Genomic DNA, 66,740 nt, shown 5'->3' with positions numbered 1-66,740 from the left:
CGGAGGCGGAGACACGTCTCGATCGACGCTCGACTGACTTGGAATTACAGGAACTTGCACGCAACTTGCGAGGACACCAAACGACTGAAGTACGCGACTACGTAGTCAACACGGACAACTTTACGCTACGCGGTACTCCATACAACACTAGATAGGAACACGACCAATTAAAAACTTTTTTACTGTAAATACGTATCTCGTAATTTAAAGACCGTTCTATACAGAGTGCCCTTAACGGGCGAACAGCAGTTTGATTAGGCTGCGAGCAATATCGGATTACACGGTTTTTTTTTTTCTTTGGCCAATCGAATTTTCGGATGTAATCGATGAGTCGCAGAGTCACCTCTAAATTGGCATTGCTTGACATTTCAACCAACGTTCCTTCGTGAACGCCTTCGAAATTGTTCGAATTTTGTTAATACTAGCGATGGAAATTACATCACGCTTCTAAGTACCTCATGATTGTAAATCAGTTAGAGAATCATCCCGAGGCACTGTCAAGACATAAGTTACTTTACAGCTGGATGGAATTTAATTCCACTGAGTTCCACGATGGCATATAATGTACAGCGGTCGGAATTTCGGACATTCTGTATAAAAGGTCTGTGACTGTATAAAATGTATTTATTATTTAGGTTCGACGATACCATACTATATTATATGAGCTCTATATATACGATCTATCTTTAGTTACCGACTTCTACTATCGAGACGGAGAAGGACTATGTTATCAAATCACTCGATAGCTGTTGTTTTGCTAAAATTACCTCTTTGACATATTAACACAGCTAAGAAGCGCCCGTTGCCAATTTATAAGCCTCTTGCGAAAAACTGGCTCGAAACTTAGCTTAGGTACTGTACGAGTTTGTACTTTTTTAGGGTCCACGAAATTATGCCTATTCCATGTTATGGTTTGTAAATTTTTTCTGCATGCGTTTGATGATGTAATCCGATGATATGTTTCTGGATTTTCGATACGTAAACCAGAAGATTCGGTTTTTCTTGGGGCGAAATATAAAAGATGCTCAGTTTATTTTAAGCAGCCAACATCTGGGTAGGTTTTATAGCGTGTAGGTATTGTTATTATAAATTGGCAATGCGGTATGCATATGTGATGCGCGACACGATCTTGTAACGATACGAGGACTGCCGACTGCTACGCCACAACGCCGATATAATGATCGATTGAACATACACACGGAACGTTGATCTTAAATTCGTTCGTTGTATTTCGTATTGACTACCAGTAACGTTGTAGGCCATGACAGGGAACGCAAACATCGGCAACCTTTCGATCGTTTCAATGTTAATCGAACACTCACTCGTAACCTGTGGAGAGAAATTCATGGAATCCACCATGCGATTTGATTTTCACACTCATGGCTTCCGCGTTATCTGAACAATGTAAATGATACGGAGATATTCTTTTGTGTATGATCAATTTTGGCATAAAGAAAATAAAGTTTAGTAATATCTGCGAGTTATGGTTGTACGTAATATCCTTGATAAATGGAAAGAAGAGTACTATTTCCACGCGACCAATTTTTAATATACATTTTATCTTTTTCTATTTTCAATACGATTTACGTACTAGGAGTTTTCAAGCCATTTATTCGTTCTTTCTTTCAGTAAAACCTTTACTTTTTTCGAGTTTATCGTGTCAATATTTATTTTATTTCTGGAGGGAGTATTCCGACATTATGGGGCAATAAATGTACATAAACGATTTAGATGTACTTCAGGAATACAATATTTCTTTATTATATTTTAGATGATTTTATACATAACAATGCAGTTCTTTCTTTCTTCATAGATTATGCATTACAAAATTTTTTATGCAAAAGAATATTATATTGATATTATGAATCCTATCTACACATAAAAGTAAATCATTCATTCATGTATGATAAATTGTAATATATTTTACATGACCTGCATGAGGATACAAGTCTAGTCCTTTGAACTTCGCTTTAGCAAATCTATAATTTATATCTCATTGTAAAATATAACTTCATTATATCAAAAACAGTTGCATCAGGTTATTAATATGCTCATGACTAATAAGTGAAACAAAGTACTTCAATAGTTTATGGTAATTCTTTAAGACTCAGTAATTCAAAGTATTTGCTAAAATTCTATTAACTGTAATTGGTCATTTTTATTAATAGTTTTTAAATCTCTAAAGGTCATGAACATTAATGACATAAAGCAATGTTTTATGATATCGAATGTTTTATATACGTATATTAATTGAGTTGCACTTACAACTTCTTTTTTAAATGATTCAACAGTGGAAATGAATGCAACAGTCTCATAATAATTCGTTCATTACCGTGTGCACAACTGGCTGAACATTAAGGTTTGCATATTATTCTGCAATAATATTTATTACTTACAACGGGGTAGCTGAAAATGAAGCAATTCTACTGTTACGTTCAGGTACATAAAAAGTAATTCTAGCACAATTAATTTAATTTATGTGCATACCTCTAATTCTTCTCGCACATAAAAAACGGTACCATCTGTTAACCTCGTGATAAGAGGCCACAATGTGTCTTCATCAATTTTGGGGCTAAATACTTCGTGAAGTTGTTCCTCGGCAACTTCTATGGCCCTTTTTGACACATCATACTGATTTAATATCATTATTATAAAGAAAACCGTTCCTTTTTCTACAGCATTTTCTGTATCACAAAGAGAATGAAAAGCTTTTATCGTATCTGGATTTATCGTTAATATGTTCTCCACAATCTGAAAATCATTGTAATCAGCTTTTAACATAACATTAGCATAAATAATAAAATGATTTAATTGCATTCATTATACAATCTAGCATGCTAATCATAAAGTACAAGTTACATAAAACTCACTCATAACTTACAATGGTACGTGCGTTTTTCATTTTAGATCTTAAAGTATATATCACACCTCCGTGATCTTTTTCTAAATTGGTAGATGTCAGTTTTAACGAGCCACTGTTGAGAACTTGACTGATAACATTACTTACAGAGGCAACTAAACAATGTAGCGTAGAAGTTTCATTAGAGAGAAGAACAAATATAGATGGTTTCTTTGGATTTTGGAGTATTTCTATAGTACCAACAATGAAATCATCCCATATGCTGTTATCTTGGGCAGGAAAATCACTTTTAAGCAAACCCACATCATATTTCAATTGTGAGATTCTTTCTCGAATTGAAATTTCTGAACTGCTATGAATTCCGTGTTCATTACTAAGAGTTTGTGATGGAATAAATAAATATGCAAGAATACACAAAAAACCTATAAACAGAATTGTCATACAATATATTTTTATATTATACTTTTGACTAATTTGACATTTTTCTTCTTCATAAGTATAATTTCGCTTTGCAGAAGCATTTGTTTTTTTTTGGGGATATGTATGGCTATCCTGAATTTGATAACGTTCTTTACGTCTATGTCTTACAGTATCCTTAATAACATGTGACGAAGAAATAGATTTCCTACTCTTATTACTGCCATTACTGCTGTTTAACGATGATGATATATCTGAATAATTATAATCATTTGTCTGGCTTAGATTGCTATATGCTGCTTCATCCTCAGAAATGTCATTGCTAAATGATGAGTCGTTATAGGCTTTCGAGTCTTTTACTCCCGACTCGTCTTCAAGTTCGGGTGATATTTTCATATTATCAGTAGTATGTATTGTCCTCCTAGGTGTTGGCTCATGTGGTATATAAGAATTTTTTCGATCCGCCATTGACATATTCGACTTATGTGATATTTCTACAATTATCAACTGAAAAAGATTATATCAATTAAAAATTATGTTCTGAACATATACATTTATCCAAAATTGATGTTCTCTCTCTGACTTCAATTCGTAAAAAAGCGATATATTTATAAACTACCTATGCATATTGTTATTTTCAAGTTTCAATTTATATCAAGACTTACCAAAACTTATTTCAGTTTCATTAAATGTAATTTAATCTGAATTATTTATTCGGTGTTCTTGAATGCTGAAATACTTCTCACATCTACAGAATTCATATTAAATTAACATCTTCTCGTCATATCTCCTGCAAATAGCATATATTAAATAGTACCAACAGTATTTACAAATTTGACAGAACTGGAAACAGTGCTGCCAGAAACTCGCACGACTTTCCTCTCTAAAAATCCAGTCATATATACCAGAGCTGTATATATCTAGACCTCGCATTGGACCTCCCACTTCCAGATTTCCGTAAGTAGAATGGCTTTAACTGTGTGGGACACGTGGTATGTATGAATACGTCCAGAGATGACATATACATTCGTTTACCCCTTCCCATCGAAATAATATGAAAAGGAGGGAATATATGGGTGGTGAGGGACGCGACGAAAGTGCTTTGAAATGAATCGAACTGAGTGGCGGCAAAGTGACACGTATGAACAGTGATATAGGCAAATTTGCACATCTGTAGAACTACAGGTTGTGAAAATAAAACAGCGTTAAATATTAAGTATCCTGTAGGAATTTGGGAAATCGCGTAAAACAAGCATAAGTACAAACATAACCTAAGCTGCTACTATTTTACACGTCGTTTGTTTACAAATACAGCATAAGAACAGTATACTTACTCATGATTGTTGCTATATCGTTGTTGCTACTCATGTTGTACCATTCTTTCTGCGAAGAAGGAACGCAACAAATGTCAAAACGTTGGACGGTTGGAACTGACCCACACAACGGAGTCTACAAAATGGCGATTTCCGTCGCACGTTTTGTTATCCCTCACCACCCATACATTCCGTCCTTTTAATATTATTTCGATGCTCCTTCCATTGCAAGGCGATCTACATAAATATATGGTCTAAAATCTAATTGGATCCAAGTGCCGTCGGCACATGTAGTCCATATGGTATTCGAGTTTACCCTTTCTACTGCTATGCGAGGTCTAGATATTTATGGTCTATGTCGCAATCTGACCGCGTCAAGTGTCACACAGCGTGGCGCGTCAAAGCATGAGGGCGAACAACCAATCAGACCTGCAGCGGAAATGATGTTCCTGGTTGAGCGCAATGCTGAGTGGTTATTCATCCTCGACGTATGACGCACCGTGTTCTGTGTGACATCCAATGGATGTGAACACACGTGTGGTTATACGTGATACCAACTTAAAAAAGTCAAATTGTGTACATCGAAGATGCCACTGTAACCGTTCATTCGTCTGAGGAAACGGCAATCAGTGCTCACAGCATAGTTATTCCCGTAAAGAATCGAAGGATAGCTTCGAGTCGGGAAAATGTGTTTCGGCCCATTCAAAAAAATATGCCATTGGGGACCACTTACTACTCTCGGTATGTTCCATCTTGCTGATGACATTTCTACGTAATGGCGGCGTGCATGTGTGTGTATAGCGAGAAAGGTTGCCGCACCATTGTTTTCACTTTTGCTGATGCTCGTAAATATTAGGAAAAAAAAAATGTACACTAGTATGGCAAAGGATCGCTCGTTGCGTGTCTGTATTACGTAAGAACAACATTTGTTGATGGAATCGTAACAATCGGATGTTTTTGGAAAACTGAATGTCACCATCTTAGAAGCCGCTGTTACTGGCTATCATACAAAATTCTCATTGGTTCTTCCGAAATAACATCGTGGTGCCGCCCTTCTCTTAGGTGATTCGATTGGACCTCACCATATTAATTAATCGTTTGAATTCCTTGGCGCGATTACATAGTTACTATGAAAATTTGAATTATTTGTATAATCACGTTTTACATAAGATTTGGAATTACAAAGTTAAACTTAAGATTCTAACTTCGATTAAAGAGAAAATTTTGTATGGGACGTAGAAATAAAAGGGTGATATTTGGTTTTATTTGTGATTTGTATTATGCTGCGCGGAGGATGGAAAGTGAACTTGTTCTGTAAATATTGTTTGTTACAGGGATCATAAAAATAATCACTTTGATGACGATACACTGCAGCAGGCAATGGTGGCCACCATACGAAAGTGCCCTGGCGGCAGCTAATTTTTTACTTTTCTTTAGTCTTAGTGGGTCGACTCTTTACCATTTCATGAGTGCCATATTTGAGGGACCTGGATTTCTTCCTTTAAAATGGATGCCGGTAGGAATAATAAAATATTATTGCTGTAAGAAATGCATGAATTCATCTTTCATAATTAATCAGTTTAATCTCATATTTCATATTTGCAGTATGTATTTTATGTTGATTTTTTAGGAAAATGCATCAGATGTTCAGTTCCTACAATATTGCACAGTTTGCGAAGGCTACAAAGCACCAAGATCACATCATTGTAGAAAATGTATGTGTCTTTTGATTCATTAAATAAAAAATGGTATTTCATAAAATAAATGTTTGTGACTGTAACAGGTGGACGTTGTGTACTCAAAATGGATCACCACTGCCCATGGATAAACAATTGTGTTGGTCATTACAATCATGGCCATTTTACAGCATTCCTAGCGAGTGCAGTAGGAGGCTGTTGCGTTTCTACAGTCATTCTGGTATCATGGGTGATAACGGTCTTCTCTCCGTATGAATTACTTTTTCCACCACCCTCGGTGTTCACCTTGATTGCAGCTATTTTTACTACTGGGCTGTCAATTGGAGTTGTCCTATCAGTAGGACTGCTACTCTATTTTCAAGTAATTCTGATATATCCTACTTTGAATTTACAGATAAGATTATTTAAGAAATTGAACGTAATAAGCCAATGATGCAATAGATTTTGCTAGTAGTCACCTTCATTATCTTTACGCTTATTATTAATCTATTTAAATTACTCTTTACGCAATATGACATTTGAACTTAATATTGTGTATTTCAATATTCATTATGTCAAATAGAATGTTTTTATTTACTTTTTAGTTAATGGCCATCTTTAGAAATAGAACTGGAATAGAAGATTGGATTTTAGAAAAAGCACAGTCTCGCAGAACAGGAGGAAAAGAAAAATTTATCTACCCTTACTCAAGAGGATGGTTAATAGATGCAAAGCAAGTATTGACTTGGAATTGTATCCCAGTTGGAGATGGTATCATGTGGCCAGTCATTGAAGGCTGTGACCAATATACTCTTACGGTTTGTGTTAATTCTATAAAAAATGATAAACTGGTACCATTTAAGAGTTATATTATCATTTAGTAGTATTATTTTTCTTTTCAGAGGGAACAATTAGCTCAGAAGACAGAGAAACGGAAACGAGCAAGGAGGTACAGAATAGTAGCAAAAGCATCGGGATCGTGGTTCCCAGTGACTCACGGATGGAAAGTCTTTTTGCACCCACCTCGCACGGATGAACCACGCATTAAACTTGACATTGGTGACATTGTAATGGTCACTCGTTGGCATAGGTTCGTATCGCATTTAAAAAATCCATTAAGAAAGGTAAAATGTATTTCTTTTACGTTTATGTATTATTCAGGTATTGGTTATTTGGAGAAAAGGAACAAGAACGACCAGTTAACTCTGCAGTAAAGCGAATTCGTGGATGGTTTCCTAAACCATGTGCTCTGGAGATTATAGAGAGTGACGGTGATCTGTCGTCATTTTCTAAAGTCGATTGAAAGTCATTACATACATATATGTATTTTAACTGACATGTGCATTCTGAATTACAATGCGTGCTTGTCATGCAAGAGATAAATGATTTATACAGTTTTGTACAGTGACATTACCCGCGAAAGAAGTACCTAGTATAAATGTAAATGTAAACGTGAATGTAATATAGATTACGTCTATTTTCCAGAAATTTCATATTTAAAGTGATATTCTGGGAAAATAAGGACTTGACTGAAAAATGACCTTACTTTCTTGTACTCAAGATATGTTACCCGTAACTTGATAATTATTTTCTCATATTTTAATTAAAGAAAGGTCCCGAAGGACTTCAACGATAAATCAAAGGCACTGGATATATAAACAGGGTTGTACCATCGCTACATAGGAACTGTAACATACCATTTCATAAACCGTTTTATCCTCCGTACTTTTATATTTAATTTATATTATTAATTTTAAGTACTTATGAGTGTTCACCCGAGGAGGCAGTCATTCCGCATTTGCGATGCGAAACTCACCGTCGATATGTGACTTAAGTTATGTGATCTTCCTTGGAATAAATTCCTACGAATAAAAATCAAATATCGTATATCTCTCAACCGAAAGGTATGAATGGTTTGTACTTCTGCTATCTTCGGTTGAGAAAACACTCAACAGTGTTCCAATGGACTTCAGACTGTCGATATTGAATTCTGGACAAAATCAACTGAATCTCCTTCGTTAGTTACGTCCGAAATATTCAGTAAAAGGTATTTTCTTTACACAAAAAAAAGAGAGAAACGTCAAACAAGAATAAGGAGTATTTTCTTTAATCGATTCTTTTCACTTAGAGAGTATTTAGGAATAGAAACGTATTACTCCTAAAATTCCAAGAAATGCGCGATCGATGAGTATTCGGGTAATTTACGAATACCGATAGCGATCCTTTAACACTAAATCCACCGACTTTTTATACCCCCATTACAAATACCATTTAAACCGGCCAATTTGACCCGCCGGTGGTAGGTTTAGTGTTAAAAATGAACTCACGATTGCAATCTAGTAGTATTAAGTTTCCAAATTTCTTTGAAGTTCTGAGCGTGTCCGGTCATATTTGAAAATCGTAAGGGGTGCGCATTGAGGCGACTTCAAGGAAATTTATGCGCGGACTCATGCTCGTGACACTTTCCTAACGAAGCATGGAAAAGCCGAGAAAATCAATATTGCAGAGTCGTGGTGAAGTAGGGCCAGTATGTAAAAGTTAGAGCAGGTTCACCTACGGATACTTGTAGAAGCATACTAGCGATCGGCTTCTGTACACATCGGTCAGGTGTATAATTTTCGTATGCACGTACATACGGTGTTGCAAATGTATTTGCGGGGTTGTACGGTCATGCCAGCTCCTGACGGAAGGGTGCACGCAACACAATTGGCTGTCACGTAGAGCATGGGGGAGTTTTTCGAACAAAAGAAAAAAACATTCGCCCCTCGTTTCGCAGGATCGAAGATGTACGCGCTATTTTCACGCGAATAGCGTCGCAATGGAATCTCCGAGCCTGAGACGGCAATTCCCCCGTACACAACATAAAATATTATTCTTTAAGTATATCACATTTTTGCAACTTCTTTCTGTTCACCTATATCCTGTTTTTCTTGTGCTCCCCCGTAGGAATATTTTTATAAAACGAACTATCATAAAAATTTATTTAAGTCCCTTGGAGGTTTCCATTACGCTTGGACAACTACCCTAGTAGCACAAAATATTTGTCCCATATTTGCTATATATTTAACGAATATCGTATATTTTGTAAATATTTAGCAGACATTTGAAATATTTGCCAAACGTTTACTTGAGAATATTATCTCTATAATATCTATATAATATTAGCTCCATGGGTTTTCATAATATTTTTCTACCAGGTATACAAAACATTTCGTTTCATTTTAATACAAGTATTTTTTAAATATTACCTGCCGAATACATTATAAACGTTTTAAAAATATTTAAAATCAAAATCACACGTTTTGCTCCCATAATGAAATAGCGGAACGAAAATATTAGAAAAATTTCTCGTGTTTTTGGATACCAAATGAAGTGTCCGATAATAGTCGTGAAGTAAAAAATGTATTTTTATTATGTTAATAAGTTAAAAAATATTTCTCTATATATTTATAAATTATTTAAACTAAATATGTCATTGAGATTTTGAACGAATATTAGAAATATCTTCGAATGAAATCTACAAGAAATCTTAAAAAATCTGTCGCTTGAGATATTTGGCAAAGGTTACAAAGAAATATTTAGAACTTATTCTATGCTACTAGGGTATGCATATGTGGTAGCTTACGTCTCGAAACATTTGTTTTGCATTAAGATATTACATTTTAGTTGTATTTAAATTATGTTCAGTACATCCAGCACTGACGAGGTATTCCGAACAACTTTTCCACTTCGGATTGCATGGGAAAACTTTAACGAAAAATGCACCTTTGCCATTTTTGCTCAAGAGGGCGAAGTACTTGTCGATTGTGCGATGTTGAAAAGAAATAAGGCTAGTCGGAGCTGTGGCGGTACGCACGATAGTATCGTAGGGATCGAGTGAAAGTGACAATAATTAGCAAAACCGAGCTGAGTCCACCTTTGAGATTGAATGGTGGGATGCGAGCAACATTTGACTTACTCAACCAAGTGCTGGTTCGACTGCCTGCAGTTTCTTTCGAGCAGTTCTGTCGAAAGGGCAGCTGATCAGTTCCGAGCGTTTAGTCGTATCAAGTTGACGATACGAAGTGGATGCGAAGGTGATCGTCTCCTCGACATTAATTTTATTCTATCATTGTTGTACATTTAAACATTTTTATATCTCTTAAACGTTCAAAATATATACTCGAAAACCAGAGATAGATAAATTATTAACGAGAAGAAGGAAAAAAAAATGAAGAGTATGAGAAGTGATATCGACAGGGGAGATTATTATATGATAAATTGGCGTTGACACGAATTTCCGAATATCTAGGCATTATTCAGAGTAATTATAAATTAACTCCTACTATATCCGCTTCTACAAATGAAGCTCTTGGATGAATTAAGGTTGCGAATTGCTCATGCGACAAATAGAAAAAGAAAAATGGGGAAAAGGGTGCAGCATCTATTGAGAGGGAACGAATGTATACGCGGTAGAGAGAGGTATCGACTTCGACATAAATCTTCGAATGGTTTCAGGACCTTTCCTCTAATTACTTTGGTTCATCCAATGTTCTTCTATCGCGGTAAAAATAGACGAGGATATAGGATCGTGGAAACGAAGGGCAAGGTCGAATACTTCGATATATCTTCTACGTTGTCGAATGGCTCTTCCTTTTATTGATTTTAATCGACTTTCATTTATTATCGGATCTTTTTAACATTCCTGTTCGCGGCATGGCGATAACGCTATCGGTGAATCGAACGCGTTTACTTGATCAGAGAAAAATTCTCAAAAGGAGACTTATAATTAAAAAATAAAATGATACAACGCCAAATAATCATAAATTATTTCCTTGCGAAAACGTCAGACCCCGTTTAAGAGAAGTACATGAAAAAGTGATAGGTTTACAAGCCCCATTTACTTTTTCTTTCATTATCCTTGGCCTCTTAACTTCTCCTAATCCAACTTAAATTCTTTTCGGTACAATTTTTTCCAGAAACATTATTCCGCCGCCATCCCTCTCCCAATGTTATTTGCTGTAAATCATGACTTATTAACATTGGTATCACGGACATTTCTTGTGTACCCATTTCCACGGACCCCCGTCAAATTGAACCTTATTTCTTCAAAAACTCGATTTATGTAATCCGGAAACAACTTAGTTATTCATTTATAAATTCAGTTGTGTGACACATTTATCGCACAATTAAATTAATTACCAAAAGAAAAAAAATAGCAACAGTTTTTGTAATTTTCCTCGTGAAATCCGATACTCGTCCAGAGTTAAATGACTTAATGATGTTTTAATTTTTTGCCGCAACAGATATCAGGTCTCCGTTTAATTCTCCCAGAAGACAGCCGCCCTGTCGAGTGACAATGGACGCAACGAAGCTCGCGTTAATTTTGCTGTCGACCATCGTTACCCGATTAATCCCCGTGTACGGATTCCCTGACGGCGCACCTGTGGACGTGTGCGTGAAGCCACGTCCCAACGAGCCCTATCACGGACAAGCTCGTTCACAGCCCTTGGAGAGCAACCCTTACAGCGTCGTCGCATCCTCCGGCCAATACGGGCCGGGCACTCAAATCACGGGTAACTAGAGTTTACCGGCAACTTAATCGGCCATTCGGATTAACACCCGCAAGGCAAATCGATTAATCGTGCTCTTATTCACCATTAGCACCGGACACGTGTGAAGCAGCCGGCGCGTTGCGATTGCACAGTCATTGCGGATCGATTTTGACATTCGCACATTTAATCACGCGTGACCGCACGGGTCAATTGCGGCCTTTCTGGCCTTTGCATGAAACTTTTCTTAAAAGAATTAAAAAAAAAATCTCTGTAACCTGTTCGGCCGCGCTTGGTCGGTTACGTCGTGAAATATCGCTGACGCTGTTAGTACATGACTGAATATTGTTTCCTCTGTACAGGCATACCGCGAGATAGGGAAATATTGCGAAATTGAGTCCCGGGATCATTGTACAATACATATGACTTGCATCGAAGTAGACAGAAATACCCTTTTACCCCGCGACTAGAAAAATCTACAAATGTCATGACCGTGACATTTCAGCTCGTAAGATGACGATGACTATTTTCGAGGTATACTGGGAATAACATTAGGTTCATTAAGTATGGTCGTTTGATTCACTGCATTTGGGTAATTTCAGGATACGCTTCGGTCGAGAGAACCGAATTTCGGTGCATTTGCTCGAACTAGTTTGCGTTGGTCGACCAAGGTGTTCCGGTTAAATCACTTTGTTAATCCTAGAAAATACTTTGGTCAATCATATGTTTTGGTCAGATGTACCAAATTACTGTAATATTTTGTAAAATCAACCACGATATTTCGTGCAATCATCCAAGTTATTAATCAATGAATTTTGTCATGTCAATTAAATATTCCGTTGCCTATGTAATAACCACATTACATGGCGGACCTAACAAAAATTTTATCGATTCAACCAAATATTTTTCTGCGCATACCCTGAACAAACTTCGTTTTCTTTCAAGGGAATTATCTCTTTAAACGGAGTTAAAGAAACTGTAGCATAATATCAGAGAAATATAGTCTTCCCTTCAAAAATGCCAAATGTTTAGCTGTCCGATACATTGCATTGATCAAGTATGTAAAGTAAGAAATCGAAGCTACGTTTCATTTCCTTAACTCCATGCAAAGAAATCATTTCCTTGAAACAGACAAATTCTTTTTATTCCGTCATTTTTCTCGTAGTGCAATGAAATACGACGAATAAAATATTCCATCAAGTTATTTGCTGCAGACACTAGAACTATCAAGACCAGCCAAAATGACTGGTTTCAAATGGCCCATCTTATACAAAAAAATTCCGCCGGTAGTTCCAGTGTAATCAATCTTGGTGTAGGGTTTAATTTCTGATCGAATTGGGCGTGACTGTTGCAGTGACGATTTCGGGGACGGATTTCAAGGGCTTCTTCCTGCAAGCTCGGGATGCGAGCAACGACGAGTGGTTGGGCTCGTGGGCGCAGACCCCGAATACCAATACGCATCCCGAGTGCAGTGCAGTTACCCATGCGGATCCCCGGGACAAGCAGCAAGCCACCCTTATTTGGAACGCCCCGCATGCCGGCAGGGGCAACGTGTATTTCACGTAAGTTAAGACTATTAGGTCGCAAGCGACGCGGAGTACTTGCGCCGGTACTTAGTCCCGGTACTCGTCTAGGAGGCTCGGTGCAATTACCCAGCTTTTCCCGGTAGGCTCGCCACCATGGCGGAATAATTTCCAGAGACTTCGTTATTCCTCCTTCTTCCCGAGAAATACGGAGAAACGGTACCGGCGTAGCTGCTGTTTTCGTACGAAAACGAAAAAAAAAGGAAAAAAAAGAAAATCCCGTTGCGAGTGAAATTTCTAAGTTGAAGAAAGTTATTAGGTATTGTTAATTATTCTTAACAATTCCTTCACGAAACGTTCTCACGCGTTCGGTGCTGGATACGTCGAGGGTAGTTATTTTTAATTTTTACTTGTATTATCTTTATTCCCCCAAAAATTTCAATAATTATCTAAGAGAATGTCGCATTGACGCTAAGAAAAAACGTTTATGCAAATCGGATCAATACTGAAATTCAAAGATGAATTAAAATCGTGAGTAACCCTGCAGAAATATAAGTTTCACTTTCCGAATCGGGCCCCTTTCGTAACGCGCGAACTTACACGCGTTGCCGTGTCATAAGAGATTTCACGTAGTAATAAGAAGGATACGAACAAAAGTAACGGGTTATGCAGTTCGAGTCGACTTTTTGGAATTAAATTAAAGCTTGTTGAGTGTCCCGTAAGGAAGCATGCACCAATGCCAAAGAAAAATGTCCAGAGACTAGAGAATTTAGAAGCGGTTATTCTTGGTTCTTAGCCTAGTCTCCTTGTTTGTCGATATTCCGCGAAGACAGGACCGGCATATCGGATGAAAAATATATAAAGGGAAATCAAGAATTGAATAGGTTGGACCGGTGACGCGTGAATATTTAATTTCATTCTTTTTATCGATGTATATATTGAAAGGATAATCGATAATTGATTTAACAAGTTGCACGTTATTCTCTATTTCAGTGGAACCGTTCTTAAGGATTATGCGACGTTCTGGTCCGGAGTAACATCCAAAGTGGCAGCGTGAAAAATGCTGGCGTGATCTGTAAGATCTATTCTCTTCCTGGTGTACAGCTATCTGCTGAATTGTTAAACAGTTTTCTTTGGACCTTCATTTCCGTCTAATATTCTCGAGATATTCTACGTTTTGTACTTCAAAGCCACAAGTCCTTGTTCGTCATATTCCAAGACCCATACGCTGATGGAGTTTGGAACCGCTTTGAAGAACGGGTCCTCGGAACAAGATCCAGTTCTTTGAAGAAGAGGAAATGAAGAATCCCCTCCATTTCGTCCTTTTCGTCCTCCAAGATTTTCCTAGAGTCACGAGTGTCCTCTCGAAACTAAACCCGAGAAATTGAGAAATTGTGCGTGGTAACGGAGAATTATTAACTACTGACACAATGTACGCAAGATTTAGTGCAAATATGTCCTATGTACTATTATTGTGAAAATTATTCAATGTTTTTTTTACGTATCCAGGTGTTATATTACTCTGTACTTCCATTACCTCCATTATCCCCGTGCGAGTTGTACTTTTCAGTCTCATACTCACCTTTCTATTATTTCTTATCGACCTATTAACTTTTGCGAATTGACCGCCCTTGAAAATGTTTGGCTTTGCAATTACTACCCCTAAAAGACAGAACGGGTCTTCTATTATTCTAGTATATAGTGAGCAACTGTCAGTGCATAGTAACTACGGTTATTGTCAGCCTTCGCGGAAATCGCATCACTGTAACTTTAAGTCCAACCTTCGAGCCGTCGTTTTTCCCATACGCGTCAGCCTTATCGCAATTGCATCTAAAAATCGGAAGGAATGATATTTCCTTTTTCGCCTGTCAACATCGCCGAGTGAACTCAAATACATTCTCTGTCAAGAGCTCGACGTTTCAGGGACCCCATCATGCCAGAACTATTTGCGTTATCAGGAAGTGTAAACCTCGTCACTTGCAGACCGAATCGCAGATACTGACACAGGTGATACGCCTTAAATTGTTCACAATTGTTGAACGAGCTTTTTCGCGTCGTTACATCGCTCCCCCTATTTTTCATTTCTCCTTCGCTCTTCCCCTATTTTTCCGTCTTTCTCGGTACCCTATCGGGGACCATGCAGAGCGTCGCGTTTCTTCGCCTGACTCGATTAATGGAGCCTCCACTTTGCACGGCACGTGAGGTGAAAGATCGAAAGGACTTGCGTAAGACCGTGGGTAGGTAAAAGTGGGCCACTCTGACGAGACGGCCCGACAACTTTGAAAATGGCTATACCGCTCGTTTCGAACGACACACATGACTTATTCCCGTGTACGCGTCCTCGGAACGATCCTCTCCACCTCGGTCGTCGAGTGCGGTTCACGCTCTCTTGTACCTTACGCACGGTAATTATGCATCGCCTCCAGCGACATGTCCTATCGTCAGGAAAAAGTCGGCTATGTGTTGCCAAACCGGGTATTGAGAAACGAGATTCACGTTCGAGATGGTCGTGCCTTTATTTTTTTTTTCCTGCGACGGGGATCGAAGCTCGAAAGTGGTGTAACTTCGCAGAATTAATTTGATGCGACATTACGTGTACCGAGGCAACGAGAGTCTCCGGGGAAAATTTCTGCAGTCTATTCGGTTCATCGTAAACAATTTATATTATGTACAGCAATTATGCAGCGCCTTCAGTGAATCGTCGCTCGATACTGGCTTAATGTGTTGCTGCGGCGTGATATATTATACCTTGACATGGTACGCTATAATACGATATGATATGCGAAACATTGCGTGGAAATTTGAGTACTTTGAACAAATGAGTCGTAAAACTGCTAAGAGGTTTAGTCATATAATTTTCAGAGGTTTTGTAAGAGCTAATCTTGCCGTTCCTTCTAAGGAACTCGTGCTCGCGTCCTTGGAACTTTGCTTTAACCCTTTCGCTGCCACGGTGGTCCCATGGGACCGGCGCGGGTCTTTTCATTTGGGTCACAGGTGACCACTATGCATTTGTTTTTAAAATCATTTTGAGACAATTGCTCTCGAATAAAAATTAATGAATTATGCAAACATGTATACAACCTTATAAATTAAAAAGTGCCCTACTCGATAATAGCAAATGTTTATTTAATATATAAAATATTGAATCTTATTTTTTAGATATAAACAAAGTAATGTTCTTAATAATACAGCATTTTTTTATATCCATACTTTCAGTAACTTAAATATTCTCCCAAATTATTTTATGAATCAGTATAGTTCGTACTCTCGTGTTCGTGTATAGTTCATTTCTGAAATTTGTTGGAAAGATAAACTTGATCACGGGTGCCCACCACTAAGAAAAATCTGCTATTGGAAAGATTGCACCGCTATTTTAATATATTTCGCAGTTCTTTGCCATTATAAAACTTTTAATATGAAATTTGTATTGTGGCTTCTTGGTGTAAGTTGAAAAATTCGCGTGGCAGCGAAAGGGTTAATGATAACCTATGCCACCGTATACGTGCTAATGTGCGTTTTCTTTGCCGCGTGTACTCGTCGACGAGGTGAAAATTTGCAAAAGACCGTGACAGAAACTATATATTACAGCAGAATATTCGTTAAATCGGCTATTTTGTGTTTTACCTTCTACCCTCGTTTCCTTTCATATTCATGGGACATTTTATCGTAAATAAATGAGCTTTTGGTCAGGTTTGTGTTGCAAAAATTTGCATTCGACTTCTCTCGTATTTATTCGTTAAACAAGCAATGACGCGCCGATGGGCTTCAAAGGGTGAGCACGTGATTGATTTGAAACTTTCAGGACAATCGCTTGAACCGCGAGAGAATAGAGCCCGGGAAACTCGGCTGAGTTTCACGCCAAGTACATTTCGAAGGCGCGAAACTAAGTGAACTCGCGAGATGGCTGGCATCTTGCTAACTTCATTCCGGCCTCGTTTTATCTCGTCGTATCGATGCCGATAAATTTGCAAGAGTGGTTTTCACGTCATAGGGTGCAATTTTGCGGGGCGATACTCGCTGGGGAATCGATGCAACTCGGCTGCGAAATATTCCGAGGGAGGGACCTTAGGTTTCGTTCCCGCTTCGTCAAATCCAAATGACTTCGCGACGCGCGAGTTTACAGCGAATTTATATCAACTTTTGCTCCGAAGGGCAAGTTTACCATCGGTACTTCGAGGCTCCTTCTCTATATACTTCTTTCTGAATATTTAACCCATCTCGTCACCGATATCTCGAATTCTTAAAAAAGAAAAAAGGTAAAATACGTCGGCAAAGATAAAAATCCTGCGCACGAATCGAACACGTTTTGCATACCTAGAATGGATCCATAAATTCTGAAACGCGTATGATTCCTTTTTCCGTACCATTTCAGTATACGGTTCTCAGCATTGTCTATACTACATGTAATATGCCACAAATTGTCCAAAATAATGTAATGTAAAAAATTTGTATATCATATTCTCTATCATTTTCAAATTGCATTTTCTGCAATAGCTCTGTAACACCAGAAAGGTACTGAACAAAAAATTTGTATATCATATTCTCTATCATTTTCAAATTGCATTTTCAGGAATGCTATAACACCAGAAAGGTACTGAACGAAAAATTTGCTTTCCCGGCGATATTAATTACTTGCGGCAACCGAATGTTTCTAGGTAACTAAATTTCTTGACGTCAGTGAAGTTGCTATTGTAAAAATCATCAGTGTTGCAGCCCAAATGATGGCACGTTGCATTCAATTTATTTGAGTTTATTTGAGTTAATTCTTTGGATGAACAAAATATTTCATCGGTACCATTCAAGGCATTATTTCTCTGGTTCAATGACATTTTCTGTTTTCACAGAGCAGAAACAGAGAGTTATTTGCTCAGGGTCTTAGAATTCCACTCCAAAACTCTTTCCCCCTTTTATTTGATTGCTCAAGTTAATGGAACCTTTATTTAATCTTCTCTAGCATTCAGGATATTCCTCCTCCCCCTCCCCTGATTATCTTCCCCATGGCGTATAGAACTCATAGAACGGTATAGAGCCTCGCGCAAGCTCAAGAACCGCGCAGGGCGCGTTTCTCGCATCTCTGAAAGCTCCCAGTTTCTTAGTCCCATCGCTTTTCCTGGCCCCGTCTTTCGTTGACCTCGTCGAGGGAAATTGTCTTGATTTTCGTCAAGAAAGCGTCGATTCGCGAGCGAAGCGGCGAATGCAGGGAGAGTAAAAGCGGACGCGTCTCGCGGCGTCGCGTATGACTCAGAGCGGGGTGGGAGTGGGCGCGCCGGCGCGATGGCGTCGCGACGCCGCGCGTCGCGATGCGCATAGGTCCGCGGCAGGGCTTAAGGGCGCCGAGTCGCGTCACGGTGAGGTTGGCCCGGTTGCAGGTCGACGCCGACGTCGCCGTCGCGGTGCCTGAACGGGTGCGAGAGCTGGCCAGCCGCCCCGAGCGAGTGATGCGGCGCGATCGATCGCGGGCGTAGCGATTCGCCTAGAATTTGCGCGCGATGTGATATCCGCGAAGGTGACCGAGTTGGCAAGCGAGCGAGCGAGCGAGTGAGCTAGCGAGAGCGACTGCCAGGAGGGCGAGAGGCAGAGCGAACGCGAGGAGGACCGAGCGAGAGGGAGAGAGACGCCGAGGGAGTAGGTGCACAGCGCTCGACGATGTCCCCGACGTCGGCGACGTCGCTGCACGGTTCGTCCTCGGCGACGCGGTGGAGCACCCTCCGGGTCGTCTGCGCCCTCCTCGGCTCCTGGTGGATGCTCGGCGACCCTGTCGTCGGGGTGCCCGATCCGCCCGACTCGTCCGATCTTCAAGGTACCTCTGGCTCTATTTACTGGGCGCAGCGTTCTCGGTGCAGGGTTTGACGTTGCACCCGACTCGCGTGGGTTTCGTTCGATGCGGATACCCTTTGCGACTTTACCGGAAATGGTGATTCAGAAATACATGTTGGTTATTCCGGTAAGTGAATGCCGGCGACGAGGGGTAATACGAATATTTTTTCAGTGGGGTGAATATTGGTCCCCTCGTTGGGGTTTCGGGCCCTTTTTATTTGGCACGTTCTTGGGGCAGTGCCTCTTTTATCCGCATGGCTCTTGTTCGGTACCGATTCGATCTTCAATTTTACCGGGAACAATTATTGAGAAATTAATATTGGCTATTCCGATGAGGGAATGCTAATAATTGGGCGCGATGCGGCGCTTTTCGGACGGGGTGGTAATTGCGGGATCTCCTCGTTAAGGTACCGAACTCTATCTACTAGGTGCTGCGGTATTGGTGCAGTGCCTCTTTTAACGGTGCCCACGGTCTACGTGGGTCTCGTTGGATGCGGATTTCCTCTTGGATTGAATAAAAATGGTTATCGAAAAATTAATGTTGATTATTCCGGTAAACGAGTGCCAGCAGTCGTGGATGATGCGGGGTTTTTTCGATGGGGTGGAAATTCCAGGATCTCATCGTTAAGGTTTCGGTCTCCATTTAGTGAGTGCTGCGTTCTCCATGCAGCGCTTCTTCTATCTTTCCCCCCGGCTTGCGTGGGTCCCGTTCGATGTACGTTCCCTTTTAGATTTCACCGAAAATGGTTATTGAAGAAGTAATGTTATTTATTCCGACAATCGAATCACCGGGGGGTAATGCGGCGTTTTTTCGGTGGGGTGGAAATTGCGGGATCTCCTCGTTAGGGTCCCGGGCCCTCCCACTTCGTCCGATCTCGAAATTATCGCTTCCGCCGTGCTTCCCGCGGAGCTTTGTCCCACGGTAATTGAGGACCTCTTTAATTAAAAGTAATGAGAGTATTCTCGTTCATGAAGTATCGCTCAGGACTCGTTGCGGAGACACGGACGATATTCGGGGCGCCCTTTCTATTTCTACGAAGGAAACTACACCCCTCGTCAGGGGCATTCAATGAGCCGGGCAAACATATTTTATACCCCCCCAAAAAAATCCATTCATGCCCGCCTTATCATCCCTCAAAATCCTATAAACGTTCGGCACTCCGATGCTCGTTCATTCCCCCAATAATATATATTTTCGCGCATTGCACTTGATATCTCATTAAGAAATATAGAAAAAAAACTTGAAAGCGCTTCATCTATTCATAAGCTATATTTGAAAGCTTATGCAGCACCGTACCTAGGTTTTGTTTTATTTTTTGTTGTTAACCTTGTAAATGTAGTGCGATTTGATTGCACATCGCGAGGTACTCGGAGAAGTAGAGGTGCTCGAGAAAACCTGAAGGGATCAACGAAAAGGGTCGAATTCTTTTTTTTATACGGCTCGTGATCTATCTCTTGAAGATGGGCTTCGAGATATCTTCCCTCCGAATATCGCTGTCGATGATATCAGTGGCTGTTGTCGAAATATCGCAGTTTCGACGGGAGCCCTTGAGCCCATAAGTGTGCGTCGAAGGTGGAAAAGCCTCGGGTCGTGAGAATCGGTGGTTGTATCGAGTTATGTTGATTCAAGTCGACCAGGAGAGTGGCGGCTTGCCAAGCCAATCTCTAGGAAGCTTCATCGACCATTTTCAAAGATATCGAGATGGACAGCATCAGGTAGCGAGCGACGAGAGATCGATAGACCCTAGAAAGCTCCCTTAGGTGATATGAAATTCTGAAAGGGTTGATAATGCGGGGGGAAATTCCCAGGGTCTTCCTTCTCCTGATAATCCGTCGCTTACCTTTTGGAAATTTTGCCCGATCCGAACTTATTTCATTTGGGTATAATTTTGAAGGATCTTACAAAGGTAAGATACACACGTAAGGTCAATTTGAATAATAGGACCATATATATTGAAAAACAAAAATGATAGATATAAAAAAATGTACGGCTTACGATGCTCGAAGGAGAAGCTCGACTTGATTTTTTAACGGTGATTGACTACTTTTTCCGATCTCGAAGCTAAAGTAGTTCCATTTGTTGTGGCGATGTTACTTTCCCAAAAAGGGAACATTCTAACCAAAATGCGTCATTCCTCAAAACCATTCCGTGATTCTACATTTTTTTATGTATATGGATATTTTAATACCATCTCCTCAAGAAAACGTATATAAGGGCTGAAAATGATAGGGGATGTTTCGTTATTAAACCAAGTCGGTTAAATTGAGTTTAAATTGAAAATAGATACTCGGAAGGGTGGTTGTTTTTCCGATAAGACGTTTTAGGTGCTGCATCGACCATTTTCTATATGATACGGGGTTGATAGCGTCGGGTTACGAGTCGGGAGATGCATATATGTCTCTAGAGGCTCTTTAAGGTGATGCAAACCAGGTTAGAGGTAATATGTCGGAAGATTCGCACGATTTTTCTTTCCTAATAAATCCTCCACTTCCTCCCTCTAGGATCTTTGCATCTCGATTTTGCATCTGGCTATTTTTCCTCGAGAAAATCTCATAAGATGCTTACTGAAGTAGTGCGATGTTCTTGAACGTCATATAATATGAAAGGGTATTTCAATAACACCAAGAGTCGGCTGAAGGGATTCGAGAGGGTGCGTTGAACTTTATCAATACGAATTAAGGGGTTGACAAGTCCATTTTACGGAAATAGCTGCCATCCAGCTCAACTTTGCTTTTCCGATATCGGATATGCTTTGTTCGAGCTTGAGCGAGTATGCCGGGAAAATCGACTCTCGAGTTGATCTCTTTTAGTATGACAAATTTTCCCATCGACGGTGACGGGTTTAACTTTTCTCTTAATTACACCTCACGTGTCCCTCTTCATCCGGATCGAATATTCCATCAGCGAATCCATTTTATTTCACTGAAAAAAAACGTTTCACTAATCTCAAGTTTCCTCGAAGTATATTTCCCCTGTTTGAAAACATTTTAATACAACCATTGATCGGTACCCTTTTTTTTATGATGCATTCCTTGTACGTTCTTTGAAAAGCAAAGTAACTAAGAATTGCTACTTTTCACGCTTTCGAATATTTACATACAATATTTGGTATGGAATTTTTTGTACCTCGAAGTCGGGGAATTTAGAGTTTCGATTTTTCGTGGGAACCTCTCAATTCCTCTGTATTTTAAAGTGACGATGTGGATTTATTCGGATTGTTTAATTGGATTCGAGGGACGAGCTTTTGCTGTCACGAACGCGTTATTCGGTTTCCGTTATTGGACAGGACGGTCCATTTTCTTTTTGCCGTGGCCGCGACGAGTTAGTGCCGATAATTCAGTCTGGTTAAACTCTGCAGGGGTGGTACCACGGTAAAATGCCTTAATGGCACGGCAAATGGAAGAACTGCGTAGCACGGGGTTCGACCTGCGATACGCACGTTTCTATCGCTGTATTCGGGCAAACTGGAATTTTTCTTCTTTTTATGCGAATATTATAGACGTCACTCCATGTAGTCAACATTCAACAACACTGTCACCGGCGGTATTTTCCTTTGTATTTTTCGGAGTTGTAATAGACGTAACGAATTTTTAATACCAAGATTACGCAGACTCTGCTGCAAGAAGATTTTTTTGATGACACTACGTCTGGCTAAGACAGGACTTTTCCACTTTTTTTCGAGTATTAGTTACCGCTTCGTTTGATCGATGCCTGGATTTTCTACTTTCTATAAACGCATTGAATTTTCTTTTTCACATCTCTGTTATGGGTGTACAATTTTGAAGACAGGGATTCCATCTACTATGCAGGAACGATATTTATTACCTTGTTTGGTCTTTACGGAAATTTTTCACTTTTTCTAGAAATATCAGTTACGTCACTCCCCATTCGGTCAACACCTGGTTTTTCTACCTTTCTTGAGGCCGAGGTAACGTTCTCCTTGTTATTTCCCTGAGATATAATGCGAACAATTTTTAAGAGCGGGGTTCCATCTGCAGCAAGAATGTTTTTATCGCCTCGTCTGATATTGAACTTTCCAATTCCTCGGCAGGCCGTAGCGGTATTTTTCCTCGATTCTTCCAACGTCGCGATCCGATGAAATAGGGAAATTCAATCCGTAAAAGGTGTGCTTTCAGCATTTACCTCCAGTTCTAATGAAAAATTCTAATTCTGACCCAGAAAGTAATATAATGTCCATAACGCTCGAGAGACACTTTCGTTTAAATCATCGAGATATCTAATTTCTTCAAGCCTTCGATCTTCCATAATGGATGACTAAAAGGGAATAAAATGTAGTCCAATGAAACTTTGATAGAACAATTCCCCGAAGATCGAAAACTTTGATTAAACGTAGTAAAGGAATCTCCAGACAGCCACTAAGTAATCCATGGCATGAAATGGCTTAATCTACAGGGAAGATCTCAATTAATTTACTTCCAGCCCCTGGTGTATTACCAAGGACTTTCCTAATCTCCGTTTCATCCACCCTCCCCCTCGTGAAAACTTGTCTGGGTCGTTCTATGTTTCTCTTTTTAAAAAACTGTCACCCCCCGTTGCGTGATTTTTCGCAACTCCGTGGACAGCAATGGGCGAAATGATAAATAATAACAGTAAAGGATGATGAATGCCGAGAGTGCGCCCCGGGTTATTAGCTGCACTTGCGCATGAAAGACTCGTGCATGAAAGAGATAGGCTCGTGTCTGCATACATACAGTGTCTCCTTGTCCAATTAATCGATACGAGATGTCACGCGGTAGTCGCAGACACGGACTTTATGCGGCTTGAGGTAAATGGAAAGCTCCCACAGTGCGCATTTTAGCGACCACATTTGTCGCTTTTTCCGAAAAGGTTTTCCCTTTCGGCCCACCCGGGGTTTATGCGATTTTCAAGAGTCCTTATCGGCTCGACGAGCACTCGACTTGCTACCCCTCGTAAAGAGGGCTCGAAAACTGTTAGGGGTACAGGATAACGCTCAGCTCCTGGATTATCTCGCTTCCTGAAAGCCACACTGCGTATTTTTCGCGGAAAGAAAATTAACAAGATATTAGAGAGTTTTATGGACGAAAAGGGAAATTGGTAGGTTGCTGAATGGAGATTAGATTAGGCTTGTGGGTATTCCGTGAAACGCAACTTATCCCTTTCCCGATAATATTTTCCTTCTGATTCTATCTAGAAGTTTATACAATTCTTGTAAGTCCTTTTCGACGTGATATCCACTTTTTTTATACCCTTTGTAGAGAGAATTGAAGACTATTAGGGGTTGAAAAATAACATATCGAGGAGGGATGATCATATTTCCTGAAAGCCAGTGCATATTTTTCGGGGATAGGGGATGAAAGTTATTTACGAATTTTATGGACAAAATGGAAATTGGAGAGCTCTTATCGCCGCGGCTTAATACCCGTTAACGGTTACTGGATAACATATTGAGGGTGGAATATCCTGTTTCCCACAAACCACCCCGCGTATTTTTTTATGGACAAAAGAGAAAGAACAATATGGGCGTTTTAGAGGAAAACAAGGAAATTGGTAAATTGCTGAATATTGATTAGGTCCTTTCTGTGACGCTGATGGCTACCATGTCGAGTGACAATGGCTTTTAGGATATTGTAGATATTCTGCATTACTTTTGCAGTATTGAAACTCAATATAAATAGATTACAAAACGTACAGTGCACGTTAACTGTTATCTAAGCAGAGATCGAAATTAGTCAGTATACAGAGAGAGAAAGAATGAAAGGGAGAAAATTAAGTATTTAATACAGTACAGACCGTATATAAATATTTTAAAGACTATACATTAGCTTGAGTCTCGTAGAGTCAGATTTGTAGCCATTTTGTGATACGCAACTCGTCCCTTTCCTAAACATATTTCCCCTTTCGACCTAACTGGGGTTTATGTAATTTTCGAAAGCTCTTATCGGCTCGACGAGCCCTCGGCCTGCCGCCCCTCGTAAAGAGGGCTGGAAAACTGTTAGGCGATATAGGATAAGACATTCGGTTGGGATTATCTCGTTTCCTGAAGATACTATGTTTTCTCCGTGTAAAGGAAATTAAAGGGTACGTGTACCCTTAGAAGACTTTAACGAAGCCAAGAGGCGACAATCTGGAGCAGACCGTTTGCAGGGAGATAATTACAGTAATAAAACCCTGGAGATTTATTTTCCCCCGGATTACGACCGTGACATTGCACTCTCTCCAACGTAATCGTCCGTTGATAGCCCGGACGATTACGAGCTTTCCTATGCATACGTATTTGAAATCGGTTGATCCATTCGGTACCATTTCCTCCATTCTGCTCGGTGAAATTAATCCCTGGTGATCCGAATACCGTCGTCATGACACGTAAAACGGTCAAGCGATTATCGATGATTGCTCCGTTGCATTAAGCCGTTGGGACTAATTAATTAATCATATTTTGATTACGACGAGTGGAGAACGTCTCGCGTTTCTCGGTGAATTATCGACCGGGGTCACTCGGTATTGCACGGTCGAGTCCACTTTTCCGCACATTCATATTTTCCTATCGAACTCGTGAACTTTCCTTCGCGAAGACTGTTTTGAAATATCGAGGGTCACAGAGGAGTAAAAACTATTAACAATTTTTGCAACCCGTTTCGTCTTGAAGATCGCATTAACATTAGTCTCTGAATTTGTCATTAAAGCAGTCGTACCGTGTGACGCCTGTAGTTTTTCGCTTTCTTTGCGAATTCTTTCTAACGGACCATGAAAATACCCCTTCTTGAAAATTGTACAATATATTTATTAACATTTATACAGTCACTCGGAATTTTTTGAAGCAAAAATATCGATTGGAATCGACTTTACAGCGTTCAAAAGACATAGGTGTGAAAAATAAAAAATAAAAATTAAATTTGAATGAAATTTAATTCGGCCCTGAGTAAAAAACAAAGAGATTCAACCTCCTAGCATTCCCCGTTACTGCTGATAGGAAACATGTTGTCAATCAGAAACAAGGGGGTGGCTGTCTACCCACGAGTCTAATCTCAAGTTTAATCACGGGTTGGAGGGTAGAAAAAAAATGACACATGAGGTCTAGGGTTCGGACAAATTGCGTGTACCACTTTGCATATATTTTTTAATAATCCGTACGATCCTCGTTATCCCATACTTCATTTGCATAACGAGAAATACTCTACGAAACTAACAAATGTCTGCATAATTGTTTTCCATTCTCTCATTTCTTTTATCAGTAAAGAGGCATGTTTCATGTACTGATAGCTTGCTTCTGGCCTTAATACAAAATAGGCGTGGCATTTAATCACACGTCGCGTCATTTTTGCGAAATGAAACGTGCAGCGATACTCTTTCATTGGGTCGAAGTAATTGGAACATTGCCCGAGGCTAGTTCGCGAAAATAATCCTAAATCTTTGATACGCAACACGTTACCTTTCTGGTCGCGAAACAACCTCGGGATTATTATTCGGTGTATTTAATTAAAAAGTTACTAGCAGGCATATGTCTCCGCTTCGTAGAGGTGCATACGAGCGTTGCGTTACTTCTTGCTTGCACCGCTACGAACCGTGCCGACAAGTATTCATAATTGCATCGTAAGAAATGTTTGCGCTCGGTTTTCAGGAAGCTCGTGTAACAAGCACAAAGAGCTTCATATAGAAAGGGGTGAACGAACGGGGGAGCAAACATAACATTACTGCGGCCTGCACTGCAGATGTACAAGGTACTACACCTCGGGCTTTCTGTGAACATTTTGTTACTCCACTTGCACGATTACTCGAGCGTTCGCAACTCGGAAAAGCTCGGACCGGTCGGAAAGAATTAATAAGACGTAACGTTAAAGATACGAGCATAACAGTCACGTTAAGTTTTCCTTTTCCAAGTGCGTGGAATAATTAACGGAGGGAGAAATGCTCACCTACTCGTGAGTTACTCATGAATAAATTTTATATTCGCGGGCATTCAGGAGATAACGAAATAAGTGACGCGAATAATAAATATAAAGCAAACTTGGCGAAAATTCGAGGAATAAGTCTCGAGCCGCGCTGCCTTTAGGTATACGCCGGTTAGTTCTAGGCTGGCTAGTTATTTCTTCAAAGGAAGTCGGTTGACGACTTTCCCATGCAAATAAGCCTTTAATTATCCCTATTTCGTGTTTTTCTTTCATTCGGCCGAAATGGAAGGTGGGGTTCTATCACGTATTCGTGACGGTTATTCGGAATAAATGTGCCACTTTGAGCATAAATTTATTCTCCCGAAATTAATATATCACTAAGGGACCGTTTTACAATTCAGATAGGTACGTATCGAGGATACGCCTTACTCGGAATTACTTTAATCCCGAGTATAAGCACTCAAGTTCAGAGGGACATGAGATGTCGCAATATATATCGAGATTAGTTTTATTCGATGATGTAGACCGCCAGAGTTGAATGTTAATCAAAGTATGATTTATTTATTCTTGGCATACACTTGGGATTATACACCCGGCACTAAATTCATTTTATCGAGGAATATGTTCTTGGCAATGTCGAATGGAAAGATATAGTAATGACAGAAATGAATGATTAAATTTTTCCCTCTTTTTTCTTTTTATACCATGACGCGGCTCGACGCAGAAATGCAGAAATGCACAAGTGGGAAAGTTGGTAAATGCACAAATGTACAGCCATGTACCAAGGTTTGCTGTGCCAGGCACCCTCGGGCCATTTCCACGAGACTGCAGCCGAGGCTAGAGCCCGGGGTCTCTCGTACCAGTTGCACCGTGTATGCACTTTACATGCACTCCGGTATATACAGGTACAGAGGCGTATACAGGTGCGGAGGTAAAGCTACACGTATACCCTTACAATTCCAAATCCCGGACGAATTATCGGCTCGGGAAATAAAATTGCACCTGCAATCCCATGTCAATGTCCAATTTCACTACCGAGAATTTTGACCTTAAAAACACAAAGTGCAAATCGGTAGAAGTCAGATTTTTTTTCTTTTTTTTTCCCTACTTTCGAGGGATCTGGGTAAATCTATTCTCACGTATAACGCAGTTAAATTGTGGATATCATATCGACGCCCTGCCAAACTCCGTAAAGCTTTGCAGAAGTCCGAAGCTTAGATATATTCTACTTTGTCAGATTTTCACTTCTCACGATTTTTACACTTTTCTCGGCATTCCTCCGAAATCGATTCCGCGAGTTCCGCAGTTTATATCTAGCCGAATAAATTCCAGCCAAAGGCTCGGATTTTCCCGCAAAGGCAGCCGAGCTTTCAATTAGTCGAATCGCTCTTTCGAGGGGCGAATCCTTCCTTTCTCGGCGACGAACTACTCGCGCTATTCGCTCGAGAACGCCCAGCCCGAAGTCGCAGCTCGCGAAACTTCGACTCCCTTAATTGCAGAATCCTGCGTCATGCTTCTTTGCGGTGCAAATCAATTCCGGTGGAAGCACCGATTAATGCACGCGTGAATAATTCATTGCTGCCACCATGTTGGCGAGAAAGTGACCCAGCGAGGCGAAGCCGTGAATTAGAACGGTCAGCGAGCTTTACGTGCAAGCCCGACTTCGTCGATTGGCCCAATGAAAATTTGCGGTTAATGGTTAAAGTCTAAAGCCAAGGAAAAAAAATTATTCCCCGGGATCTTTAACATTTCCATTCAAATGCGAACAGATTTTCTGTGGACCTATGAAAAATGTGAAAAATTGCCCAATGAAAATTTGCGGTTAATGGTTAAAGTCTAAAGCCAAGGAAAAAAATTATTCCCCGGGATCTTTAACATTTCCATTCAAATGCGAGCAGATTTTCTGTGGACCTATGAAAAATATGAAAAATTGCCCTGAATGCCATGCCCGAAGGTACATGGAAATTCTTCCCAACTTTCACCCGACTGCGCACGAATTCGCAAGATCTTACGAAAATTCCAGGAAAGTTCGGAACTCTTTTTAAGCTTCGGCAGTCTCGAGTTTTGGAACGAACCCCGGAATTTTCCAACAGGATATACAGGACTCGGTTCATTATGGAAGTGATATTTTACAGGCTGGAGTTTAGTTCTAATAAATGGATCATTAAGAACTAAGAAATTGCATTTCGGGCCCTATTAATTAGCTTATAGAAGGTAATTTAATAAGTTTCTATCCGCCATTCCGAAGCAATGTATAGAATTCATTAGTTAATTAATATTTAACTACTTGTAATCGATAAACGAATTTTTAGAATTTCGTTGCCCTCGTCGACTCAAGTATGGTCGACAGTTCAATTATTCGGGTACAAACCGATTAATCGGTAATTTTTTGAAGTCTGAAGTCTACTTACACTGGTGGCCAATAAACTCGCAACACGACGAATTAAAAGTAAGAAATTAATGACATTTACGTACATTTAATTGTTGCAATTGAGATTGCGACAGGATTAACATTTTACACTTTTTAGAATTATTTGAAATTTCGACCATTTCTTACTCTTACGTAATAAAACAGTTGTACATCATTTGGAGTGTTGTATTCCTTATCATTTTAGGTGTTGCGATTTCAATGGCAACTTATGTATTTAACACATTTGATTTTCGAAACATGTTTTACTTAACAATGACGTAGATCGACCGAGTCACGAAAACCGTCGAGAAACAAAAATACGAGAGTCGCACGAATTCGCGGTTTATGCTCGTATCAAGAAGGGAAACGTCGTTTTTTCGCCCTTCTCCATTTTTCTATTAAAATGTTCTGCGTTGAGCGAACGCGTGACCAAGCCTCATGTTTGTCGTCTCCACGTGGATAAAATAATGACGCGAGAGAACGATCGACGTTCGACGTTGGCGCCAAATGACACGGAAGAGTCTTCCGCTCGGTCGGGGCTGAACACGGCGAAACATCAGGGGCGCGGTCGGGCCTCAAAACGGACGGTTATCTCCCTATCGCGAATCGATAACCTGCGGATTTGCGATTCCGCTCGATCGAGCTGCCCCCGAATGCTAGAAACTCTCCTGCGACTGCCAACTTCTCGCCCAGGGCCCTGAAATCGTGTAAATAAACTTGGGGACTGCTCGAAGAAATTTTCGAATCCCCGAAGAGAAAAGAAGCTCTTAAAATATTGGTAGTTTTCGAAGAGAAAATGTGGAGACTCAGTTTACCTGAAATCTTTTATTACACTCGTTACTTAAGGGGGATAGCAGGTTGAGAAATGCGTTTTAATCGAAGCGAGTTAAAAAAGGTTCAGGTGTCACAGAAAATTGAAGATAAAAGAGTTTCGAAATGTTTCAAAATGACGGACTTGGGGAGGGTGGGAATTTATGATCTTTATTTTAACGGTGTCCACGATTTCAGGTGAACCGTAAGTCTGAAACAAAAAGTCGCGGTGGCCTTAAAAGTGGTTCCGGAATTTCACAACCAACTAGCCCCCTTAATTTTTTTTTCTGGAACGGGGAAGGAACGTTTCAGGATGCCGAGAAAAATCAAAAACGAGAATTGCCAAAGCTTATTTACGCGTGGCGTTTATGTCGCAGGTATTTGACACAGCCGTGCGAGCTTACGATGCATCGCTTTGCTATTTTAGATATTTAAGTTCCAACGCGAGAGTTACGATCCTGTGACGTCAGGCGCGAGAGGTTAGGTTCGGAGCGCCCACGTGGTCCCGCGTTTCGTGGTCGTCCGGCGAAGCGCGCAAGTCGAAAAGCCTCGCCCGGACCCGAGAAGTGGCGCCAAGTGCGCATCCTTGAGAAATCCGCGGGGCTAACGCAATTACCCCTTGGTTCTCGGTACCTGACACACCTGCCGGGACCTCGGGGGCCGAATGCGCGGCCGGAAGTGCGAAGGAACTCGGCGAGCACCCTCCACCGAGCGGAAAGTTACCGCGTAATCGATATGACCTCTCCGTCTCGGGCCCCCTTGCGACACCGGGCTCCGACCTCTTTCTCGGCTCCCGGTTTTCCACCTCTGCGGTTTTCCGGGCGTCGATGCACGTGGAAATTTCAGGACGTGGAAAAGCCGGGTTTGCCGAAAATTGAACGGAGCGCCGAGGCGCGAACCCCGTGAGACCGTTGGCAGCACGCCACGCACGCGCTCGAGGATGACCCACTTTTAACGCGTGGATTGACCCGCACAGCGCCGCTTTACTCCCCCATCCACGCTATATGTCGCCGTGTTAATTCCCGCGCTGCAACGGGGACAGATTGTTAACTCGGACGCAACATACGCGATTACGCTCCCCGCTTTAGCACGCTCGCGATTCGCCGCGACCCGGCGCGACCGCGTTAAAATGAGACGACGCTTTAAACGCTTGCAATTGACTTTTTTTTTCATTGTCAATTAACGCCCTTCGATATTAATATTAATGTCTGCGCTGCAGCGGGGACAACTTGTTAACTCTGATGCATCATACGCGATTACGCTCCTTGCTTTAGCGCTCTCGCGATGCGACGCCGCCCGGCGCGACCGCGTTAAAATGGGACGACGCTTTAAACGCAAGAAATGGATTTTATTCATTGTCAATTAACGCCTTTCGATATTAATATTAATACCTGCGCTGCAGCGGGGACAAATTGTTAATTCTGATGCAACATACGCGATTATGCTACTTGCTTTAGCACTCTCGCGATGCGACGTCACGCAGCGCGACCGCGTTAAAATGGGACGATGCTTTAAACGCTTGCAATGGATTTTATTCAATGTCAATTAACATCCTTCGATATTAACATCTTGTTAACCGGCAATTTTAGAACGCTAGTTGTTGTGGAACCAGTTAACTCGTGACCGGTTAACAATGTATTATCATTAATACTTACGCTGCAGCAGGGATAAATTGTTAATTTGGACGCAACTTGCGCGATTATGTTTTTTGCTTTAGCACTCTTTACAAACGGGACAAAGCTTTAAACGCTTGAAATGGATTTTTTTCATTGTCAATTAACGACCTTCGATATTAATGTTAATATCTGCGGTATAACGGGGAAATATTGTTAACTCGTGCGTATTTCATTCTATTGCTCGTTACGATGTAACATTGGGGCGATTCAGCAAAATGCGACACGTTAACCCTTTGATTTCTACGGACGTACATATACATCCAACGCGTTTGGTCCAGGGTGGCCTGTACGTGGTGATGAATTTCGCCCATACGTGGAAAGGACTCAGCGATCAAAGGGATAAAGCGGAGCTCCGCTTTGAGAAATTTAAATTGGACTTTTTAATAGCTAATTAACAGTTGACTCGTGACGGGTCAACGATGTTTGGGCATGAAGACACCTGTTTACTTGTGACCGGTGAACAAAGTAGCAACCAGTTATTTAGCAATCTCGTGCTCAGGCGGGAGAAGAAATCTATCAAAATCCCTCAAACCTTTCCATGAACTGACCACTTGAATTGTCATCCCTATTACCGCTCTACGGTGGACATTAACATTAACTTATAGATTTCAAAGGATAGGAAAAAAAAACGAGGGAGACGGGGATTTGCCTAGCGTATATCCCACCAGATACCGAAAGATTGGCGATTCCGTCGCGAATTCCATATTATCCAAGAATGAGGTATGCACTCTAAAAATTGACGAATTTTCAAAGCGAAACTCTGACCTAGGAACTGAAGAAGTTTACGACTGATATTACTTTTTTTTATTGACGAGTTTCGAGGTGACCAATTGATAGCGGAACGGGAACGGAAACTTCACGACGCGTCTGCTATGACGAGTTCTTATTCTACTGCAACGTTGTAAGAAGAGTTAAAATCCCGTAAAGAGATTTTTCAACTTTCACCCGAGAGAAGAATGAAGCGTCAGAAGTCTTTCGAGAAGGCACTCTGTACAACTAGGACGTAAAAGCGTACCATAAAATCCACGGGTCGTTAGGCGCACGTAAAGTACTCGTTATTGCTGACACCGCCAGACGGTGCTTTTTTCGCTCGAAAATAAACCAGATATTTCCGAAACGCCCCGATCGCGAACATGCAAGAGCTTCAACTTGCATGTTTGGATGATCAAGGGAAACGGTCGAGCGGATTTTGCGATTTGTCGTAAAGGATCGCTTTTTACGTCCGAATGAAAACCCCATATCGGCGATATCCGACGCGGTCACGTGGAAGACCGCGATGCGCGTTGGAAGTTCTAAATGAGACTTTTGAAAATCGATTAAGTTCCTTCCGCGATAATATCGGCACTACAATGGGGAGAAATAGTTAACTCGTCCACGTGCAATTGCGCGACCCGCTTTAACGTGGTTGCGTCGAATCGCGCCCAGCATGTAGATCGTGCGTAATTTCGCGGAGGCGTATGCAAGAACTCTCAAAATGGGACATTCCTTATAGTCAATTAAATTCTTGAAAAATTACCGAAAGAAATATTGCGGAAAAATGTAGAGACTTATTTACAATAGTTGTTATTAGGGGCAAATTACTTTCAACGCGACATTGCATTCCCGCGTTAAGCCGGAGTCTTACCAAGAGTGTCGGGTGTCATACAGAGCGCGGCACATCAACGCGCCGAGCATGAAAACTCAATCAGAACTGCGGCAAAGTGACGTAAGGGGATAAGCACGTTTCTGATTGATTTTCCATCTTTGACGCATTGGCTCGTCGGGCTTTGTACGACACCTGACGCGCTCAGAGAGACCGAGACCTTACAATGCGGTCAACTCTTTATTTCGATCCCATTTCGCACTCCATTTCAGGAACGCATAAACGATCATTTTTATGCTGCGGATGTAGGATCTTGTCCACGCAACTTTACGGCCGGTTTTATCAATATAGATTAAATCATTCATTATTTAACCGTACATTCAACGGACAACTCACTGTAACCGAGGATTAACTCGTTAACCGCGGCTGATGGAACCGAGCCTTAGTAAACTTTTTCGTACTCATTGATGAGATATTAGAGTGAAATGTACCAGGGAATACAGGGAATAGGAAGAAATGGAGATAGAAAATAAATTCGCGACCGTGACCTTCGGGAAGTAGATTATTCTCATAAGTTCCGTATCCGAGTCCCATTAACGTTAAGAAACGGTGCTCTTGAAAACGCTGTTTGGGCTTTATTCGCCATTTGAGAGTGCAAACTCCGGTACGTTTAATACGAAGAGACAAAGGTCATTTCCCCAAAGGACCAGGCCCGGAAGGTGAAGTGGTATGTAGGTCGTACTCGGAATTTAACGGCTTTGTCTTGACGAGAGCAAGGTCGTCGTTTGGCAAATGCTGCCGCGGCGATGTCCGAGTGGTCACTTGGCTTTCGGGGAGGCCCGCCGGCTAACCTGTAATTTCGTTACCGTCAATTGTCATCTAGTAATTAGGCCACAATTCCTCTGGAATTATTGAAAGGTTTCTTTTAGTGGAACCTGACAATATGTCCGAAAGTACCACGCGTACCCTGCATAAATGCATACGCGATGGGTGGCTAAAAAGCTGCATATAAAATATTCACCCCCTTGTATAAATTTATTCGATCGAAAAGAAGAATTTTCATCCCACGAGGAAAGCCCTTATCTTGGACGGATAAAATGTTGAGTCAAGCTCTTAGGAATTAATCGAAAACAGTGAATTATGGTTTGGAAGGATAGGCGTAAGGCCATTAAAAAGGAAGTGGACATTTCTTTTCTCTAGCGAAAAATGTCCTTTTTTTTTATTCGGGGACTTTTCTGTTATTCTGTAATATCGGTCGTCCACCCTTGGGGAGTAACCGAACGAGAAGCTCGAATCAGTCGTAGCCGACTCCGAAAAGCTCTTCACTTCGAGCGAAATCGCGTGCGAGTATCACGCGCTTTATTCTCGAACAATGCAGCAATCAGGCTGAGCTTTGCAGCGTTTTGCACGATTGAGGAGCCCGAGAGGGTAGCTTTCTTGCTATTGTCCGGGATGCGTTTCGGTTTCACGCCCAAAAAAGTGGGGGAAGATTCACCTAGTTTTTTGGAAATCACAGGTTTTCTCGGAAACTATTTACTCTCCCGACAACGTACTTGAATTCCAACCGAGAGAGATCAAACTTTTACAATTAACACAATTCTTCAGGCCTCGATTATCTGCGACTAGTTGTGTCTTTTGTTCGAAGAACTTTCATTGGACATCCAGTAAACGTTTCTGGACATATTAAAATAGGTGGTTCTTTAATAGATTGTATACCGATAGATAGATCAATTATTCCGTAAAATGTCATAATGTCATAAATATCACGTACATTTAATGAATACTCACGAGATCGATCGATCAGATCATACAAATTAGGTGCGTATACATTCTGTCATAATTTGCATTATAATGTATGATTCTGTATAAATATGAATAGTTAATCTCTCAGACGAAATTCGAATACGAAATTATGGGTCAATATTTGTCGACGAATGGATTACCTTTCTGAATGTCACGTAATTGCGAGCCTTTTTATGCGGAGACCCGTTTTTCAGTTCACGCGAGTACATTGTTAATCGAGTACACAGTACACAGGATCAATGAATAATTCAGGAGAATTGGGAAAGAGAGCGGTTCGTAAGTAATCTCTCGTCATCCTCTTTATTCCCCAGATTTGATTTTACCAACCCCCGCCACGTCGCTAAACAAATCGGAAATTTTTCCAGAGTCTAGCCCTAGAGTCTTAATTATTCATTAAAAAATATCGATTTCCGTAAACATTCACCGTTCTTTATATAATCCCTCCAGGTTCCGAGAAATGGTTCCCCAATTATACAAAAACGTGTTTAGCATTTGCGATTAATCGCAGAGAAGGTCGAAAAATCAGTTTTTCTTTATTACGTAGCTAGGAAACACGATATTTTATTTATTTTTTTCGAGTGAACTGGAAATTCGTGTAAATATGCCAGCAGTTTCGATGTCTTGAGTTCTTTGGTCAAACATCGATACATACGAAACCCGAGGAACGTATCCCACGTTCGACCTCATAAAAATGCACAAACAAGTTTCCTTAAACATGTACATGTATGTAGATGCGCATGCACATATTTTATTTGGTTCACAGGCCGGGGTGGGAAGAAATTCGGCGACGAGTGCAAGGACGACCGGGAATGCGGCTTCGAGGGCTCCTTCTGCGAGCCAAGGAAAAGGAAATGTTACTGTAGAGAGGAATTATCGGCGACCAATCACCTGGATAAGTGTGGACAACGTGAGTCATGTCATTATAGGAATTTAATCGAGATCCGTCGACCTTCTTTGAAAGTGCAGGTTAGGAACAAAGCAGCGCTCGTGCAGGTGATGGGTGACTTCATGACTCGGTATCGACGTGGACGTTGATTAACGAGTCTTGCCGTGGTCGTTGATTAACGGTTCTAACAAGAATGGCCAGCCGAGTCATTAACTCACCGTTAAACCAAAAATTAAGTACAGTGGAGGTCGTTCGGTCTTTCCTGGAAACGTGGAGTGTAGACGAGGCGAGGAAAGGGAACGACCGCCGCGGAAAAGACGCGGCAAGGTATTTTCAGGGAGAACCAGAGGCCGGGGAAAAAGCCCGAAAGAGTTATCGAAGGAGTTTGCTCCTTTAATAAAACGGATACCGAGGCCCGTCGAGCCGGCCCATCATCGCCCGAGAAACATCCAAAGACTTCCGGAAGACCTCCTAAGGACGTGTCGGGAAGTCGATATCGCGAAGCTGTGCTGAATAATCCCCCAATCGAGGCGAGAGCTCCGTTTCTGTCGAGCTATCCGCGGATCGACGGGAACTCGCGATTCGCGAAAATGAGGATTCCGTTCAGGGCCTTTCCTAGGCCGTTGGTTGTGCAGGTGCAAGAACGATATTTCCGATATTTAACTTAATATTATTTAATTCAGAATTTTATAGGCTCACTCCATGTCTAACGAACAAAACTTATTCTTGGATACGAATAGGGTCACGATTCCATATTGAATTAATTTGATTGGATTTTGTTTCCAAGATTAGTAATTATCAAACAAGTTTTGATTATTATTTTTATTACTCATAAGGTGACCAGAATTTGAAGCCGGATCAAAAGGGAAATGTGCGGCAGGCGGGAGTTTTCGGAATGTCATAGAGTCCATTGCCGCTAATAATCTCAATGTCAATTCGATATTAAAAGAAAAAGATAAGAAATTCTAGATGGTCCATTGAATGTTCTTAATATAAGCCCTTGTAACTCGTGATTCATTTTTACGCTCTCTAAAGGCCGTCTGGTCTTAATCAAAATTTTACGTATAAAAATATCCGCCGATCTCGTGGCACCCAGAAGTCAAAATCGGGATATTTAATTTGGTCGAGTCGCGGCAAATCTCGCAGGGGAGTCGATATCCAGAGGACGAGGGGAATAATGTCTAGATAGGGGTGCAGGAGGTGCACTCCTTTTCCCCTAGACCCCCAGGAAATAATGCCGGCTCGCGACCTAGTAGGCCATCGGACCATCAGCGAAGTAATTGACTGTTGAGCGTCGCGGATCCCCGGCAGACAATGCCAGCTTTGTTGCTTGCTCGACCACTCAAGAGGAAAATCCAGAGGCACACGACCTCGTGTAGGCGGACGCGAGACGACGTACCTGGACCCGCGTTCACCAAAAGGGATGCCGCGCCCTGAGAGGGAGGCCCCGAAGACCGCGACAAAGACGCGCCGCGCGTGGCTTTAATAATGCAGCCCGCGAGTCGGCCCTCCTGCACCTCGGCGAGAGTCGCCTGAATATTTATGGAAGCCCGCGGACTTTTTTCTCCGAGGAGAAGAGCTCGGGATTAACCCGAGATCGCCGAGATGATCCCACTTCTTGCCGTCTTCGAGTCGAGGGGACCTCGGGGGCGACCTCAACTGGCCCTCTTGGAATTTCATTCTCCCGGCGATTTAGCAATTTTCTCTCCGCCTGGAAAAAATGTGAAGACATTCTTTTTTCTCCATTTCGGCTTTCCTCCCGTTCAGTTCATCGAAAATGGTGGATGGGTTTTACCCAGAGGGTGCTCTTCCATGAAATTCGACTACTTCGTTCTCACGATTTAACAATTTTCTCTCTACGCGTTAAAGAATAGGAGAACGCTTTTTCTTTTATTTCAGGTTTTCTACCTTTCAGTGCCTCGAAAATTGTGGATGGGTTTTTATCTCGAGGGTGCCTTTACATGGAATTCGACTACTTCGTTTTTCCGGCCATTTAACAATTTTCCCTTCGCTTGGAAAAAAATATAAAGGCATTTCTTTTCCCTAGTTCGGGTTTTCTGCAATTTAGTGCCTTGAAAATTGTGAACCGATTTTCATTTCGAGCATGCCTGTCTATGGAAGTCGACTACTTTATTCTCTCGGCGATTTAATCATTTTCTCTCCACGTGGAAAAATTGTAAGGCTCCACCTTGTTTTTTTTTTTTATTTCGGCTTTTTACTATTCAGTGTTTTGAATATTAAGGATGGATTTTTATCTTCAGGGTGCCTACTGACGGAATTCGATTACTTGCGTTTCTTTCGTCTTTGCTTTTTTTATTTTGGTATTCAGAGGCTAGAAAATTGAGGGCGGATTTTTATTTCGAGAGTGCCTGTCTCCGAAAAATTCGACTACGAACCGACAAACCGAAACGGCCGCTCGCGCGAAACGCTCGAGGGACAGTAAAGTCCATATATAGCAGGCTTAATCCAATCGTCGAACCGATCCCGATTTCCGGATTTGGAGAGGAACGGCAAGGTGAACCAGAGAGCGAATGGCACTAGATTCTACTTTTATGGAAAGAAACTAGTCGGCTCTTTTCCTCAAGAATTAATTCCCGGAATTCGCGTTGCGCAAATTCGAAAGTATCGCGTGATTGGAAATCCACGAAACGTTCCCTTTCAAAATCAACAATATCGAGAAGCTCCCTTCGAATTAAGCTTCTCAAGGAATGACATAAAAAGAAGATAGTTTTGAAAAAGAGGAGAGAAAAATTCTTATCGGTCGCGTAATGAAATGTTCAACGAAAGAATTGTTTCAGGTGATTTCCAAGATCTGTACATCGCGTTAATTCGTTGATTACACGTTTCAGCTGCTAACGTAAACGAGTCATGCTTCTTTAGCGAGCAATGCGAGGCAAAGGTGTCGCAAACGGAATGCCGCGACGGTCGCTGCATCTGTATCTTCGAGAAGATCCCGGTCGTGCAAGCGGACGGTGCGGTGGAATGCCTCGGTAAGCAAGCGAAATTGCTTCGGTAAAGGTAATTTTCCCAAGGCAAGAAAAGATAAAAGTTCCGCACGTCTGTAAAATCGATCTCAACCGTATTTCCAGCCGAAGCCAAAGAGACGCCGAACTTGCAATACGTCGACCCGGCCATGATTGGAGTCCTCGTGGGCATGGCCCTCATGTTCATCATCATTTGCGTAGTCTTGAGACTGTTCAGCAAGTACGTTGGCAGAAACATCGCGAAGATTCGGGTTATCTTTAAGACCTGTCAAAGGATTTCACTTCTTATCTTTCATTAGCAAAGGCCCGGTCTTAGTTGAAAATTCGGACTCCGCCGACGATTTTCGAATGCGGAAACGGTTCAGAATAGAAGAAAGCGATTTCACGGCGCACATGCCCGAAAATCGCTCTATTTCATTGAGTCAAATCAAGCACACTATTTACAGGAGATTATTTTTATTTCAACAGTGTTTCTTATTACTTCTCCGAAAATCTTTCGATCTCAGTCGAAAATTAGGTCTCAACTAGTAGTTTCCGAATTCGGAGATAGTCCATAATTTACGTGACATGTCGGAGCGCACCTGACAGAGAACCGCTCTCTACTCCAAATCGGACGAAGCTCAACTTTTAAACGAAGTCATTTTCTCTGCTTCGTTCCAAGGAGTTCATATTTTCATGAAAAACTCAGACCGGACCGTTGATTTCCGAATTCGATCTCAGTCCGTGTTTGACTGAGCGATTTCGGAACGGAGTTAGGCTGGAGTCCGACTGAGCGCGTCGGGTGTCACCCAGAGCGCGACGCGTCAACGCGTCGAGGATGAAAATCACAGGTGCGCTTAAGGTGATGCGAACGTGGCGTTAAAGAGGTCTCGTTTGTGAAACATTTCTCCATACTCGAGGTACCGAATCGTTTCGAACCTTACCCTGAGAATATGGAGGCTATAAGGAAGGTCCTGACACCCATGAGATTCCAATTTAAAAAAAAATTTATTTAAAGATTTTTTTAATTTCTTATAAAACATGAAATGTCATGGGTATCAGGACCTTCCTTACAGCCCCCACATCCACCTTGTAATGCTTGAAACGATTCGGTCCGCCTGGTTCGGAGAGAAGTTTTATAAACGAGACCTCTTTGATGCCTTTCACATCACCTTACCCATTTTTATCATAACTCTAAATACGCAAAAACTTCATAAATCATGCAAAAATAAGTGAACGTCATAGCTCGCGAATCATAACGTGCTCGGTGATAAGTCACGACAATCGCGTACGGATTACTCCGCTTACGAATACAAATGGGTTAACCACGGGTATCACTTCCGCCAGGGTTCTTAATTGTTTAGACGCAGAGTAGGACTTTTTTTTTCACTGCATCGGGTTGAAATTCATCGCTTGAATGTAACGAAAATAGGACACAGGAGTGCGCTAGCGAGACGAAAACACCACATAATTCTCCATGCAACGTTATCATTGCGGTTCAAACAATCAAACCTGACATTTTTCCCCCTCGACGCGTCGACGCGCCGCGCTTAGTGCGACACGGGACGCGCTCAGTGGGACTCCGGGCTTATTCGAAAACTGCCCCGTCTTTCCCGAGCCGAATCAAGATCGGCACCTCTTCTACTTTTCCCTCCGAAAAATCCGGGTAATGTCGAAATGCGACAAGAGTCTAGGAGTGACGTGGCGATTTCAGAGCGCGCTGGCGCGAGAATCGCACGATCTTCAACACGCCGAACGCGCGGCTGATGAACGTCTCGCTGCTGAAGGACAGCAAGCTGCTGCACGGTCAGGAGCGACGCAGCTCCAGGGCGAGCGTGCGGGGCCCCTCGCGGCAGCCCTCTATGGCCTCCCTGAGGGCGCACTCGCCCTCCGCCTCGCAAGGTGCGAAACACTCCCAGCGAGTGAGCCGTACGGGTTTTTATTCATTCACTTACTAAGCAAGCAACTTTGTCAACCCTCGTTAAATAGAGCCAGAGTTCTATCGACCAGTAGGTACTCTCGCCCCCTTCCCTCCGCTCGCTCTTTCTCTCTCTCTCCTCCTCACCGTAGATCTCGGTATCTCTCTCAGCGGCGTAACCGAGCCCGGTATTTGGGCCGGCGAGAACGCGAAACGTCGAAATTTCGCTCGGGGAGGCCGCCGGATAACGAAAAGAAAATAAGAGGAAAAAGGGGAGCACCGCGTGTATGTACCCACGAGCTTCGGCGACGTCGAATGTGTACCGAGGAAACGCGAGGGCTGCAACGAGTGCACTTGCAATCCGGCATTCTCGGTGCTCGAGGCGAAGAACGGAATTCGTGGTTCCGGCTTTTCTGGCCTTCGCTCGAATGTCCGGATTTTGTTTCTGGGGATCGTTCTTCTCTCTCTCTCTCTCTCTTTTTGTTTTAATATTTAAAGAGGGATAATCATCGATCGCCTTGCAATTTTATTTAATATGCATGCTTCGTTGATATCTATAAACGCGTCTGATACCGTATTCTGATAAGGTATTACGAAATAACGTGGCGCGAAAGAAATTTTGTAAAGATCTAGGGGAAGGATAGATTTTTTATGGGGCTCTGAAATTTTAGTTACGCTGCTGACATTTGTGCGTCTCCTCGTAGATCTTCCTTCCTCGCATGACGTTCCACCGTCCAGGAAAGGATGAAAAATGGCACATAAGCCGGGAACCGACTCGAAGGATTTCGTATAATATGTCCCTTTATGACAAAAAGAACGTGAGAAAGTCTTGACGTGTATTTCTAAGATAAACTAGCCCGACGATAATTAATTCATAATCTGCCAATCGTTAATGCGTACGTCAATGAATCTACCGAGTGAAACTATCGTAATCCACAAATTATTGATCTAATAATTTTTTTAATTAATTACATAACCGATTCCATGGGAATCTGATATCTCAATTCTGTCTCATTTGTGCGTTGAATAAAACTTTTAATGAATTTCATGTAAAATTCGATCTGACCCAGTTCTCTCGGATATCAATGCTCAATCACTCAGCGGTAAAAAATGACCAATTGATATGGTATCAGCGAAGGGTCGCGGGTCGGTGCACGTCATTTCCGTCAGGGAGCAATTTCATTTACGATTCGATCTATCGCTCACATTTGTCACGTTTTTCATAGCTTCTCGATAATCGGTATCGAGGAATTCCCAGGGAATATAAATGCCACCGAAGCTGCTATACGTTGTTTAAATGGTCAAATCGCTGCACTGTGCGATAGGATTGGGTGGAGTAATGACAAGTTACTCGGAAAGTGGCTCGTTATTAGAAAGGTACGTGTACTGGGTAATGATAATGCTGAAAGTCACGGAGATCGTTTGACCTATTCGGCGCGAGATTCGTGGAAACACGAGGGGAACTTCTTCCTCTTCATTTATTTCCCATTCGACATCGATTCGTAACAAGAAGACGGTCAAGGATGCGATTGCCGAAATTCCTTCGAGTCGAGGCACCCGGAGTAGTACCATTCCACATCCTTGGATTCGCGATGATCCATTATTGTAAATAAATTTACCGTGAAAGTCCGGCCGGAGATCCTTTAGACAAAAATCCTTCGAAGGACTCGACAGTCGGCACTGCCATTTTCCTATAGCAAATGGACCACTTCGCGGTGATAGTTGCTTGCTACAGTAAACGATTTGCCTGATTACGTATCGAGTCTTCGCACCAGAGTAAACTTTATATTCTCACTTGTGATATGGTATACTTCACTATTGGGTCATAGCTCGTGGAAGTAGCCTAGAGTAGAAGAGTAGCTTACCCTTCCAGCACAGAAATATCGATTGTACGTGCGAACACTTTTCACTATTTACTTCATTAATGAACATTTTCTACATTTTCACGAAACCTATGTTAATGGTATGAAATGTAATGAGAAATCAAGACGGCTTAGTTTTGCATTTCGTAGATCGGGGAACGTTGATTTTAATAGCATTCTTTTATTTTTCCGGATAGAGCCTTTATTAACAATACTTACTGACAATATTTGAAGGAATTTAATGCCTTTGGAGATGTTTAAGAAATGTTGCAGAGGTACTGCAGATATTTTGTGCTGCGCGAGCTAGTGTGTACATATAGTACTGGATTGCGTATCAGACAGGAAAGCTGTCGCAATGGAGTGAAAAAGATAGGATGCGTCATAAGATAGACATATAATGCTATCTCCTTTACTGTCATGTAGAGTTTCTATGACTGTGATCATGTAACACATTTAGATGTCATAATTCAAGTCGATGGATACGCGCAGTCCAGTGCTATGATGTTTCTTGTAGAATAGCTGGAATGTTGTTGAAACCGCTGACATAGATTCGTTTTAATAAAAAAAATAGACAATAGATGCTCAAAAAATGAACGAACTTCTTGAGGTGGAACGACGTTTCTATTGTATAAAATGTGTACTTTGCTACGAGTTTAATTTTATAACTTTTGCGGAGTTGCATACAAATTCAATGGAATCTTCTTACCTCCCTGTAAGAGGATTTACATCTACATCCTCGCGATGTCAGTCGAGGAAATGAATTCATAAGATTTTTCAATGCATTATACATAAACGTACTATCTATCCATGCACACATTTACCTTATACAGAGTTTAAATGATGAGAAAATCCTGCCTAGTTTTTTGTTTAACTATTATTTACAATAATTGCAAAAGAACGCGGGTTTTTGAATTTTACCGTTCATCCATATAAATGTGTGTTCTAAAAACCATTAAAATGACGTCGTTTTCCCTCTACAAAAAAAAATACTTAAAAACGAGGCTATTCTTTGCTAAATAAAATGAACAGTAATTGTTCATACTACACGTGTAGTTGATTCATATGCCTGCTTGCGTAACGACGATTCGCAGGACTGGCCTCGAGTTTAATTCGCATGGTGTTTAAATGAGATCTAGTTGCAAGAATGAACAAAAAAAAAAGAAGATAATAGACACACTCGACTTCATTGTTCAACAAGGTCATTAATATTAACCAAGAGCATTCGGCTTTAACGTGATCCTCGTGAGAGATTGCTTTAAATATCAATATTCCTCATCAAATTCTCTAACGAGTTTAATTAAAATGCAGAATTCCCCGCAAATTTTCCGTTCCACGTGTTATTTGAACAATTTTGCACATTCTCTACCGATGTTACTGGATAATTCTGAAAAGTGAAGTCGAAGTATACAAAATGATTGCCTATGTATAAAACAGGAAATGTCTTTGAGACCCTCGAGGAAGATCTTTCAATTGACGCGGTGGTATTCATGAACGCTTTGTTGAAGCATCGTTGTACAAATTTGTGGACGACTCAAAGTCGATAAAAGACCTCCTTCGAGCAATTCACCTGATTGTACGAATTCGGCTAGATGTACTCTAACGATATGCCGAATTTTGGCAGGGTCTCGCACAGGATCTCGCCGTGGAAGTCGCGGTAGCAGTGGAAACGCATCGGCGGTATCGGCGAGGTCCAACAACAAATCTCCCCCAGGACAGGCAAACAACGTGGCCGACCCGGTTCTCGAGAACGTCACCGTGGAGTACCTCGAGGCCAAAGCGTAAGAAAAGGACAAGATCATCCCGCAGGACCATCTGGGGCCCGATCCAGGCTTCCCAGATCCCTGAGGAGGTCGCCACCCGAAGGCGAAGAAAGGCGACGAATCGCTCGATCCGATCAGGCTTGAAAAATCTTTCGCGACTCATTGATGCACAAACTCCGCCACTCCATGCTCGTAGGGTCTTTACTTTCCTAAGGGACGACTCTCTGGCAGCACCGAAATTCAGAAATCCAGAAATCCGGAGGACAAAGGAGGAGAGGAGGAACGAAGCGCAGCAATTACGCTGTCCCGTGGGAATTGCGCCGGTCGTTTTATCATTTTCCCCGACATCTTAACTAATAATTTCGAAAGATACCAAATACCTTTTCGACGTCGTCTTTTGAGAGAGGCGCGACTCCTGGGGTCAGAGTTTGTCAGCCGACAGGATGCTCTTCGAAGCTAGTTGCAGACCACTAGGGCGAACGCCTCGTTTCACCCGGTCCTGGAAAAGAAAAACGCGAGATTAGATCGAATTAAACCGCTCGAGAATTGGCTCGATTAAGTTATAATTAAACCAAGGCTGGGGCAATTTTCTCGAAATTCGAAGAGTGATGGAGGCGAAGAGGATTCTCTCGTTCCTGGGAGGAAGTGACCCTAAAGCCAAAAGCGATCCGTCGTGGAGTCAAGAGTATTTAAGAAGCTTAAAAATGAAGCTAGGACAATTGTCAGTCTTGAAAGGATTAATTAATCGATTATCACTTGGGGATGGTTCTTTTTCATATTAACATTTCCTTTTCTCTCTTGTACTTCCGATTCCACGACAGATTGGAAGGTCTACGGATACGCAGGGACGGAGTTTACCTCCGGTTAACCAGAAGCAACACGAGAGGGACCAGACGAAAGTGTTTTGAAGTATAACATCCTGGAAGTATAATATCCACGTACCTATACATACGCAGTACATACCGAGTACTCGAGGTACTCCGATACGTACCACGCGCTGGCCGTGGGGGCCGAATCAAAATACGATACTTCGAAATCTCGTTAGTAATGGAGTTTATATCTCGTGACACTCGCCTAACATAAGGTTGCACGTTAGATCGAGAGGGTTATGAAATAAGTCCGAGCTAGTTTCTACAAAAGTCATTCTGGCCACGACTTTTCGCTTCGGCTCCGCTGGCTTTTGCACTGAAGAAGATCCGCTAACGACATTATTCCGAAAAAAGCCACGTAGCGTTGATCTCTTTAGCTGCTCGAACAAGTAAACACTTTAACGACACATGTCCGAAGTATAAATTCGTCTGGAATCAAATTGGCAGCTGAGTTTTGCACGATGCAAGAATCTCACTCCGTTCGCACGCGAAAAGAGGTACCCGAAGAAAACCCTCGGGATTTAATCAAGAACTCGAAAATCTCGTTAATAAATGGGCTTCGTCTCGTTGAACTCGCCTAAAATAATATTGCACGCTATAGACCGAAAGGCGTATAAGTCTCCTTAGTCACGACTTTCCGCCTCGGCTCCGTTGGCTTTTCCGCAAAAAGTTCAACACGTCAAATCCAGCACGATCCGGTTTTAAATTCTGTATAAATATACGGTTAGGATAACGCGGAATTATTTGACAATCTAAATTTTGTACAGCTTAACGTTATTCCAAGAAGTATCGGAATTTACTCGCAGGAGGAACAAAATCCCGATAAAAATCCTCGGGGCCGAAGGACACGTCGTGGCTGTACAACTACATCGTACAAGTACATGGTACAGGTACATCGTATAGGTACTCGCGCCTGTAATTACACCACAATCAACGACATTAAAAGTAACCTTGCCGACCGTGCGAATCTTCGGCGCGAGAAGCAACAATGCATTCGCCTTGATATCTTTTCCATTGACGACTACTTAAGGACGTGCCTGTAATATCGTAAAAAAAAAAAAAGAAAAAGAAGAAGAAGGAAACGTCAGGTTGCGTTTCGAGAGAGCGTTACATCGACAATGCGATAATTTAGTAATTACAGTCACGGTCGACGCCTCTCACCTGTTCGCAAGTGAATCGCGAATCGCGGATAGCAACGGTACATATACGCATTAAATACCTTAGCTTTAACGATATTAATATTAATCTTAACGTTAATCCGAATCTCTACGATAATTGAACATACAAATAACAAGTGACAGTCCACCAATTGCATCTCAGTAACGTAGTGCCTACTCAATCAAGGTATATAAATATTCTGACGCACTGCGCCAAAGATTCCGCGCGCCCTGAAGTTAAATATCCTAATCGAACTTAATGGGGTGCTAGCCGTACTAGGACGGTTCTAAATGATAAAAAATGCGAATCCCGGGTTGCGAGTTCCCGGCCCAAATGCGCCAATATTCGCCACGTGGTCGCTTTCGCAGTTACCGGTCTATGTTTGCGAATACACCGGAAGGGGATCGAATCATCAGGTACCCATTATCGAAAAATATTGGGCTTAATTGATTGATATTTGAAGGGAAATCCTCATTGGGCACTTCGTCCTCGATCCATCTCTTCCGATTCAAATTCACCTGCTCGGGTCATTTAGTTTTGCTGGGTCGCTTTACAATGGGTTGATTTAGGGTTCCCCACGCGACACTTGTAAATTGGTCCGTACAAAAGGAGTCCGTTTTCTTATCGGGACCACTCAGAAGCACGCGATACTTCTTCTCCCCCGATTAGTGACAAGCAAACTTGGTCTAGGTCTTTGATTTGCATTTTTTGTGAGGCCAAGTCTCGACCGAGCAACCCTAAGGCCAAGACCATGGTAGTCTTGTTCTTGGTTTTGATCCTGCATTTGCTTATCACTAAGAGATAGCAATGAACGATATCAGGTTTGGTTCTATAGTCTTGGTTTCGGTCTTGCAAAAAGACATCTGGAAGCTAATCGTAGTCTCGATCTTGCATTCACTTATTGCACTGGAATTGCTTATCACTACCCCTAACTACTAGAATCGGATCTAAGCCATTCTAGGATCAATGATTAAATTTCGCAGACCTTGACATCCATTGGTCAAAATTTCTTCAAGGGCCTCTCTTAACAATCCTCTGCCGAAGACGCCCATAGTTTAACCCGCCTCCGCACATCGAAAGTTGAGGTTCATTCGAACTTTCGTGATCCTAATTTAAATCTATTAAATTGTCCAGAGAGTTATCGCGGTTCTTGCCGCTTAATTGAACGTTAAAAGCCGCAATAACTTTCTGGACAACCTAATACGACCAGCGGAAGAGATAGTAACGAGGAAGAGGTCCCAACATGTCCCCTTCCGTAATCTCCAAACTGGCTGTATCTGTTCGATTAGCTTAGATAGAGAAATTCTAAATTTCCAGTGCCAGATCCAAACGTGTACAACGCAAGGCGAGGCGAAACGAATGTCTCATTCACGGCTGTTTTTTGTTCGCGAATAAAATAATTCGAGGCAACAAGCAGACATCTTGTCGGATGGCATTCGTACGCTCTCAGGTCGTGCAGCGAACAATCCGAGGCGGTTTGCTGCATTTTGATTGTACGTCCAAACTTGTATGTTCGTCTTGCCTCGTACATGCTCAGGTTCAGCCGCGTACTCAGCTTTACCCATAACGAACCGGTGATTGCGAAGAGACCCTAGAAGTATTTAGAGGGATCCCTCCGTCTTTATTTCAATTCCGAGGAGTATTCTGGGGACCAGGCCCATCCTCCGAGGGAACTGCTCCCCAGCATGTGAGTGGGTTTTGGCCCCGCCACATTACGGTATACATAAATCTATACATATATTATAAAAAAAAAGATGCATCAGACAAAGATATATAAAATACATAAAGCGCACGATGCGACTTCGCTAACTCTTAAAGTACGACCATCGGAAAAGCTTACCGCTACAAAGAACAGGCCGGCTGCGACGAGGAGTTTTAGGGACTGTGCTACTCTGTGATTACGAACATATTACTACTGTTTTATCACCGTAGTGACGGTAATTTTCTAGATGTGGGAATCGCGATCCCCAGGGATCTCCGTTCCGAATAGGTCCGCCAATTTCCGGCGCCAAAGGGATCCACGGATCCTGACTTAGTGTACCTTTTCCTTTTCAGCGCAAAGATCGATGAGATAAGTCGAGAGGAAAAATCGAAAAGAAGAAAAAAAATAAAATAAAAGTGAGACGTTTCGAAGCGCATGTCCGCCGAGGGCATTAATCTCTAGGAGGAGCGACTTCGGTAGAGTTAGGGATAGCTCCGGTCGGGTGATAACGATAACTCGACCACGAGGTAAGGGCCTTAGGCCCGATCGAGGCGATGGATCCATTTCCGGCGATCCGAGAGATCGGCGTAATTCTGAACGGGAATTAGGGGAAGGTTTCCGATTCAGGATTAGGTCTCGAGTCCGGCGATCGACGATTGGCTCTTATCGGTAATTAATCTTAGAGGGTGCGCGAGGTTTACATTAGCCGACTAAGAAGTAAGGTCGATTTTCGAGAGGAACCGGGCATCGATCTCGAAAAGCCGGGGTGAATTCGTAGGTTTAGCCGATCGAGGAGTGGCCACTTCTAAATTGGCCGTTCTCCACTTTGGTAACGAATCGAATCGGTCGAGTTGCATTTTCCATGCTTTCCGAAATGTCGCGTCCAAGTGCCGCGTAATTTGAGATTTATCAGCCCTTTAGTCTCTCTCGCGATATTTTCTACGTCCATTAGGTATCGAGAAGCACGAGTCGCGAGCGAGGCCCTGGTCGAGTTCGCGCCTCCGAGAGTACTTGGCGCGGAACTCTGCCGAGTATCTCGCCCCAAGTGACGGGCGCTGACGAGAGTCGTCGGTAAATTACGGACCGAGCTGTACAATCTACCTTTATATCGATCTCTATCGGGGATAAACATCGTTTGGATTATTCCACGGTTCTGTAGAGCAGGCACGCTGCACGTTCTCGCCAAAATCGGCGTGAAATGAGATATAAACGGCGGAACGAACTTCGACCAGTCGATGCGCGCTTTTCTATCGGCTCGGCGTCCGTTTGTACATAAAGGACATTCTCCGTGCCATTGACAAATCAGTCGAGTTGCACTAAGCACGCTTTTAGGCAAGGTTGGAGCGTCGAGTAGCCGGGGACCGCTTCGCTACTTCGACTTAACCATTAGAAATAAACTACAGCTAGTCACTAAATTAGGCTTCGCACGGATTAGCGCATCGGATATTCGCGGATAATCGCGGATACCATCCGGCTCCATCGCGAGGATCATTTACTCGCCTCCAACGACGGCTTTGTATTCGACTATCGGTGACTTTGCGCGCAGTCCATTTTATATCGAACTTTTTATACGTCGCCTCGAGACGAAGACGGATTATCGCGGGCGGGATACGTGGTTAATTAGGGAAAGTAAAAGTCGGAAAAAAAAATAAATAAGAAAAAAAAAAAGAAAATATATGAAATCAGGGAAGAAAGAGCCGAGTCGACGATCGGCTTCCCAGCTTCGGGGAAGGGACTGGGTGGTCGTCGTCGACAAGGGGATTTCCCAGGGCGCGTCGAATCGCCGCGATTTGTCGCGAGAACTCGCGCATCGTTCAAATCTCGATTTGAGGTAGAGACCCACATTCGGCTCGCGTAGAAAAGACTTTTCTCCTGCACGAGAATTAGGGGGCAATCGCTGAGCACAAAAATTAGACCACTTTTAGCGTCCCCTCCACGGCGAATCTCATGCCAAAGTGGAGTGTCTCGACGCAGGGTCGAGAAAATCCGCATCCAACCTGGGTAGAAGAGACTTTTCTAACGCATCGAAGCGACCCGTCGATTCTAGACAATTAGTGCCCTAATTGGATCCATTTTCCGCGTCTCCGGCGAGTCGCGGGCGGAAATTGGGCGCGCCGCTATCGGGACGAGGAGGCTCGCATCCGGCTTGGCTAGAAGAGACTTTTCTAACGCACCAGAGCGATCCGCCAACTAGAAGATAATACTCGCAGCTAGTTAGATCATTTTCCGGGGATTTTCTCGCGGTACTCCTCGACGCACACTTTTCTAGACGAGACTTAGCGGGCCGATCGACATACGTTCTTCGTAGACGCGCGGTTAGAACGAGCATTGATTACGAGACGGTGATATGATTAGAGAATACCGCGATAACGCCATTCCACGTGCGGTTCCGCAGGGAGAGATCTCAGACGTGTCGCGTTTGTTAATCCGAAATTGCTGAAATTTCTTTTCCTCTTTTTATTCCCGTTAAAGACCTTGTAGAAAAGCCGCAATTTCTCTGGCCAGCGACGTCTTCGAAGTTGCGCGCTTGTCCTAAAATCGACGCCTAATGTCGCACAAGCAATCCGTGTTCAGGAACGACCAGAGCACGGTTCGATTGGAGGACACTCTACGAGCAGAAATCTAACGCCGAGGACACTCGCACATTTCTATCGCACTAGGGATTATTATTGATAATCACGAGAATTCAGCTTTCCGAGGTTTCATTGACATTTCTACGGCGACCCGCGAGTCCTATTTGCTAGGGACGCGCGTGTCGCTCGTGTGCAGAATATTCACTTATGAAATCGAATCGGAGGTTTCGCACAGGTTTCTTCGATAACGAGGGAATCGAAAACGAGCCTCTCGCGATTTGTTTCAATTAGAAAAAGATTTTCTAGGCGGAACACGAAAGGGACAGGCGCCGTGCGAAGCGGCCTCTGCGGAAGTGATTTGGATTTGGCAAGACGGATAGGGATGTTATTGAGATAGTTTTGCGATGATAACACGCCAGGGAGAGTACGGAGGAATTTTGGTAGCCGAGAGCTAGCGTGTAGGAATTCGAGCGGAACGGGTGATAACGCGAATCCACCTTTTTTCAGTCTTAGTATTTTATAATACGACGTATATGCGGTGACAAGTACTGTCGAATTACCTTTTATTATAAAGTACTACCTATATCCTATCAGCTTAGCCTATATCGTAGTCTTTATATTATACATTTCGTATATAGCTTATGGGAGATAATGAATTACCTGTATCCATTGTACTTACTAACTTAATACAATTATGACTCTTTCAATTCATTTTAATAAAATCGTCATACACGGATGAAGAGTACCTCTGAATACCGTTATCCCTGTTCTTTTTCATACGATAGCAGAAGTATGTAAAATAAGTGATCTTTAAGTGGTATAAAAGGAAATTATAACTTATCACGGCGAGTAGGAAGCATTCGAAAGGTAATACATCGCATTAGAAATTTTTAGGAGCAATACTTACATCGTCTTAAAAACTTTTGGAAGCAAATGATCGGAGCAGTTTCCAGAGCTGTATTGTGCCTGAAAAAGTAAATGAATACATTGAATCGCTTAATAGAAAACACTGGATACCTGGAATTAAAATAAACAGTATTTATAATTAGAAACCTGTATATTATATTTGAAGCTTAAAAGAGTGTTTAATTTTATTCAGTTTTACGCGATTCAGAGATTTTTTAAACTGTGGTTAAGTATGATTCAGGTTATATAGTATGCCTACTTATTAATAATTTAACAGCAATAATAATATCTGTAGAGTATTATTAATATGAATTTTTTGCTCGCCAATCCAAAAATTCATCAAACTCGGATTCATCTCCACTGGACACGTTTTCGTCAACGGATTCTTTCTTCTTCTCAGCAGCCTGCACCTGTTCCTTCCACCTTACAAGATCCATAACTCTAAAAAATAAAGTATAATATACAATACATAATTTCTTTAAATTCTATAACACGGTGAATGAAGCAGGGACACATGTTACCTGGACCAGTGGCGAATTTGTTCTTCGATCTCATCAATTTGACGCTCTGTTGTAGCCTCCTCCTGATCATCTGCTATTATTTGAGCAGATTGAGCAGTTTCCTCCTTTATTTCCTTTTGAAACTTTTCCCATTCTTCCTCTATAGGGTCCTTGTATTCCACGTTTCGAACCTAAACAAAGGTAAACTTCTGTTAGTAAGCCAACAAGTATATACGTATTTATTTATTATACAGTTAATAGAATATGGCACTTATTTTTATTTAATATTATTGTTACCTTAGCATCTAAAATTGGATCATCAAAAAACCCTTCGGGAAGTGGTGGTTGATTTGCCTCCTTCTTCTTCAACTTTTCATTTTCATTATCAATTTTTTTACTTTCAAGTTCATCGTTAGAATTTTGCTTTTCTGATTTCTTCAGTGAAACAGCAGTTGTGGATTTTGAGCCAATAACAATTGCTAAAGTAGGAGGTTTGTCGAAAAAGTCTGGAGGTAAACTTATTTGTGTCGGCTCCTGTGTTTGGTTTACATTTTTTAATATCCCCTTTACTTTCTTATTTGGTTGATCTTCAGTAACAGAAGGGATTTGCCGTTTTAGAGAAGGTTCATTTGTTTTGGGAACTGTTTCTGGTTCTAACCTTGTCTTTTTCGCAAGGGCTATATTTTCTTTATGCAGTTTCGAGTTCAAATGCACAAACCAAACAACTTCGCTTTTTACAATTGTTTTACAAAGAACGCACATAAGTTGTCCTGCATCAGTATATGTATTTATCGGTTAAGGCTAATATGTTTTTTGAATAACTGTACAAAGTAGTGAAAGTTCCAATAAAATGTATTATTAGAAAACATATTTCATGCAAAATTATACTTAACCTAACATTCATGCAGAGGTCATACAAAAAGGATATTTAGCCAATGGTGATTCTATTTTCTTTGTCGTGGTCTTTTTCTTTTTGTGTTCACTCATTGCTTTCCTTAAATCATCCTGCATTATTTTCCGCTTTAGAGCCATTTTTTAAACTATTTTAATTTGATTGTAAAATCTCGTATTGACACTCGTATCGTTACGTTGGGTTATGTTGACTTTCTCACACTGTATATATGTATGTGATGTACGGATTCCATCGTGAGCGTTTCAATCGACACTTAAATTCGGATTTACTAGGTTTGGATTTGATAAATCCCAGATTTCGAGTACGATGGAGACGTAGTCTTAGAAATCAGTCTTAATTTTCTGTTACTTCTATGGAGACTTCTGAATTCTTTTTCTCTATATTCATCTTTGTCGCTATTTACTTTATGCTCCTTCATTCAAACTTGTTTGCATCGTTTGCATTTAATACACGGTGTCGGCATTGAGGTTAGGCACGTGGTTAATTGTGATACATTCCGTGATTATTTGTTACAATAGTTCTTAATAAATAATTATCTTAATTTTGGAATCGCGCTTTGCTACAAATAATTAAATCTTGATTATAAAATTTCGTTGATTAAGTTTACTTCGGTTAAAACTTACAAATCTTTTTTACATGGAATATATTTATTATTCAGAGTAAGCAGCTTGACGAGACTATGTTCCGTGGAGGTCGAGGAGGAGGTTTTGGCAGAGGTGGTTCTCGGGGAGGAAGAGGTGGAGGATCTTTTCGAGGTGGTCGCGGCGGTGGAGGTGATAGAGGCAACAGAGGGTAGGTCTTGCTATTATAATTATTCTTATAGATAAACAATGGAGTGTATTTATGTTTGCTTAACATGCATTATTTGAAATATGAATAGGTATGATCAAGGTCCTCCAGAAACTGTGACGCCTTTATGTCATTTTGAATGGACTGTTCAGGATGATATCGTTGCAAAAGCAGATATTGAACAAGTTCCTTTCTTTAATGCTCCAATCTATATGGAGAATAAGCAGCAAATTGGGAAAATAGATGAAATCTTTGGCAACGTTAGGAATTATTACGTCTCGATAAAGTTATCAGAGAATGTGAAAGCTTCCAGTTTTGAGAAGAATACAAAGGTACGGAGTTTTAAAATGTTATTCATGCAAATTTTTATAATATTTGTGTATGTTTTATAGTTATATGTTGACCCAATGAAACTATTGCCACTGCAAAGATTTTTGCCTAAACCTCCTGGGGAAGTGAAACGATTAGGTGCCCGTGGTGGACGACGAGGTATGGGCGGACATGGTGGTCCAAGAGGAGGAGGAAGAGGAGGTGGTCGAGGATTTTTTGGCGGAAATAGGGGAGGAGGTAGCAACAGTGGATTTAGAGGAAGAGGAGGTGGCGGTGGCGGTGGCGGGGGTGGTGGTTTTAATCGTGGAGGTGGAAGAGGTCGAGGACGTGGAAAATGGTAATAGAGAAATTTAAAATAAGAAATAAGATTTGAATGAATGGGTTAACTTAAGCAAGTCCACGTACGAAATACAAGACATCAGTATTGATGTTGCTTCCTTAATGCTCAATTCTGAGTGTAGAAGTAAAGACCAGAGACAGTTCTGACACATTGACAAAAAAAATACTGAATTAAGAAATGCTAAAAGAGAACGGGACCCTTTAAGACTAAGAATGTTTATATGCAAGTATGTTAACTGCACAGTAAATTGTGCACAGATATACATTATATATTTTACGTATTTCAGTAAAGACATGATTACACCTCATCAAATTTTATGTGTTTTCCAAGTTCTTTTTCTGCTTTCTTCAACACCTTTTCCCTGCCCCGTTGTTTTGGTCGTATTTTTTTACCCAACTTTTCTGCCCTATCTTTTAATATTTTGTCCCAATAATTCGTTTCCTCTTCACCTGTTGAATGCTTTTGGTTAGTTTCAAGGTTGTTGATGATGACAATAATAATAATATAATACTGAGTATTATTTACCTTGTAAAATGGTGGCAGACCTCGCTTTGGCGGATTTTTGAGCTAATGCAAGTGCAGATTCTGCTGAATCGCATCTAATAAATGCTGCTGTAGCTCCTTCAGGTACATCAATGTATTTTATATTACCTGAATTTCTTAACTCTGCCTGAAAGTAAGTAATAATATGTATCATTTTGTTACTTTGATAATTATAAATTATATAACTATTTTATGTACCTTGAAACTTTTAGGATCAGAACAAGGTTCTTCCATTTCAATTTTTACAATAACTCCTGGTACAAAGGTGATACTTGGAGCAGTATTTTGCTCTTTTTGATTGTTAGTTTCTTCCGCTTCTTCCTTTTCAGTTTTTAATTTGTCGTGACTATTCCACTGGTTCCATCTAGCCCGTTTTAAATGTTGCTTTAACAATTTCATTTTATTCCTTTGTAATTCTAAATATTTATTACGGAGCCTTTTCCAGTCCTTTTTGGCCATTACTTGCATTCCAATTTCAGTACCATCTATCATATCATCACTCTTTGAATGTCGTTTGCGTTTTCTTTTCTGCATTTTCTTCGAGTCTTCAGGATCTTTTGCAATATTATTTAATTCATTGTTCTCAATATTGGGTTCTTCTTCAACCACTTTAGATTCTTCTATATTTTCATTATTTTTAATTTTTTTCTTTGATCCAGTACTGCTTTTGGAACTACATCTATCTTCTCCGATACATTCAGGTAGTTCAAATCTACGACTTTTCTTTTCACGCAAAAAATTTTTTTGTCGTCTTTTCTGTTTATCATCGTTTTCTGAACTTATTTCTCCACATTCTTCTTTTATGTTGTGTACTTCAGTTTTAGTACATACTTCAATCATTTCTACTTTAGAAGTTTCAGTATCAGAAGATGTACATTGCTGGTTTTTGTGCTCATTATTTTCTTTTGAATTACTCTCTTCATCTAGTATATTTTTATCCTTGGAATATTTTGATTCTTTATGCTTGTTTTTCTTTTTGTTCCTATGCCCTTCCACTTCTGTAGGTAACTGTTCTGTATCCATACTTTGAATTTCATTATTATGATCTGTAGTCTTTATGTTAGAATTCTCTTGTAAATTGTCATTATTAATATTAGGTTCCTTTAAATCACTAGTTTTTCTTTCATTAGAATCTTCCACCATTTCCATTTCTTCTACTTGGTTTGATTCATCAAAGGTTGTTATGCTCAGGAGTTCATCCGGTGATGTCTGTGATGGTAAAACGCATCCCTTTTCTTGAAAGGCCTAAAACAATAATTTATATACGCAACTTCCAAATTTTGTCATAATATACCAAACTAACCTTGATACATTTCATGGAACTTTCAGGTGTCTGAAATTCAACAAATGCAAAACCTTTGATTTTTTTATTGCTTTTGTATCTTGGAACAGATATGTATTCTACAGTGCCATATTGTGAAAAAATAGTGCTTAGCAACTCGTGATCAGCTCCTGGAGATAATCCTTGAACATATATAGTACACTCATCCAAATTCTCCTTCTCCTTAATGGGAGTGACACGCCAAACTTTTGTCCCATCTTCTGATACCGATAGTATGGTCGAACCCTTCAATGCTTTTGCTACCCGGCTCAATTCAGTCGTTAAAGCTCGGATTTTATTGAATCGAAGGAAGATTCCTAGGTCAATCTCTAAAATAATCAAAATAAATACTTATCGATACTAATAAGTCACTATACATGAAAACATAACATCAATAATGGTATCGACATAATAATTATAAAAGATGATTCAAATAAGTTTAAGCAGAACGTTTTGGGCCTTACTGGGATCCTGTTTAATAAGGTTTCCTAAAAACCTATCTTTACTCAAGTTGGCGTCACTAAAATAAAATTCCATTTGCTTCAATATTGCTGCATTTAGAGCGTTTTTTCTTGTTCGTGGCCTTCTTCGCGATATATCTCCTGGTTGATTTGAAACTTCTTCTACCGGTCTCTCGTCTGCGGTTTGCACATGTGGTACCGGAATCATTTCGGAGGCTAATGCCGTACTTGATTCTTGTTCTTCGGTAACCATTATTCTCTGTTTACCAAGATATTGTACTTAACAGAAATTTGCTGTATATTTCTAACCTTATTAACTGTTTACTAACTATAATTTACACCGTTGACCACATCTCGCGCAAGACGTTTAAAGATGAGTAGGCCCAAAGATTTCAGAAGTCTCCATAGATACCCAGAACGATACAGACATTCGATGCTCGATAAATAGTCTGTTAGCCAACGGATGGCGGCGCTGTAATCATCTCTCCAGCTCTCTTAATCTTACGGCGATATATAGTGAATTGCATTCTTTCTTTATCTTACACGCAATACACGCCTTTCTATATGCGTCCTCTTCTTCCCATATGTCAGATATCGTTGGCTAACACATGCAATTTCTTTTTTACCCCTACTTCTGGTTTGTTAGCCAACTTTAAGAGCATCAAGCGCTAACATAGGATTTGGGCTTCTATGGGACTTCTGAATTCTTTGGTAGGCCATATCAGAAGATAAGACAGACATGAACTATCATAAGATGGTAAAAATCAATTTGTGACAGAACCCCGTCTCTAGGTTTGTTCAGGTTAGCTGTAATTTTGCACTTAATGCACTCATACGCAAGGCGAATTTTCAAGGACATTTTCAAGGCGATTACTGAAAACGAACAGAGATGAGTTGGGAAATTGCTCACGCCCCATTGCTATCGTCCCTTCCTTCGGCGGCTCGCAAGGTGGATTGTCATTTTGCAACGATCGCGATCAAGTAATTAACAGAGCGAAAGGAGGCTCGATTCCTCCACGAGAACTATCGTCTCGAATAAATTGTGCCATCTACTCGTAACGTTAACCCTTCGTTGTCCATGCTTTATTCGGACACGTAATTTTATGACTTGTATTTGTATTTAAAATACCAGTAAAGAACTTAATTTCATCAGTTTTTGCCAAAGTGACTATTTCGAGTTTTGCGTGTTATTTAACTTTTTCGAAAGTTGATTCAGTTGATAGAACAAGTACCATTCTGATCGATTCTTTTCTAATATTCTCACTTCTCTGGAAGTATTTAATTCCAAATGGAAATAGATTCAAAATCTATTTAAAATAGAAAATCCAAAATAGTTTATTGTTCTTATTTCAAATACGAAATAGAAAATGGTATTTTACGTTTTAGATACCTATTTCGAATGAATTCAATTCATAAAAGTTACTCAGATTTGTGTTTATAAAAAACTCGGATACGAAAAGTTTTTCTTATATTTACGGGTGCTCATTTATATACTCATTTATTAATTTACACGTGTCCATTTATTCGAGGAATCTGAAAAAAGGTGTAGAACGTAAATATATAAGAGACATGAAATCATGACTTCGCTTCTATGTCCGAAAGTGGATGCATTGTAAATTTTCTTACGGCATTTCATTGTATAAATATTAATAAACCATTTTTTTTAAGCTAAAATAATAATCTAACTTCGTTTCAGTGGATGGAACAATTGAATCGCTAAGAAACTTGTTAACTTTTAAACATGTTTTACTATTTTCTTTAAGAAGTTCTGCAAGTAATCATTTAACAAAAACTATGTTACGTGTGTCAGGAACACTTCACAATAATATTTAAATAATTTTCATTAATCGTTTTTCTTGATAAACATTTATTTTCTTTAGGAAATCCTTTCTGCCCCTTGGATGATTCAAATTCCGCTCCATTCCCGCCGCTAGTACCCCGCGCGGCCGGTGAGGGCAGTAGGTCCGCGAGGTAACTATCGATGAATGGCAGTGTAATTCGCATTTGGTGCAACGCAAAAATTACGTATACGTAAGGTGGGCCAGAATACTCGGAAATTGAAACTTGTTAACTACGCGAGCAAAATGCAGGGTCTCGATTTGAAGAGCATAAAAAAGCACCCATCGGTACGGTACAGAATAGAAATTAGTTTCATCGCATAACAACTGTGATACGATTTTCATTTCAGCTCATCCCATTGTTCGTGTGCTTAGTAGCAGGAGGACTGGGTGCAGGGTTTTATATTTTACGATTAGCTACCCGTAATCCTGATGTTTCTTGGTCTCAAAAGAAGAACCCGGAACCCTGGCAGGAATATAGGGACAAACAGTACAAGGTATGCGAATAGTATATTCTTTCGTTAAAAGGAATTTTAATGTAATCATTGTTTTCAGTTTTATTCACCCGTGCGGGACTATAGCAAACAAGAGTGCCCAGCTCCTAAGTATTAAAGTGGTCAGTCAGTAATTTGTGCAGTTGAAATATAGAAATAATATAATTACTAAGAGTTACTCAGCGTCGCATTATGAGTTAAATATGAAAACTTATTGAATGTACTAATAAAGTGTGATCACGTTTGTTTTCATCAATGCGTATTTTGTAATAGTAAATTCATTTTTAAAAGGATAATTTATATCATGTATCGATTATAAGCTTTATTAAATATAATCATAAAGGTTACCTTTAAACCTAATATCTATATTGTATATTACATAAAGCAGAGTTTTAGATATGTATAGAACTAAATTTTTCTTAAGAAGAGATAATTCCTTTAGCGTTGCAGATATTTATACTTGCTATTATAAAATAAGTTTCTGAAGAAGAGTTTCTGTGATAAAATCTTTTTTTAAGTAATTTGTACAATAAGGATTATCATCAGCTGCTTGACTGAAATGGTACAGTTTATATAATCATTTATAACATCACAAAATAATATTGCTCCAAATATACCATCATGAAGTTACTGTATCATTAATCAGTTTTTTTAATTTTGTTGCAATTCGGTGCATAAGGTTAGGATAAATGAGAAACGAAAAGTGAGGTTAAGTTTCTGTTACATAATTTACTTCCTTCAACACAAGAATATCTATTTTGGAGCTGTAAAGGTGTAAGAAGAAAACAATATGACATCAACATGGGAAGACTTCTATGCCAAAAATCCACCACCTTCAGATCTTTCAAAAAATGAAATTCTACTAAAAGATTTTACCCAAATGCATTTTAAAGCAGGAAATAAAGTTGTATTAGTCACAGTAAGTCAGTTCATAAATAAATATTATATCTTATAATAAATATTCTAATACCTTTTTATGTCAAATCAGAGTGGTGGTACAACGATCCCTTTAGAACACAATACTGTAAGATTTGTCGATAATTTTAGTGCAGGGACCAGAGGGTCGGCATCCACCGAATACTTTCTGCAAAAAGGTTATGCAGTTATTTTTATGCACAGGTAATCATGACATTTCTCTAATATATAGTTATTTTATTTTATGCTAATATTCTTTTGGGTTATACCAGGACATTTTAATATCAAGACAGTTCATTAATTATTAATGTATAACTCACTATGCAGAATGATCATAATGTAATATTTTCTCTTTTTCTATTGTGTAGAGTAAAATCTCTACAGCCATTTTCAAGATATTTTACCGGTCAAATGTTCCTGGACATGTTGGAATTGTCTGAAGAAAATGGAAAATCATCTATTACAGGCATGTAGTAACTATTGAATTTATTACATGTATAGCAAATTGTAATATGTAATTTTGTATTCATTACAAAAATCAAGAATCTACTATTCAATTTACAGTGCTACCGGAATACACTCCAAAGATAGCTGTCATTTTAAAAGATTACAAAAATGCCTTAAAGCAGAAAATGTTGCTTCAATTAAGTTTCACTACCCTTGCTGAATATCTTTGGCTACTTCGCTCCGCATGTCAAGCATTGGCGCCACTAGAACACTTAGCAATTTTATACTTGGCTGCTGCAGTATCAGATTTTTACATTCCATCCAATGAAATGGTAATTTTATTATTTGGTGTACCCTACCTAAATTCTTTACAAAATTAGTAAACTGGTAAAATAACAATAAATCTATCAGAATGTTTATTTAACAGTCCGTACACAAGATTCCTTCTAGTGGACCACCTTCTATATCACTGCATCTTGTACCAAAAATTTTGGAACCATTAGTCTCTTTATGGGTCCCAAAAGCTTTTGTAATTTCTTTCAAACTAGAAACAGATGAAGGGGTATTAATTTCAAAAGCTAGAGATGCTCTCAACAAATATAAACATAATGTGAGTTTTAAATGAAATTACTGAATTATGATAATGTAAATCACATGTTTCTGTAAAACTAATCGAAATACTTAGAAAAACAGTAGTATGTACAGGGAGAGACCCATAGAGATTTGGATTAATTATTTTTTTATGTGATTGCAGTTGGTGATCGCAAATATGTTACAAACCCGCAAACAACAGGTAATTATTGTCAGCAAACAGAACTCTCATGTTCTGTCTCTTACAGATGAACAACTATCTAAAGATAAGGAAATTGAAAAGCTAATTGTAAATGATCTTGTGGAAATGTATGAAGATTTTATAAAATCTGCAGAAAAAGTAAAAGGATAGGGTCCTAATTTTAATGGTAAAATGATCGAATGCTACATATATATTACTAAATGGAAAGTATTATATAAATATTTAATTTTAATTACTGTAGAATAAGCCGGTCTTATTGAATTCTCATTACATACATATATTTTAAGTTTATTTTCTTAGATTTATAATTTTTTAAATCTATTTATTATAATGCAGTATGTAATGAGCATGAGTGGATTAAAAATGGACAAAGAAAAAATTAAAAACCAGATAGCTTCCTAGAACACATTGTTATTCAATTATATTTTATAGGTATAAATTGTATCTATGTGCAATACTTTCTATACAATAATATACAGATTTTATAAATTCTAATGATTCTTCCTCTGCCGTATAGTCATTTTTAATCTCATTTATAATTATAATCATATACATATCACCTTGTGCACGCATTTACTTTTGAAATAACTTAAATGATGCATTATGAAACTCTTACTTTCGTTTTCTTAATATATGTTTCATATCATTTTTATGTAATCAATACCTTAAATGTGTGTATACTTAATGGTAATGCACTTCATTACATATTTGCAGTAGTCTTATAATATTGCTGTAGAATGGAATTGGAATGATCTTCAGGATTAAAGCAAGATTCTTTATGATAGAAGAAACCTCATTTTCCATGACGAAGCCCAGCCATCATTGTATTAATCGTATCTGCTAGTTGCCGATCAGATGGGCCACAATGAGCCTGTACAATTGAGAGAGCAGTTGCATCTTTTTGTTCTACAGCTGTTTGTGCTGCTTCTTTTAACATCCTATTGATACATAATACATGAGATCATTATAAATTTCGATTATACTTCCAATATCATCCGTTACTAATATTTACCTCAATTTAAGAAAATATTTTATTTTCAGTTCTTCCCTGATCTTTGGTAAATATTTCTTTGCTTCTATTTCTTTGCCTCGCTTTAGACATTCATCCATGAAAGGCTGGAAAGAATATTAACATATGAAAAGTAAGTACTGACTAATTAAGAAACGCTAGTAACATTTAATAATTATTGAGTTATGTTAGTGACTACATATAACTCAAGTACCTCATAACCAATTGGAGACTTTTTACTCTTCGAAAATTTCTCTAGTTCTGTCCACAAGTCGTTTTCACCCAGACACTGAATTCTTAGCCACCAATATCTAAAAAATATATTATTTAATTAATCGCAATTATGATATTTGAATATTGTACATGGGTTACAGATTTTGATAAAAATTTAATACACATATGGATATTATACCTTCGGTCTGGTATTTTATACTCGGAACGAAGTTTATCTGCTAATTTAAGCTTATCTTGAAGTAGTAACAGTTTTACTGTATCATGAAGAGGTTTGCCTACAACTGATTCATGTAATGTTTCCTCTAAGGATCGTTGATACCTCAGCAGTTTAATTTGATCTTCCGTTAACAATGCTTTTGAATCGTTGCGAGCTAATTTAAAATTCTCTTGTGCAGATTGCAGTAACACGTCTCTTGCCATAGAATTCTATAATATTATAATGATAACATTAACGTGTATTAAATGAAAATTCGCAAGCGTTTCTTTATTATACAAACCTTTGGCAGATAACTCTCTTTTATAAACCATAAAGCTTGAGAATGAAAGTCATCGTACTGGCTGTAGATGTCGTGTAAGGTGTCACGATTGTGACATTGACAATATTTTATATATAATGCCATAGCTAAAGGACAATGCATTATTGACATCTGCAATTAAAATACAGAAACAATACAATGCTTTTAAATTCTACGTAATGCTTATTTATTTTAAACAAACCTGGAAATCTGCAAGAGATTTATTTTCCTTCAAATGAAAAATAACAGTGTATACCAAATCTGTATTTCCACTTTCTACAGCTTTGTGAAGAGCGGCTCGTTCTCCATCAAGGCGCAATAATAGAGGAACTTGAAGTTGTGCTCTTGGTTCATAATCTATTAACTGCTCTAGACATTAATTATTTAACAATATGTAATTAAGTACCTCAAAATATAATTACTAACTTTAATGGCTAGTTGTTTTCTACCGCAATCAGCTGCAGTTATTGCAATTTCACTGTAGGATACACCTGGAGCATAGCCCAATTTATCTGCTATCTCTTCAGCAATTTGCTCCTTATCTAATTGAGTTTGTTTTACCTAAATAATACGTCAGTACGTTTTATATCAATTTAGTTTTTCACTTTAATTAAAAATGAAAATCTATTTGCAAAATATCATCTTTAAAATATATCTACTTTATAGCATGCCCACTGAGCTAATATTCTGCTCTCCCCATCTATTTCAGGTAACTGAAGATATCGAGCAATTTGAATACCGAGATAATAATGCCTTCTTGCCACAAGTCGATCCAATAGAACTTTAGGTGTAAGTACTTGCAATCTAAGCATATTAAGGATGCATTCTTGATCAATTAATACAAAGACTTGACTCATTACTTAATAATCAATTATATGTATTTTAAAAGGATACTGTGTATATGTTAGTGGAATTCCAATGGCAGGGTGCCTTACAGCGTTAAGAACTCTTAAAGTTCTGCACATTTTTACATATGAATCAGGATTGATTATCTCGCTAAATCCTTTCCCAAACTTGGCTGCCTATTGAAATTATCAAATCAATTAAATAATCTATTGATTAAACAAAGTGCGGGATAACGAGCCTGCAAAGTCGTCATTTAATTATATAACTTACTCTCATAAGAAGCTTCTGCGTTTTAAAATCAAATTCATGACTAGCGGCATTTATGCAACTGTACACTGCAGAATCCAGTTGATTTTTTACTAAATCAATGTAGCTATCTGCTCTATGGCTTTTTTTTTCATATTGCTTAGAAGCTTCTAACAAGTAGGATGCAGCATCCGTTGAGTTTATTCTGAATATCCTTTGAACCACATTTGGTACTTTTTGTATCATGTCATGAGTATTGGACAAAATACGTATACCATCAATCTCTGGTATAAGATGTGCAGGGCTGTCGTAACTAAATGATACCATTTCTCCAGTAGGCCCTACTATTGTAATAGTGCTATTCCAAGCACAAACTACTGCATCTTTTCCACACCTATAAACAATTATGTAAGAAAAAAAGTAGAATCAAGTAAGTGAGTCCATTACAATAAAACTTCACCATGCCATCTCTGTAGGTGGTTCCACTCTGTTAACAAAACATTCCTGATGTTCCCCAGATAAAGTTATATTTCCAAAATACAAGTAACCAGAATCTGTATAGAGCGCGATGCACTGTGAGTTTCTAGAGACAGCCATTGCAGTGATGTAATTTACTTTGTTGTCAAAGAAAGCATTCTGAAGAATAAAATATAAAGTACATATACCGCACTAGAAAGTACATGGCATGAATGGCAAAAGTAGATTATACTTACAAAAGGCAATAAAGATGCACTGTGATCAGTGTGATGCATAACATAAATGCCTTCTTGAGTCGATACAATAACTTGACTTTCCCTTTCGTGCCATGTTACACACCAACAACTGATCGGTCCTCCACTTTCTACCAATATTATAAATTAAGTGAACCAACTTATGAAAACCTATCGAGATTATCAATAACACCTTGGAACATTAAAATGCTTAATAATCTGCTTACTTGGAAGTTCTGGAAATCCTCTTACTTTAGGCTCTGCTACGTTATTAACTAAAAAGATACGATTAGCCATTGTTAAAACTGCAACTCCTGTCCCGGTTTCCGTTGGAAAAAACCTTGCTTCAACGACCTTAGTTTCTTTTACTTCCTACAAAAATAATATGATATAGATATACTAGAAAACCTTGTTTTAAAGAAATTGAACAAATTTGCATACTGATATCATACATTTCCCATGCTAAATGTATGTTGGTAGCAGCCAAACATATCGTAGATTAAAACCATGCCATCATCCTGCACACATAGTAGCTCTTCTTTATGTGACCATCCAAGCAATACCAAGTGACCACTGCTCCACTGCAGATTATGTATGAATTTTTAGCAGAATATTATACAAAAACTATAAAATAGAAAATATTTTAGAAATAAAATATTTTACATACTTGTATCTTAGCTGTTAACTTTCCTGATGCCGAATAAAGAGAGATGGTGGGCTTACTGGACCCGTGAACTTTTTCAAATTTCTTTGGGTTACGTGTAATCGCAATAGAACCCCCGTAAGGTGCAGATGCCACCAAACTATTAGCGTTCACTTCTTGTTGAAAAGTGACGGGATAGAGCTCAAATTTTCTAAAATTAAAATAAGTTTAATACAGACAGCAGAATAAGAGTTGTAGGATTTTTTTACGTTTAAATACCTGAAATACGTGTCACGTCCTAAAGGAAACCAATCTACTATTAACATAGCAGACATCTTGACACGTTATTAATCGACAACAATATTATGTTTTACTTCGACAGACTCTTAATTAATAAGTTATCAGTACGACAATAATGACAGTTCATGGAGACGTAACCCATCATTCTTCAAATTGACATCTCTCCATCAGAGATAAGTTGGGAGATTGCTCACGGGCACTCACGGGCAAAGAATACAGGGGGTCTATTACGTAAAACAAATTGAGCGAAAATGTGAAAAATGAGAAGCTGACGGTATTACGGAACGTTGTTGGTGGTGAAAATGCGAGACCATTCATGTGAACTGGCTCGACACAAATTTTTAAGCGAATAGTGAAGCGTACATACAAGAATATGTACAAGAAAAGATAAAAAAATAAGCACCAGAGCGCGATCGATCCTGTGCTGCCCTCTGGTTTCGTACGTTAGCTTTCACTGTTCTTTGTCCACAAGGGCGGCGCAACGAATTTCTAGTAGGGGCAGAGATGAGTTGTGAGATTCACGGGAAAGATTGAGCGACCGCGTCCTGTTCGACCTCCGGTGGAGGATGCAGACGGCTAATGCACTTGCCACCTGTTACAAATCTGGGCAGCCGGAGAACCGGCTGAAAAAGTGAAGAACTCCTCACAAAAACTCCAAAACCCTGT

General features: G+C 40.2%; 11 protein-coding genes across 24 annotated transcripts in view; 7 read left to right on the top strand and 4 right to left on the bottom strand.

Moving 5' to 3' along the window:
• LOC105703088 (importin subunit alpha-7) overlaps positions 1-1,482 on the top strand; it is a 5,959-nt gene extending 4,477 nt beyond the window's left edge. For all 3 annotated transcript variants that reach the window (XM_012431188.2, XM_012431187.2, XM_012431189.2), the window contains one exon: positions 1-1,482. This exon is cut by the window's left edge and continues 754 nt beyond it. The gene's annotated coding sequence lies outside the window, so the exon portion shown is untranslated.
• A 252-nt stretch (positions 1,483-1,734) lies between these two features.
• On the bottom strand, positions 1,735-5,412 carry LOC105703089. Of its 3 annotated transcripts, none has more exons than XM_012431193.2 (5): positions 5,324-5,412; positions 3,943-4,067; positions 2,882-3,784; positions 2,488-2,751; positions 1,735-2,406 (listed from the first exon to the last, which is right to left on the bottom strand). In XM_012431193.2, the coding sequence occupies exons 3-5, from the start codon at positions 3,749-3,751 to the stop codon at positions 2,389-2,391; spliced, it is 1,152 nt and encodes a 383-aa protein (XP_012286616.1). In that variant the 5' UTR covers positions 3,752-3,784; positions 3,943-4,067; positions 5,324-5,412; the 3' UTR covers positions 1,735-2,388. The 3 variants fall into 3 exon arrangements, with proteins under 3 accessions (XP_012286616.1, XP_012286615.1, XP_012286614.1); XM_012431192.2 differs by lacking the exon at positions 5,324-5,412 and adding an exon at positions 4,612-4,730 and having other exon boundaries at positions 3,943-4,253; XM_012431191.2 differs by lacking the exon at positions 5,324-5,412 and adding an exon at positions 4,612-4,730.
• On the top strand, positions 4,856-8,090 carry LOC105703090 (palmitoyltransferase ZDHHC6). Of its 4 annotated transcripts, XM_012431194.2 has the most exons (8): positions 4,856-4,892; positions 5,178-5,331; positions 5,925-6,106; positions 6,221-6,305; positions 6,374-6,648; positions 6,872-7,084; positions 7,169-7,356; positions 7,428-8,090. In XM_012431194.2, exons 2-8 carry the CDS (start codon positions 5,277-5,279, stop codon positions 7,567-7,569), a joined length of 1,140 nt encoding a protein of 379 aa, XP_012286617.1. In that variant the 5' UTR covers positions 4,856-4,892; positions 5,178-5,276; the 3' UTR covers positions 7,570-8,090. The 4 variants fall into 4 exon arrangements, with proteins under 4 accessions (XP_012286617.1, XP_023287496.1, XP_012286619.1 ...); XM_023431728.1 differs by lacking the exon at positions 4,856-4,892 and having other exon boundaries at positions 5,056-5,331; XM_012431196.2 differs by lacking the exons at positions 4,856-4,892; positions 5,178-5,331 and adding an exon at positions 5,370-5,503.
• A 2,178-nt stretch (positions 8,091-10,268) lies between these two features.
• On the top strand, positions 10,269-14,945 carry LOC105703087 (putative defense protein 3). 2 transcript variants are annotated; one of them, XM_023431724.1, is made up of 5 exons: positions 10,269-10,342; positions 11,552-11,821; positions 13,152-13,359; positions 14,314-14,395; positions 14,511-14,945. In XM_023431724.1, exons 2-4 carry the CDS (start codon positions 11,605-11,607, stop codon positions 14,375-14,377), a joined length of 489 nt encoding a protein of 162 aa, XP_023287492.1. In that variant the 5' UTR covers positions 10,269-10,342; positions 11,552-11,604; the 3' UTR covers positions 14,378-14,395; positions 14,511-14,945. The 2 variants fall into 2 exon arrangements, with proteins under 2 accessions (XP_023287492.1, XP_012286609.1); XM_012431186.2 differs by having other exon boundaries at positions 14,314-14,943.
• A 3,696-nt stretch (positions 14,946-18,641) lies between these two features.
• On the top strand, positions 18,642-51,717 carry LOC105703099. Of its 3 annotated transcripts, none has more exons than XM_012431210.1 (6): positions 18,642-19,120; positions 36,054-36,197; positions 39,026-39,166; positions 39,266-39,380; positions 40,854-41,041; positions 44,553-51,717. In XM_012431210.1, the coding sequence occupies exons 1-6, from the start codon at positions 18,967-18,969 to the stop codon at positions 44,699-44,701; spliced, it is 891 nt and encodes a 296-aa protein (XP_012286633.1). In that variant the 5' UTR covers positions 18,642-18,966; the 3' UTR covers positions 44,702-51,717. The 3 variants fall into 3 exon arrangements, with proteins under 3 accessions (XP_012286633.1, XP_012286632.1, XP_012286631.1); XM_012431209.1 differs by having other exon boundaries at positions 44,541-51,717; XM_012431208.1 differs by having other exon boundaries at positions 40,854-41,068; positions 44,541-51,717.
• Positions 51,528-53,516, bottom strand: LOC105703100 (zinc finger protein 830). 4 transcript variants are annotated; one of them, XM_012431213.2, is made up of 5 exons: positions 53,316-53,516; positions 52,685-53,171; positions 52,409-52,578; positions 52,147-52,328; positions 51,528-51,947 (listed from the first exon to the last, which is right to left on the bottom strand). In XM_012431213.2, the coding sequence occupies exons 1-4, from the start codon at positions 53,417-53,419 to the stop codon at positions 52,190-52,192; spliced, it is 900 nt and encodes a 299-aa protein (XP_012286636.1). In that variant the 5' UTR covers positions 53,420-53,516; the 3' UTR covers positions 51,528-51,947; positions 52,147-52,189. The 4 variants fall into 4 exon arrangements, with proteins under 4 accessions (XP_012286636.1, XP_012286634.1, XP_012286638.1 ...); XM_012431211.2 differs by lacking the exon at positions 51,528-51,947 and having other exon boundaries at positions 52,038-52,328; XM_012431215.2 differs by lacking the exon at positions 51,528-51,947 and having other exon boundaries at positions 52,038-52,328; positions 52,685-53,157; positions 53,316-53,424.
• Positions 53,517-53,730: 214 nt separating this feature from the next.
• On the top strand, positions 53,731-59,048 carry LOC105703107 (probable H/ACA ribonucleoprotein complex subunit 1). Its single transcript, XM_012431223.2, has 5 exons — positions 53,731-53,767; positions 53,959-54,092; positions 54,181-54,421; positions 54,482-54,756; positions 58,965-59,048. The coding sequence occupies exons 2-5, from the start codon at positions 53,980-53,982 to the stop codon at positions 58,987-58,989; spliced, it is 654 nt and encodes a 217-aa protein (XP_012286646.1). The 5' UTR covers positions 53,731-53,767; positions 53,959-53,979; the 3' UTR covers positions 58,990-59,048.
• On the bottom strand, positions 54,959-57,525 carry LOC105703105 (la-related protein 7). The gene is made up of 6 exons (XM_012431221.1): positions 57,414-57,525; positions 57,088-57,343; positions 56,606-56,952; positions 55,501-56,547; positions 55,285-55,429; positions 54,959-55,208 (listed from the first exon to the last, which is right to left on the bottom strand). The coding sequence occupies exons 2-6, from the start codon at positions 57,335-57,337 to the stop codon at positions 55,057-55,059; spliced, it is 1,941 nt and encodes a 646-aa protein (XP_012286644.1). The 5' UTR covers positions 57,338-57,343; positions 57,414-57,525; the 3' UTR covers positions 54,959-55,056.
• A 22-nt stretch (positions 59,049-59,070) lies between the features above and the next one.
• LOC105703108 (cytochrome c oxidase subunit NDUFA4) lies at positions 59,071-59,668 on the top strand. Its single transcript, XM_012431224.2, has 3 exons — positions 59,071-59,210; positions 59,273-59,419; positions 59,478-59,668. Exons 1-3 carry the CDS (start codon positions 59,169-59,171, stop codon positions 59,532-59,534), a joined length of 246 nt encoding a protein of 81 aa, XP_012286647.1. The 5' UTR covers positions 59,071-59,168; the 3' UTR covers positions 59,535-59,668.
• A 107-nt stretch (positions 59,669-59,775) lies between these two features.
• LOC105703106 (phosphopantothenate--cysteine ligase) lies at positions 59,776-61,861 on the top strand. The gene is made up of 7 exons (XM_012431222.2): positions 59,776-59,978; positions 60,096-60,335; positions 60,405-60,535; positions 60,700-60,797; positions 60,896-61,110; positions 61,206-61,388; positions 61,533-61,861. The coding sequence occupies exons 2-7, from the start codon at positions 60,207-60,209 to the stop codon at positions 61,719-61,721; spliced, it is 945 nt and encodes a 314-aa protein (XP_012286645.1). The 5' UTR covers positions 59,776-59,978; positions 60,096-60,206; the 3' UTR covers positions 61,722-61,861.
• A 105-nt stretch (positions 61,862-61,966) lies between these two features.
• LOC105703104 (vacuolar protein sorting-associated protein 16 homolog) lies at positions 61,967-66,310 on the bottom strand. Its single transcript, XM_012431219.2, has 16 exons — positions 66,054-66,310; positions 65,799-65,985; positions 65,584-65,712; positions 65,359-65,503; positions 65,135-65,262; positions 64,882-65,057; positions 64,446-64,815; positions 64,224-64,351; positions 63,989-64,133; positions 63,756-63,890; positions 63,532-63,693; positions 63,312-63,461; positions 62,993-63,240; positions 62,795-62,891; positions 62,584-62,687; positions 61,967-62,509 (listed from the first exon to the last, which is right to left on the bottom strand). Exons 1-16 carry the CDS (start codon positions 66,107-66,109, stop codon positions 62,365-62,367), a joined length of 2,505 nt encoding a protein of 834 aa, XP_012286642.1. The 5' UTR covers positions 66,110-66,310; the 3' UTR covers positions 61,967-62,364.
• Positions 66,311-66,740: the final 430 nt, after the last annotated feature.

This window comes from Orussus abietinus, unplaced genomic scaffold (genome assembly GCF_000612105.2).
Source record: "Orussus abietinus isolate OABI.00-Male unplaced genomic scaffold, Oabi_2.0 scaffold158, whole genome shotgun sequence".
Classification (NCBI taxonomy): domain Eukaryota; kingdom Metazoa; phylum Arthropoda; class Insecta; order Hymenoptera; family Orussidae; genus Orussus; species Orussus abietinus.
The sequence above is the reverse complement of the archived record's forward strand: the minus strand, read 5'-3'. Positions and strand labels throughout refer to the sequence as shown.

Coding starts and splice junctions, on each gene's coding strand:
- LOC105703107 (XM_012431223.2), top strand. CDS start 53,980: ATGTTCCGTGGAGGTCGAGGAGGAGGTTTTGGCAGAGGTGGTTCTCGG. Junction 54,093..54,180: donor GGTGATAGAGGCAACAGAGG/GTAGGTCTTGCT, acceptor AAATATGAATAG/GTATGATCAAGGTCCTCCAG. Junction 54,422..54,481: donor GTTTTGAGAAGAATACAAAG/GTACGGAGTTTT, acceptor TATGTTTTATAG/TTATATGTTGACCCAATGAA.
- LOC105703089 (XM_012431193.2), bottom strand. CDS start 3,751: ATGTCAATGGCGGATCGAAAAAATTCTTATATACCACATGAGCCAACA. Junction 2,752..2,881: donor TGAAAAACGCACGTACCATT/GTAAGTTATGAG, acceptor AATGATTTTCAG/ATTGTGGAGAACATATTAAC.
- LOC105703100 (XM_012431213.2), bottom strand. CDS start 53,419: ATGGCTCTAAAGCGGAAAATAATGCAGGATGATTTAAGGAAAGCAATG. Junction 52,579..52,684: donor ATCCAATTTTAGATGCTAAG/GTAACAATAATA, acceptor ACCTTTGTTTAG/GTTCGAAACGTGGAATACAA. Junction 52,329..52,408: donor CAAATTCGCCACTGGTCCAG/GTAACATGTGTC, acceptor TTTATTTTTTAG/AGTTATGGATCTTGTAAGGT.
- LOC105703106 (XM_012431222.2), top strand. CDS start 60,207: ATGACATCAACATGGGAAGACTTCTATGCCAAAAATCCACCACCTTCA. Junction 60,336..60,404: donor ATAAAGTTGTATTAGTCACA/GTAAGTCAGTTC, acceptor ATGTCAAATCAG/AGTGGTGGTACAACGATCCC. Junction 61,389..61,532: donor TCAACAAATATAAACATAAT/GTGAGTTTTAAA, acceptor ATGTGATTGCAG/TTGGTGATCGCAAATATGTT.
- LOC105703099 (XM_012431208.1), top strand. CDS start 18,967: ATGTCCCCGACGTCGGCGACGTCGCTGCACGGTTCGTCCTCGGCGACG. Junction 19,121..36,053: donor CGACTCGTCCGATCTTCAAG/GTACCTCTGGCT, acceptor TTTGGTTCACAG/GCCGGGGTGGGAAGAAATTC. Junction 39,381..40,853: donor GTCTTGAGACTGTTCAGCAA/GTACGTTGGCAG, acceptor TGGCGATTTCAG/AGCGCGCTGGCGCGAGAATC.
- LOC105703108 (XM_012431224.2), top strand. CDS start 59,169: ATGCAGGGTCTCGATTTGAAGAGCATAAAAAAGCACCCATCG. Junction 59,211..59,272: donor GCATAAAAAAGCACCCATCG/GTACGGTACAGA, acceptor TTTTCATTTCAG/CTCATCCCATTGTTCGTGTG. Junction 59,420..59,477: donor ATAGGGACAAACAGTACAAG/GTATGCGAATAG, acceptor CATTGTTTTCAG/TTTTATTCACCCGTGCGGGA.
- LOC105703104 (XM_012431219.2), bottom strand. CDS start 66,109: ATGTCTGCTATGTTAATAGTAGATTGGTTTCCTTTAGGACGTGACACG. Junction 64,134..64,223: donor ATTCCACTAACATATACACA/GTATCCTTTTAA, acceptor TAATATGCTTAG/ATTGCAAGTACTTACACCTA. Junction 63,462..63,531: donor AATCTCTTGCAGATTTCCAG/GTTTGTTTAAAA, acceptor TTTTAATTGCAG/ATGTCAATAATGCATTGTCC.
- LOC105703105 (XM_012431221.1), bottom strand. CDS start 57,337: ATGGTTACCGAAGAACAAGAATCAAGTACGGCATTAGCCTCCGAAATG. Junction 55,430..55,500: donor CTGATCCTAAAAGTTTCAAG/GTACATAAAATA, acceptor ACTTACTTTCAG/GCAGAGTTAAGAAATTCAGG. Junction 55,209..55,284: donor GTCTGCCACCATTTTACAAG/GTAAATAATACT, acceptor AGCATTCAACAG/GTGAAGAGGAAACGAATTAT.
- LOC105703090 (XM_012431194.2), top strand. CDS start 5,277: ATGTGTTTCGGCCCATTCAAAAAAATATGCCATTGGGGACCACTTACT. Junction 5,332..5,924: donor GGGACCACTTACTACTCTCG/GTATGTTCCATC, acceptor TGTTTGTTACAG/GGATCATAAAAATAATCACT. Junction 6,306..6,373: donor ATCACATCATTGTAGAAAAT/GTATGTGTCTTT, acceptor TGACTGTAACAG/GTGGACGTTGTGTACTCAAA.
- LOC105703087 (XM_023431724.1), top strand. CDS start 11,605: ATGGACGCAACGAAGCTCGCGTTAATTTTGCTGTCGACCATCGTTACC. Junction 11,822..13,151: donor GCCGGGCACTCAAATCACGG/GTAACTAGAGTT, acceptor TGACTGTTGCAG/TGACGATTTCGGGGACGGAT. Junction 13,360..14,313: donor AGGGGCAACGTGTATTTCAC/GTAAGTTAAGAC, acceptor TCTCTATTTCAG/TGGAACCGTTCTTAAGGATT.